This window comes from Sprattus sprattus (assembly GCF_963457725.1).
Source record: "Sprattus sprattus genome assembly, chromosome: 5".
NCBI lineage: Eukaryota > Metazoa > Chordata > Actinopteri > Clupeiformes > Clupeidae > Sprattus > Sprattus sprattus.
The window spans coordinates 30966915-31030866 of NC_137924.1; the positions used below are offsets into that span (position 1 = coordinate 30966915).

At 44.3% G+C, this 63952-nt stretch overlaps 5 protein-coding genes across 7 annotated transcripts in view; 2 read left to right on the forward strand and 3 right to left on the reverse strand.

Annotated features, from left to right (window-relative positions):
• Positions 1 to 7271, reverse strand: part of tlk1a (tousled-like kinase 1a) — a gene marked incomplete at its 5' end in the record, with an annotated part of 44982 nt that extends 37711 nt beyond the window's left edge. The window contains one exon of one of the 2 annotated variants that reach the window (XM_080838890.1): positions 7139 to 7271. In XM_080838890.1, coding sequence (XP_080695016.1) covers positions 7139 to 7271 — 133 coding nt within the window. The remainder of the gene's footprint in view (positions 1 to 7138) is intronic. The other variant, XM_080838891.1, reaches the window with a different exon arrangement.
• Positions 7272 to 9784: 2513 nt separating this feature from the next.
• On the reverse strand, positions 9785 to 22863 carry mettl8 (methyltransferase 8, methylcytidine; the record flags this gene model as incomplete). Its single annotated transcript, XM_080839761.1, has 9 exons — positions 9785 to 9942; positions 10340 to 10405; positions 11143 to 11249; positions 15983 to 16122; positions 18593 to 18653; positions 19589 to 19638; positions 20290 to 20729; positions 21508 to 21599; positions 22703 to 22863. 9 exons carry the CDS (start codon positions 22861 to 22863, stop codon positions 9785 to 9787), a joined length of 1275 nt encoding a protein of 424 aa, XP_080695887.1.
• Positions 22864 to 24133: 1270 nt separating this feature from the next.
• Positions 24134 to 37109, forward strand: dcaf17 (ddb1 and cul4 associated factor 17; the record flags this gene model as incomplete). Its single annotated transcript, XM_080840024.1, has 14 exons — positions 24134 to 24301; positions 24420 to 24523; positions 24879 to 24969; positions 25097 to 25233; positions 25500 to 25578; positions 26861 to 26950; positions 27263 to 27370; positions 27758 to 27863; positions 28574 to 28713; positions 33002 to 33111; positions 33290 to 33377; positions 35866 to 35949; positions 36457 to 36609; positions 36993 to 37109. 14 exons carry the CDS (start codon positions 24134 to 24136, stop codon positions 37107 to 37109), a joined length of 1575 nt encoding a protein of 524 aa, XP_080696150.1.
• Positions 37110 to 37690: 581 nt separating this feature from the next.
• cybrd1 (cytochrome b reductase 1) lies at positions 37691 to 40123 on the forward strand. Its single transcript, XM_080838632.1, has 4 exons — positions 37691 to 37913; positions 38308 to 38516; positions 38959 to 39113; positions 39708 to 40123. Exons 1-4 carry the CDS (start codon positions 37718 to 37720, stop codon positions 39994 to 39996), a joined length of 849 nt encoding a protein of 282 aa, XP_080694758.1. The 5' UTR covers positions 37691 to 37717; the 3' UTR covers positions 39997 to 40123.
• A 2075-nt stretch (positions 40124 to 42198) lies between these two features.
• Positions 42199 to 48527, reverse strand: LOC308365361 (alpha-aspartyl dipeptidase). Of its 2 annotated transcripts, XM_080838754.1 has the most exons (9): positions 48485 to 48527; positions 47964 to 48060; positions 47082 to 47170; positions 46898 to 46972; positions 46670 to 46749; positions 43946 to 44119; positions 43538 to 43597; positions 42657 to 42739; positions 42199 to 42368 (listed from the first exon to the last, which is right to left on the reverse strand). In XM_080838754.1, the coding sequence occupies exons 2-9, from the start codon at positions 48056 to 48058 to the stop codon at positions 42290 to 42292; spliced, it is 735 nt and encodes a 244-aa protein (XP_080694880.1). In that variant the 5' UTR covers positions 48059 to 48060; positions 48485 to 48527; the 3' UTR covers positions 42199 to 42289. The 2 variants fall into 2 exon arrangements, with proteins under 2 accessions (XP_080694880.1, XP_080694879.1); XM_080838753.1 differs by having other exon boundaries at positions 47964 to 48518.
• Positions 48528 to 63952: the final 15425 nt, after the last annotated feature.

Here is a 63952-nt window from a genome sequence, read left to right on the forward strand (position 1 = left end):
GCAACAGATTATGTGTGTGTGTGTGTTTGTGTGTGTAAAGATGGGGTAAGGGGTGTCGGGGGAGAAATTTATGGCAGAGGCAGGAGGTCCTGTGTGATTGACAGCAATGCTGACATCATGCTGCTGTATGTGAAGGGAAGCATCAGGCTGCAGTAGTGTCTTCACATCGTTTCCTGAGGGGCTGAGAGGATCACCCATTGGGCCCCACCCATTGGGCCCCACCCATTGGGCCTCATCTATTGGGCCTTATGCTCCAGCCCCAGCACCACGCCCCCGCCCCACACTCCAGCCCCAGCACCACGCCCCCGCCCCACACTCCAGCCCCAGCACCACGCCCCCGCCCCACACTCCAGCCCCAGCACCACGCCCCCGCCCCACACTCCAGCCCCAGCACCACGCTCCAGTCGCTGCATGAGCAGTTGTTACTGGGAGGGCATGGTTGCACTTCATCACAGGAGCCACAGAGAGGAGGGACGGGATCAAAGGCTAATCACCCCACTGTACCGCTCACCCCTATTCACGAGCACGCTAGGGCCACCAAATGCAAACACACCAGATATTGAATTAATCTGTTTGTCTGGTGCACATCGTGTTGTGACAATGTAGGACATTTTACTAACGCTGAGAGATGACCTAAAGCGACTGAATCAAATCTGTATTTTGCTTTTCAGGGCCGTAAACACTTTGTCCTCTAGTCAATCCCACAGCACTCTTATGTTATGTCACTTTATGATGAGCACAGTGCTGCTTGTCATCCTAAAGGCACACTCATGTTGTCCACTTTATAGACAGACATCCAACATGCATTAACCATTAAAGACAAATGTCCTTAAGCTAAACATGTGGCCATGATGTCACCTGATAGCTTTTGCGTTATCTGTGAGTTTGATTGAGTTTGTTTTTGTATGATGCAGCAGAGGTATTCACTGCTCTCGTCTCAGCCATTGGGTGAAAACCAGCATAGTATGAACATTTTTATTTGTACGCGCCAAGTTGATGCTTTTGACGTACTGCTATTAAATAGAGTAGAAATTATTACACAATGACATAAGCAGCTCATGTGCCGGGGGGTAAAAGAAAGCATCCGTGTGTTCTTGTTTCTGACAATTAAAAACCAAATGACCAATGGCAAAGAGGGACACAATGTCAATATGCAGGAGGCGGTACAATGCAAAGTGGGACACGTGGTAACCTTAGCACAGGTGCACTACTCTGGAAGCAGTGTGTTCAACATGTCTACTCTGTCTGTCTGTCTGTCTGTCTGTCTGTCTGTCTACCTCGCTCTGTCTGTCTGTCTGTCTGTCTGTCTGCCTCGCTCTGTCTGTCTGTCTGTCTGCCTCGCTCTGTCTGTCTGTCTGCCTGCCTAGCTCTCACTGTCTGCCTGCCTAGCTCTGCCTGTGTGTCTAGCTCTGCCTGTGTGTCTAGCTCTGCCTGTGTGTCTAGCTCTGCCTGTGTGTCTAGCTCTGCCTGTGTGTCTAGCTCTGCCTGTGTGTCTAGCGCTGCCTGTGTGTCTAGCGCTGCCTGTGTGTCTAGCGCTGCCTGTGTGTCTAGCGCTGCCTGTGTGTCTAGCGCTGCCTGTGTGTAGGGCCAATAGTTTTCCGCGTCAAAAAAAAGCAAATTCCGTGTCACGTTTTTGGTAATTCCGTGATTCCGCGTCAAAAAAATTTAAACAGCCGTATAATGCCTTTCTGCACGTTAACTGTATGAAAAACTCTGTTGATAGTGATGTTGCCTAGCAACGCTGTTTGCTTGCGTGCAGCACCCACAGTTAAGATACTGTCGAGTTCAGTTTGTCGCTAAGTAGTTGACCATACTGTGCCTTATACATTTCCAATGCTTAAATCATCATTGTTCGACCTGTATGTGAGGCATTATGTGCATACTTAATGAAAGTAAGGGTTTTCATGAAGTTGCTTCTGTAATAGATCGTGTATTAAATACCAAATTTTGGGCTACCTGCTCGTGCTATTAGTAGTGATTAGCATGATGCTAAGCGGAGATTTAGCTATGTTCTGTTCTTATGTTGATACGCTGTAATAAAGATGGGTTCAATCCTGTTAAGATTTCGACTGGATGAGATATGAATGAGAACCATGTTGCCTAGTGTAACGTCCACTATTATATGTATCTAGTAATATTAGTTGTGTAATTGTTATTGTGTAGCAATAACTCATGGTAATGTAATTCAGTGCAGTGCTAATTAGTCCCCATAAATTAGACTGCTTGGTAACTCAGTGAATAATACGTGCCCTTCTTAGATTGTTGTTTGCCAGCCATCAACACAACAGAAGACTTAACATTTTTAGTTTTTAATGCGATTGGGAAGATGAGCAAATTAACGTGACTACCGTTGAAAAGGGGGGCGTGGCCGGAGCAGAGTTCAGCGCAGACGTGACATTTTCTGACCGCTTTTGTTCTTTAATTAATGTTTGTTCATTGTTGCGATCGTTGTTGTGTTTATTTGAAAGAAATTCAGTCTTACAGGGTAAAATACAGGGGGTTTTGGGCGATTTTGATGCACAAAATTATGTTTCCGTTTGAAAAGTTGCAATTCCGTTTTCAGTGGTCCATTCCGTTTTCAGTGGTCCATTCCGTTTCAGATGGTCCATTCCGCGTATTCCGTCCGTTTTCTGTTTTTCGCGGAAAACTATTGGCCCTATATGTGTCTAGCGCTGCCTGTGTGTCTAGCTCTGCCTGTGTGTCTAGCGCTGCCTGTGTGTCTAGCTCTGTCTGCCTGTGTGTCTAGCTCTGTCTGCCTGTGTGTCTAGCTCTGTCTGCCTGTGTGTCTAGCTCTGTCTGCCTGTGTGTCTAGCTCTGTCTGCCTGTGTGTCTAGCTCTGTCTGCCTGTGTGTCTAGCTCTGTCTGCCTGTGTGTCTAGCTCTGTCTGCCTGTGTGTCTAGCTCTGTCTGCCTGTGTGTCTAGCTCTGTCTGCCTGTGTGTCTATCTGCCTAGCTCTGTCTGTCTGTCTGTCTGTCTGTCTGTCTGTCTGTCTGTCTGTCTGTCTGTCTGTCTGTCTGTCTGTCTGTCTGTCTGTCTGTCTGTCTGCCTGCCTAGCTCGGTCTGCCTAGCTCGGTCTAGCTCTGCCTGCCTGCCTAGCTCTGCCTGCTCTGTCTGCCTAGCTCTGTCTGCCTGCCTAGCTCTGTCTGTCTGCCTAGCTCTGTCTGTCTGCCTGCCTGCCTAGCTCTGTCGGTCTGCCTAGCTCGGTCTAGCTCTGCCTGCCTGCCTAGCTCTGCCTGTCTGCCTGCCTAGCTCTGCCTGTCTGCCTGCCTAGCTCTGCCTGTCTGCCTGCCTGCCTAGCTCTGTCTGTCTGCCTGCCTAGCTCTCTCTGCCTGCGTGTCTAGCTCTGCCTGCGTGTCTAGCTCTGCCTGTCTGTCTGCGTGTCTAGCTCTGCCTGTCTGTCTGCGTGTCTAGCTCTGCCTGTCTGTCTGCGTGTCTAGCTCTGCCTGTCTGTCTGCGTGTCTAGCTCTGCCTGTCTGTCTGCGTGTCTAGCTCTGCCTGTCTGTCTGCGTGTCTAGCTCTGCCTGTCTGTTTGCGTGTCTAGCTCTGTCTGTGTGTCTAGCGCTGCCTGTGTGTCTAGCTCTGTCTGTCTGTGTGTCTAGCTCTGTCTGTCTGTGTGTCTAGCTCTGTCTGTCTGTGTGTCTAGCTCTGTCTGTCTGTGTGTCTAGCTCTGTCTGTCTGTGTGTCTAGCTCTGTCTGTCTGCAATGCTCTGTCTGTCTGCCTAGCTATGTCTGTCTGCCTAGCTATGTCTGTCTGCCTAGCTCTGTCTGTCTGCCTAGCTCTGTCTGTCTGCCTAGCTATGTCTGTCTGCCTAGCTCTGTCTGTCTGCCTAGCTCTGTCTGTCTGCCTAGCTCTGTCTGTCTGCCTAGCTATGTCTGTCTGTCTAGCTCTGTCTGTCTGACTAGCTCTGGCTATCAGCACAACACTAAACCCTCAGCGCTCCACTTTTGGTCTGCACACGCCAACCCTCCATTGCTACTCCTCTGCAGTCATGTGATCACTTTCCCCATCAATCACCCCCCTCCCAACACCCACACAACTGATCCAAGAACACCCCATCTGATCCCAGAACAGTGTGAGGTCACTGGAGTGAATGATAAAAACGCAGCAGCAGACAGACTGCATCTGATCCCAGATAAGGGACACTGCCAGGCTACTCGTATTGAACCTGATCCGAGGCAACTCTACAGGGGTGCGTTTCCCTAAAGAGTCGTTGCGTAACTGCCATCATTACGTGGCAAAGAGACCATCATTCACCAACATTCGCTCTCTCTTGGTTACCATAGTGGTTTCATAACGATGCCTTCTCACATACGTTAATCATAGCCAGTGTGCACACAGTATCGCAGGCGAGTTTGTCAATCTCCCATGACACCTGCTGTCCGTCACTCTGTGAGAGCCATCAGCTTTTCTGTCAGCAGTTGAGTGCAAATCTCAGCCAATTAATGAGCTAGGGACCAGTGAAAACTTTCTGACGGGCACTCCCAACAGCCAATCCCGAGGCCTGGAGATCATTCCGGCCACAAACAGACATTTCCTGGCACAGTGTGGCGGCAACAGCAGTCTGGGCCAAAATGCAGTAGCTAACTTTCTTACCATACGGCCTCAACATGGATGAGAGGCCAGAGCCCTGGGAAACACAAAATGGCAGCCTAGAGAGATAGAGAGAGAGAGAGAGAGAGAGCAAGAGAGAGAGAGTGTGTGTGTGTGTGTGTGTGTGTGTGTGTGTGAGAGAGCGCGCAAAAGAGAATGAGGCACATATTAAAGATGGAGAAACACAGAATTCACAGTGAAAATGAGAGAGAGAGAGTAGGAAAGACAGAGAGCAGGAGAGACAGAGTGTGTGTGTGAGAGAGAGAGAGAGAGAGAAAAGGACAGCGGGAGGGACAGAGAGGCAAAAACTGAGAGAAAGAAGGAGAGAGCGAGAGAGAGAAAGAGGGAGAGAGAGAGAGGGGAAGAAAGGCGGCTGCAGACTGCTGAATTACAGTAGGAGAAAATAACAGTCCTGGTTGGGAATGTCCATTCGGTTCAGGGCATGGGCTGGCATAGCCAGGCTGAGGTGAAATGCTCCAGGAATCATAAATAATTCATTTCAGACATTCACAGTGCCAGAGGTGACATGCACAGATTCATCCCTGCATGACTATCACAGCTAGAATAGACGTGTGTCGGTTGCAGACGCTAGCCTTTTTCTTTGCTAAATAAACTAAAGAAAACAGAGAGAGAAAAAATGGCATTCCCTAAATGCCCTTCGAACCAGAAAATATATTTTCAGATTTAAGGATAAAACTCTGTCTCTTCTTATCTTTCTTTCTACCATCCTCTCTCTGTCGCTCACACACACACAAAACCCACACACAACCCCCAACACACACACAGGCTAGAAGGCATCATTTTCTTTGGCATTCTGCATAAGTCTTCGGTGCACTTACAGGCAACAAATTTAAGCCCCTGCACAGGCAAGCGGTTGAACCCTTAGAATGCTGGGCAGGCATGTCATTTTAGCTCAGTGCTCTTCTAGGAGGCAGCTGTGTGCATGCCCACCTGTTTATGGCCAACAGCACTCCCTGCCTGGCGACGTGTTAGAGGGGAAAACAGCGTGGAACTTTTACCCTTTAGAGCCGCGTATATAAGAAACGCCCACCAAACTAATTTGAAATGATGATGATGATGATGATGATGATGATGATGCCGCCACCCCCCCCACCCCCCCCCCCCCCCCACAACCCATAATATACACCCAAGTTAATGCCTAGCAACACAGGCCATCCCGCTCTGAAGTCTACATAAAGATTGTAGACTCAAGTACACCTTTTTCTTGACTTGATGGTACAGCAGAAATCTCTGCATGGCCAATCAAAAACAGTGCACTACATGGGCATGCACTTTACATAAATGCCATTAACGCAAGCCACTGACACCCACATTTCTGCTTTAAACACGCTGGCACTTTTTGGTAAGGCCATGACACAGAGTCATTTGCTTGAATTTTGTACAGTGCAGATTGTAAAAAAAATGTCAACATGTTTAAAAGGCAATCAAGGAAAAAAAAGATGCTTAATTCTGAAACAGACTGTCCAAAAGTACACTGCCTTGAACAAAGCACCCATCTTTCCCATATGCTTAGTAACCCTGAAGGAAAACTATATACATGCCACACAAAGTAACCTACAGCTATGACAGTGCATCATTACACCCAAATGTGTTACCAAAGCGCCTGTTAAACATTACGATGACAGACTGTCGCCACAGAGTGACTTATCATGCTCCTGGGTAGCCCAAAGACAGTAGCTACACAGTAGGACACTCCATCACAAGAGTGAGTTGGGGTAAAGACACCTTGACAAATGCAATTGGCTGGGCAGCGGATACAATGGCAACCTCGCTTAGCAACATTATTACTTGAAAATTAAATTCATTAATTTGGTGCAAATGACGTTAAGTCACATTCATATCACGACATGGCAGGGTACATGCATGACAGCATTTACTCACGTAACTAGAAAGGTGTCATCTCCACTTCATGCCAAAAAAGGCGACGAGGGTTAGGAGTCGACCACCATTACCAATACAAAACAACAATATGATTAACGCTAATTCCATGAACAGAAAAGTTTCCCCCGGTTATATCTCTCAGAACTCTTCGCAAAACAACATCCAGAAGTCCACCATGATGTCAAAAGACCCGACCCTTTTTAATCATCAGACATCTTTGCTAGCAAGTACGAGGACTAACATGACTGTTTCCAAGTCCCACTCTTGCTCCAAAGCTGTAAAACTAAACAGTGGGATAAGCGCAATTTCCAACAAATGCTTTGTTGCACCATGAATGCAATCAGCGCAAATGTTTCTTGTAATCCTCGCCGGCAGAACAACCCTCTCTGTAGCAATAACGTTAGCCCATTGATGTTCTTTTTTTTACTTGATTCTCCATATTACACGGACACCTAGCAGGAGTAGCTGCACTGTACTACAGTCGCTAGCGAGTTAGCTTGCTAGCCAGCTAACTAGCTGATAGGTCTCGGTGGCCTCGGCAGAACTCGGTTGAGACTGATTTTCTTTCCATCCGTTGCACTTAGAACAAAACACGCCACGAAACCATAAGAGCAGACTTGTTAGAACAATATAATTTTACGTTACCTTCCTTGGCCTTCGCCAGTGCTGCACTGTGTTGCTGAGAAAGCAGCCCCGGTGTTGGGGACGTGGAGAGCTGGGACCAAGATGGCGTCCCCTCTAAACTTCCACCACTTCCACTGTTACTTTGGACACTCATCAAGCTACTTTTTGGAACGACAGAGCAAACATAGACGAGCATCACTGTCAGTGACCTGGACACGGAAACCATTAAATATGTTCAAATCACCTGTAAAACAACCACCAAAAATCACATAATTTTATGAAAGTTCACATTTTGGGACACAAACCTCCATTAGCCCCTGCAGTGCGTCTAAATTGTCTTGTGAGAATAACCAGAACATTGAACGTCATCCATCGTTTGTTGAAACAATATCGCGAGGTTCATGCACCCACAGAGCATCGCCTCTGGTGAGAAAAAAAAAAGTCTAGCCGAAAACTCGTGACGTAACATGGTAAACATCATTGATAACGTGCGGTAACTGGTGATGATAGGCTGTATGATCTAAGCATGTATGCATGTGCAACGTGTGACAGGTACCGGTTTTAACACCGTCACACCCTTTGCTCGTAACAGGTGACTCAGGGGAAAGTGACATGATTGAATAACATGCATGGATTTTAAATTAGGTACACTCAAACACAATATATTCTCTGAACACTGCAATATCTGAAAGCAATTTTCACCCTGTGTAGGATCCATAAGGTGTATGAAACACACAGCCTAAGGGCCTTTGGCCCCAATAGTTTATTTATCTTCCTCGCCCTCTGAAGTCTTTGCACTGCTTCAGATATTAGCCATTTTCAGTGCAGTGTCATCCTAACCTACTTTGTACCCCCCCTCATTATCGTGGCGTCAAACCTATAAATACACGAGACAGAAAGCTGCACCTCTCCAATTAAAGGAATCCTCTCTTCTGCCACTTTTGTTTAGCAGTGAAATAACACAATGGTGAAACAATTACAGCACAAAGAGGTGAAGGATTATAAAGACTTGTGTCTTATGTGTAATCATCTTCTGTATGCTTCTTTACAAATCCTTGTATTTCTGCGCAGCAGAGTGCAATCCTACAGCCTCCCTATGGAATCTGTCACCATGTATTTGCGAATCTTCTTTGCTGTTCTTATTAACATGGTGGTCTTGTGACAAGTGAAGACACACCTTGCACTAACACATACTTAGACACTATTTGAGATGTAGTCTGTGCAGTTGTTCCCAGACTCTCCCACACTGGGGATTAGCCCAAGGATTTGTCTCTGGTTTTAAAACGCATCAAAAACTTAGAAAGCCTCAAAGACATTTAAAAACCGTATGACGCAAAGTATTTTGCAACATCATTCTTCGGGGTAAAGGATGAAGAAGATGATGATGATGATAATGACCCTTTGATGTTTGTTTAGTTTTGCCTGTGGTCTGTACTGTACAGTGATGGTCAATCTGTCTGTGTTTTGTAGCATGAAGTTGTATAGTTGCACTGCAAATTGTGATCCATGTTTTTCTGCCTCTGGTTCAAAACAGTCTTAATTTAAACTTCTGTCCCCTACAGCTGCTGATATTTAAATTATTCTAACCACATTCCAAGGAGATGCCAGACAAATGATAGATGCTTTCAGTTCTTGAGTCACTGATCTGTTTTTATGTGTTGCTATTTCAATTTAAACTTAGGGATTTTCTTAACCTTTTAACCCGTATTTTCACATCTTTATGGGTCCAAATTTGTACCAGGGACAAAAATGAATGCTATATAACGCTATAATCCAACTGCAAAAAGGCTATACAATGTAATCCCATGGGGCAAGCATCTGCGTCAAAGTAAACCACTTGTTTTTAGCCACTGCCACCACCTCAATAACTGTACTGAAACTGTAGAAAATTACTTTTGGTTTACTTTGGCGGGGATACTTGCGCCATAGGATTACACTGTAGCCGTTTGTCAGTTGCGGGTTAAAGCATTCTAACTCAATACTAGACCGATTTCGATCAGTTTTGACCCTAGTAAAAAATATGGACCCCAAAAAAACAAATCACAAAGTTTCCCTTTAACTCCTTGTTTCAAACACTTGAAAGTTACATATGGCACTATCTCAATCTATTAAGGACGATGTATATTTACCATGAAAACACTGCACACTGCATCATAAAAAAAAACATTAAAATAGTACAAAACATCTTTAATTCGTATGATAACTTCAGATATATTAAATCATGCACAGATTTCTTCTGTTGTTCAAAACCAGAGGTAAGTGACGAAAGGTTAGTGAAACCTTTCAAAACACAACTTACTTTTCATTAAGTCTACAGAGAGTTCATGGCATCGCTGCTGTTGCTGTTCACTCAAGGGAAACTGGGAATCTTCACAGAAAACATGAGGAGGAGTAATCCTTCTTTAAATAAAGAAATATCCTTCAGTGACATACCAAGATTATGATGAAAATGCGTCTATAGGTTGAGTCATCCCAGTTTATAAGCTGGCCGTTGTTGGTTGTTGAGTTTTACACAGTGCATACTGTAGTATTGTTCCTTAACACAGGCTTGATGATAAACCTAAAAAAAACATCAGAAAGACGCATCCATCCTTCAAAGCATAACAAGATCCTGATGGAAATGTGTCTTTAGGTTCGATAGCCCACAGCAGTCTTTAAGGCCGTGTGCTAGCTGGTCCGTGGCAGCTGGAGAGGTTTCTGGAACTTGCTTTGCATCCAAACCCGGCGCATCACCACCTTCTTGGCCCGGTTGACCTGCAGCCGGCGGTCCTCCAGGTTCTGGACCTCCTCCAGACCGGCAGTGGTGAATAAGTCATGAACTTCCTCTGTCCTCAGCCAATCAAGAGCAAGCAGATTTGTCAGCAATTATTTTCCACACAGGATTCAATGCATTATGAGGGGGATTCACACACACAATGGGTCCCCTTGTCAAATGTAAGTGGAAATCTTAAGAATGTAGATTGAAACATACAGAAGATAAAGAAAGGTCTTTGAATCCAAAACTCGGTTAGTATGCAAGTTCACATAGAAAAGTCTAGTTCTAGAATGTGGAGGAAGTGTGAGAGCACTGAAGGATGTACCCTGAAAAATGACCACACTCCTACTATCTTGAGTCCATTTTCTGTATTTAAGCTGGTATACTGTATATGTTATTCAGAATACAACAGATTGAAACCAAGACCATTCTTTACAGGGAGAAGGTTTGAGAAAGGTAGAGCTTACCTTTGGTGAAAAAGTACACACAGGTCCCGTCACGCCGCGAGTAGAAGTTCTCAGACAAACACTGACCTGATCATCAATTTGGAAAAACGGTTATTGCCACATGACACCCAAGAAATACTGCTTACTAAATGATTCAGAGATAAAGCAACATTCAATAGCTATCATCAACAAACAACAAACATGTACAGTTATCATTATTTCTGGTGTGCTAATGATTAAGTTAATGATCTATTCACTTTAACCTATAAATATTATGTTAGTTAAGGAAATGTGAAATCCCAAAAATAAAATGAATGCTGAGACATGCGTGTTTATGTGTAAAAGAGATGATAACAGTTTGGGTAGAATCTTCATTGATTTTTCCCTTCAAAAGACACGTCACCATTAGATTAGATAAGGAGGACAGTTGCATAGCAAAGCTAGCGTTTTCAAACTGATAAAACTTAGTTAACATATCTGTGTGCGGACAGAACTGATAAGATTACAAGTGGCAGTGTGTGTGTGTGTGTGTGTGTGTGTGTGTGCGAGAGTCTGTTTGTAAGAGAGAGAGAGTGAGTGTGTGTGTAGGGAGTGGGACCTTCCAACTGTTTCATTTATTTTTCTTCTTGGTCTCATTTAACAGGGCCAAAGTTCAAATCACACTTGTGTGTGAATGTTTCCGTGGTTAAACATAACACACACACACACACACACACACACACACACACACACACACACACACACACACACACACACATACACACACACACACACCTCTGGCTCCTGATCTAACCTTATGAAGGGCATAAATTGCCGTGAAGCACCTTTTTTGAAGCGCAGTTGTGACAGGTCGTATCTGCCATAATCGCGGAACAGAACCACACCACCGGGCTTCAGGTAGCTGGACAGCCTGTCCACCACTCCTTGGATCCTGTTGGGGGGCAAGGACAGCCAATCACATTCATTAGTACTGCTGAGTCCAAAATTGATGTTCATCGACAACAGCTGTTCCCTTCTCTGCACCCGACTCTGACCATCTACAAGCTGAGAGGTTCATGAGTGGGGGGGCAGAAGGAAAGAGGGAGAGAGAGGGAGGGAAAGAGAAAGGGAGGGAGGTAGATAAAGAATGAGGGAGGGAGAGGAAGAGAATGAAGGAGGAAATGATAAAGAGAGATGGGGGAGGGAGAGAGCGAGAATGTGACAGGGAGACAGAGAGATAGAGAGAGCAAAGAAGGGGTAAAGAGAGAGCAAAGGAGGGAGAGAGAGAGAATTAGAAGAATAGAGGGGGAGGGAGGGAGAGAGTGAGAAGAAGAGAGGGAGTTGAAACAAAGACAGATTGGAAGAGAAAGACAGAGTCCCTGGTCAAATTAATGAGGAGACTTAGAAACTTGCAACAAAGAGAGAGAGAATGATGAAGAGAGGGGAGAAAGAGAGTCCCTCATGAAATTACTGCAGCAGAGAGAGAGAACATGAGGGAAAGGGAGAAAGAGAGAGACAGAGAGAGAGAGAGGGGCAGTTGTTTATGACCTTGTTCTGGCTGACGTGATTTGGGCCAAAATGCATTAGCTTCCTGACTCAGGAGAGCCCATTCACAATTCTGAAATCCAAGCAGCTCTCTCTCTCTGTCTGTCTGTCTGTCCTTCTATCTCTCTCTCTCTCCCTCTCTCCCTCCCTCCCTCTCTCTCTCCCTCACTCTCTCTCCCTCCCTCCCTCCCTCCCTCTCATGAGCCCTCTGTGTCTCCCCAGCCCCTTATAAACAGAGATCCCACTCTACCGCTGTTAAGAAGACCCCTCATTATGCTGGCTTTACTTGTTTACACTGAACCAAACCCATCCAGCATAATGCCGCCCCAATGTGTGATTTAGACTGTGTGCTGGCAGAGGCGTGACGATAGCAGAGGTGTGACGGTAGCAGAGGTGTGACGTTTAACATAGCAGACCATATTTTAATATTTTGATGAAAACTGCAGCGCATGCGCACTGGTGCAAAAAAAAAAAGGACAGAGCGGTTAGGGCATGAAATGGGGACAGCCAGGCTAGAGTTAACTAGTGAAAGGTTTGGTTAAAGCCAACCAACAGCCTTGTTGAGCAATGCCTTTAATTAAACTGAATGTGTCAGACGAGATTCATTGACATAACTGTAGCTTGTCGGATATGCTTTAACATGCCCTTACCACATCCCTTACAGATGACTGTTATACTGTTTAATCAGGGTATATGATTTTGAGCATGTAAAAATAGAAAGTGTTTTGCTCACATATATTTTATGACAAGCTTTTATGACAAGCGAACATCAAGTCAAAGTGTTTATTGTCACATGCACCAAATTGCTTCAGCGCAGCGAAATTCTTATGACTTGGCAGGCAACATCTATGCAGTAGACGGCATACAAGATAAAATATTGAGATTAATATAGCCCATCTCACATCCATTATGAAGAATTCATTTAAATAAAATTTGAACATATGAACGATTCAATAGGCTAACACATTTGTCTAATGAAATACATTTGCAACTTTGGAGCCAGGTACTGAGATGACAAATGGATAGTAGCTTCCATCTTGCTGAGCTCTTAAATGTTTCAGCAGACATTATGACACTTGCTGCAGTGCTACATGTGGGAGCAGACGAGGTCATCTCTTTTTTCCATGGAAATAAAAGTTTTCGGATGGAAACTCTTAGAAGACTCTTTTCTTACAAGGCTATTTCTCTCCTTTCCCCAATAGTATAGCCTACGTTCCGTGTGGTGATGCGAAATAATGATCTTAACCTTCACTGCAAGAGCATATTAGGTTTCGTCTCGAGTAACTGGTATTTGACATTAATCAGGCTACACTGAAATCCTTTACATTGCTTTATTCTGGGAACAAACTGTAGGTAAGGTGGTGCAACTGATACATCAAGAAACCTAGCATAACCGAACAGGTGAGTGAAACCTAGCATAACCGAACAGGTGAGTGAAACCCAGCATAACCGAACAGGTGACTGAAACCCAGCATAACCGAACAGGTGACTGAAACCCAGCAAAATCGAACAGGTGATTGAAAGCCTGTTTAGCGGAGTATTGGATCAACAAGAGAGAGTAGACATAGGCTATAGCGTAACACAAGACTACTGGTGACTGTGTGTGTAGATATACTAATGATATGGGATATCACAAACACAGGGAACGGCACTGATGCGTAAAACTCAAGAGCAGCATTGACCAGTAGCCTACATGAATGGGGAATGCATAAGACATGGGAGGTTGCAAACTATTATTCTGTTGATGAATTTGAACACCTGGACCAACTTGAACGCAGTTTCTGTCTGTAATCTGTTGTGGCCAAGAATACTACATTATGTGAACAGAAATAACAACATCATTAGTGTGTATTTACATCATGGATGACATTCGTTTACTGTTCAATTCAAGTTGGACAAATTCAACGACTTCTTCCCGTGTTCATACCTTTTACACAGGCAGGGCGGGGTGGGGTGTGGCATGGCAGGGTGTGGCGTGGCGTGGCGGTATAAAGGCGCAACATTCCAGCCTGTGAACAGGCTGTGTAAGAGATCTCTCCCTCTCTGTTTCTCTTTCTCTGTTTCTTTCTCACCTCTCTCCCTATGTCTTTCTATATTTCTCTCTCTCTCTACCTCCTCTCTCCCCCTCTCCTCCAGAGTACTTGTTTCTAGTCTTCCCCCTTATTTCTCCATAAGCTGACATCCCATAATGAGTGCTGACTGCAGACTGCCTTCCTGCATGTCTACTGGCCAGACAGCGGAGCCATAACAACCAGATCAGCCCTCTAGTGATGATTATGGATTATAATGCCTCATTTTCCCTCCTCCCTGCCTTCCTCTTTCTCTCCATCTGACATGGGCACGCACACGCACACGCGCACACGCACACGCGCACACACACTCTCACACACGCACACGCACACGCACACGCACACACACTGTCTTTCTGACACTCTTCCTCCATGACTCACTCTCTTTCCTGCTCCATCTCACTCGGCCCTGCCCTCTCACTCTCTGTTCTTCTTGTCATTCACTCTCCCAACCGCTCTCTTTTTTTCTCTCTCTCTCTCTCTCTCTCTCTCTCTCTCTCTCTCTCTCTCTCTCTCTCTCTCTCTCTCTCTCTCTCTCTCTCCCTTTATCTCTCTCTATCTCTCTCTTCTTTGTCTTCCCATAGCAAGGCCGTTATCATCTAAATGTAGGTAGCGGAGGCTGTTCCCCTCCCTGCTAATCACCTTCCATAAGGACAGGCTTTCCCCGGGATGCCCAATCAATGGCCGACAAGAAAGAGCGCACATCTCTTATTTACCCTCTTAGTCTCTGTCTCTCCCTCCCATAAATTATGACTCGAGGGCTATTGTTCTGCTTATTGTTTGTTTGTGTGTTTATGTGTTTATGTTTGGTTTCCATGAGGGGAGCTGCAATAATGAGCCCTGCCACGGTAAACAGGTTCACATGAATCATAATGGTCAATCAGAGGAAAGGGAGGTGTGTGTGTGTGTGTGTGTGTGTGTGTGTGTGTGTGTGTGTGTGTATCTGTCTGTGTGAGTGTGTCTGTGTGTCTGTGTGTCTGTGAATGAGTGGGTGGTTTAGGGTTGAGGACCTCCCTCACATGATAAGAGAAAACAAAAAAAATAAAGGAATAGAGGAAAAACACCACCAAAAATAAGGGAGTAAAGACAGAGAAATAAGGCGAGAGAGAAGGCACTAAAGAAAAAAGGATAGAAGGCACAAGAGCGAGAGAGAGAGAGGAGAGGGCACAAGAGTGAGATAGAAAGAGAGAGAGAGAGAGTAGAGGGCACAAGAGTGTGATAAAAAGAAAGAGAGAGAAAGTACAGATAGAGAGAGAGAGAGCACAGAGAGAGAGAGGAGAGGGCACAAGAGCGGGAGCCAGAGAGAGAGAGAGGGAGGTGAGTGACAGATGAAAGCGGGGAATGGAAAGAGAGAAATCTATTAGTCTGTGGCGCGGCCCAAGCTCTTGGCAGTCCATAGTCAGCCTCCTAATCAGCAGCCATCTACGGCAGCTCCCCAGCCAAGTGAAAATGTCACTGCTCGTTACAAAGAACAGCAGGCACCGCTCCCCTACCCTACGCTCTGCTACTCTCCTCTCCTCTTTTCCTCTCTATCCCTCCATTCCAGTGCCCACCCCCCCTGTTCTCCTCCTCTCCTCTCTCCTGTCTACCACTCCATCTTAGAGCCCCTTGCCTCCCCTCTTCTCCATGTCTTTGGCTTTGTAATATGCGCTCCTATTTTAAAAGAAGAGGATGTCTAGTGTACGACCAGAAGGGTGTGGGTTTGTTGTTGCTTAACATATTTGAACTTGGGAAAGGATTACATGGGTAACAGATCAGTCACTATAATGAGGCCGAGTGCATCCCCAAGTGCCAGCAGTCTGGCAGTCAAAGCATCAGGGTTGTGTCTGTCCTTTCCAGAGGATCCTGCTTTTGGGGTCGGTTTTGGTGGAGTGGTTTGGAAACTCAGAGGGAGAGGAGAAGTGGGGGAGGGGGGGGGGGGGGGGTAATGTCACTCCGACATTATGTCCCCATCCCCTCCCCCACTCCCACCTCTCCTCTGGTTGACGGATGAGAGCAGGCGTACTTGGCTTTGAACCCCCCTGCCCCCCCCCCCCCCCCCCCCACCCCATCCCCCCAGACCTTCACCTACCTATGGGGTTGAATAGCACAGAGCACAAAGACCAGGAGGATGACGTCGAGACTCTGAGGGGGGAAAGGAAAGGAGGCCGTCTCATCACACACATCCTGCACAAAGGCATGGCACAGAGAGCCATCATAGTCCGGGTGATCCTGCAAAACAGAAGGAGAGAGGGAGAGAGAGAGAGAGAGAGAGAGAGAGAGAGAGAGAGAGAGAGTGAGGGAGAGAAGGAAGAGAGTAGGAGAGAGAAGGAAGAAAGAGAAAGAGAGAGAGAGAAGGGAGAAAAATAAGAGAGAAGGGCAGTGAAAGAGGAGGAGGAGAGAAAGGACCGAATGGAAAACAAGAGAGAGAGGAAGAGTGTTAGAGTTGGAGAAAGTCAGGTGAGGGCAGGGAAGAGATGAGAGAGAGAGAGAAAGAAAGAAGGCAGACAGAAGGAAGATAGAGGGAATTAAAAGAGACAGTGAGTGTCAGAGTGAAAGAGATGGAGAGAGAGAGGGAGAGAAAGAGAGATAGAGAAGCTGATGAGGCATCTGAGTGCTAATGCATTTTATTATTGGTTGTTTGCTTTGCTATTCAGGAAAGCAACAGCCCTTAAAATGTTTTAGAGGACAATCCTGCGGAGAGTTCTCTATACACATCAGATCAAGTTCCCTTCCAGAATCAGACGCTTTCCTAATGACCGAAGTAGTACTCTCCTGATATACAGACCATACACACACCTACACACACCTCATATACCTAACACCTACATCACCACACACAGTCCATGATGAAACAAAGGAAGACATTAGGGTAAATCAAATTAAAAACACAATATCTCCTTAATCTGAGGCAATGTCAATTTAAGGCAATAAGCAAGCCAACAAACAAACACATGAAAGAATAAACAAATGTAACACTAATGCCCATTTAAAATGCTCACTGCAGGGCAAGGAGAGGCAGCCCTTGTGTGGATGCTTTTGGTGGACATGAATAAGCAAGCATTCAAAGAACCTGTGGGCCAAACCGACATGACAAAATGTCTCCGGGTTACTATGGTAACTGAGCATTACATTAGAGGCAAAGGTTGCATTTTGTTTCCCCTCTCCCTCCACTAGACAGCTCAACAAAACCTCAGTAAATTGTGAAATTAAAATGCACTCTTGAACACAACAGGGCATGAAAACAATAAATTAGCTTGTTATACATACGCATGTTAATTGCTGGTTTCATGCTGGAAAATAACAATCCACTGAGTCAACAAACTGAAATCATGATTAACTTTTGTCCATATAGCCTACTGCTCCGACCACCACAGCTGCTTAACCTGGGGACTGCACAGGGCAATACATGTTAACACACAACATGACCTATGAAAACAATATGGTGATTTGAGTACCAACAGCAACAAACCCGAAATAGGTTAATTAGTCTCTTCTGCCATGAACAAACACGAACACAGACACACACACACAGACACACACACACACACACACACGGACACGGGCACGGACACGGAAACGGGCACGGACAAACACATACACCACACACAGGCACACAGGCACACAGGCACACAGGCACAGACACAGACACAGACACAGACACAGACACAGACACAGACACAGACACAGACACAGACACAGACACAGACACAGACACAGACACAGACACAGACACAGACACAGACACAGACACAGACACCGACACACACACACACACACACACAGAACAAAACAACATGTCAAATCAAACTGGAAACAAATCCTCTTTACTCCCTCTGAGTGTGCCGTTTTCCTGTGTGTCTGTCTGTCTGTGTGTCTGTCTGTCTGTCTGTCTGTCTGTCTGTCTGTCTGTCCCATGTCTTCTTCTCCGTTCTTCTATCTAACACTTGAGCCCAGTGAAACAGAAACTTGCATTTACAGCAGTGTGCTCTTTATGTCTTCCCCAAGTGAAGTAGTTCACTAGCAAGTCAGTTTGTATTAAAAGAGCTTGCCAAATGGATGAGTGTTGATGAAACAGAACATCAACTCCTTCCTGCCCCTGTCCCACTCCACTACCCCCTGACGCGTTTATGAGCGCCTGGGGACATCCGCCCCTCTGCCGCGTGAGAGTGCGTGTGAAGCCCTGCGCGTCATAATAAAGTCAGTCGGAGCGCAGCCTGCCCGCCCGCCTGGCATCAGATGAAGGCCCAGGCATTCCAGCAGCATCAGATATCCGCTAGGCCGTGAGGCACACAGCAGAGGTGACGGCGGCCATTTTGAGACACTGTCATGGTCTGTCATGAAGGGCTTGTGCAAAATGGATGGGGGGGATGGGGGAATGCAACAGCATATGCTCAAGATGACATGCATAGGACAACTATGCAAGAGGCAGAAACACAAAAAAATCTCTTATACAAGTCTCCCCATTAAACAGAGATTAATTATGTAGAGGAGTTTAGAATTCTGTCTCAAGACTTAAGACTAAGACTAAGACTTAGATTAAAGTACTACTTTATTAAGGCTCCAAGGTAGGCAAACATCCCACCACTACTAATTTACAGGACTACAGAAACCCTTTCAAGTTGAGTATTATTTAATATGTCATAACTAAGTAATAAGAGTGTCCTAAATGTTGTTGCAGTGAGTAATAATGTTACCTTACCTTAACTAACTGCACGGCCCGTGAGGAGAAGTCACAGCAGTACAGAAACCCCCCTCGGCCCCTGGGGACAAACAAAAACAAAAACAAAACATCTCTCATTCAGCACAGCTGGGTCTAAACAGCACAGTCCTACCAATCAGCTCTGGCTAACTCACACCTCCTCAGTCACACACACACGAGACCCCCGCGCTGCACACCGCAGCTCAAATCACTTGGCATGGGGTCCCACAGCACTCTGGCTGAATGTCAATGTGTTCAGGCAGCTGAGCTCTACCGTGTTTACTCCACTGTTACGTCCTCGGTCCAGGCCAATCTAGAAATGTCTACTTTGGGTGTTGCGTCTACGGTTGCAGAATGTCGACGTGTTCAGACAACTCAGCTGAGCAGTGCTGTGGTGACACCACTGTAATGTCTTCAGTTCAGACAATTATAAAGTACAGAACATTCACCTGTAAAGAATGCTCGAGACCCGGGGGAAGTATGGGTTTTTAAAGGTGCAGTCCACGATCCATACACTTTTTGTTTAATTCAGCTAATTGTGTGTTTGATTAGCGCTTACCATTTCACACAGTCAGACGGTAAGCACTTCACCAAAGAGCCTAACCCACAGACGCCAACGGTAAGCGCTTTACCAAAGAGCCTAACCCACAGATGCCAAATCTGCATTCCACCTGTGCAAGCTGTGTTTGTGTGAAAGCTTACGGCTCCAGGCAAAGACAGTAGAGAAGGTGCTCGTAAGGTACAGACACAGACACGGACACGGACACGGACACGGACACGGACACGGACACGGACACGGACACGGACACGGACACGGACACGGACACGGACACGGGCACGGGCACGGGCACGGACACACACACACACAGACACACACAGACACACACAGACACACCAAATGGATGCTGATGCCTGATGGAACTGACAGACAGACACAGACACAGACACACACACACACAGACACACACAGACACACCAAATGGATGCTGTGCTCACCTGATGGCACTGATGATGGGAAACACACTGTTTCCAGCTCCACACCCCACCTTTAAGACACATATCAAATCAAATCACAGCCCATATTACATGATATTCCAAATCATATCATATATCAAACACAACATATCACATTGCATCAAATCAAACATAAACATCTGAATGAATGACTGTGTGCAATAATCGTTATTGTTCTTCTGATTTACTTTGATTTTTTTTTGTTACAAGGCTGTACTTGCCAGATTGAATTTCAAGCGTTGTCTTCACATTACACTCCCCCCCTCCCCCCCATCTTTTCCAGATCAACCTGTCAATCACTCACACCTGCCCAGTGCACTGAAGGGTGTGAACCTGAAATCCTGAGACCGTATCATAGCAACACCTCTAATATCCCGGGAGACGTCTGATCAATATGACAGCGCTAATGTCAGACCATCTGCTGTCAGGTGTTCTCCTGTTCTGTTGTTTCACGAGCAAACTGTCCAAATTTCACCATGAATGGATCAGTCGCTCTTGTCTGTCTGCTGCCACAATGATTTAAAAGCGTAATCCTCACACTACACTCCTTTATCTCCAGAACAACCTGTCAATCTGTTAAAGTAACTCACATACACATCTGCCCACCCCAAACAGAATCTCATGTATTTCTGAGCCCAACACACTGAGGGGTGTACGTAAACATGAACGTGTTGGAGCAGCACCTCTAATATCCTGAAAGATGCTCGGTCTCCGGGGAAACAACAGCTGTCTCCCGCGACGGCCCGCCTTTCCTGGTTGCCGGGCAGCACTTCCCTTTTCTCCAGCTGCACTTCCTGTTTCTGCGCAGCACAGGAAACATCCTGGATCTCCTCTCTCCCTCCACGTAGCACAGACTGGGCAGCAGAGGCCTCCTGTCGCCGCCCCTCCCCTGGCTCACTGTGCGCCCCAGCAGCCAGAGAGATGGCATCTAGGGCCTCCTCCTCAGCCAGAGAGACGGCACCCAGGGCCTCCTCGGCGGCGGCAGCAGCCGGAGCGGAGTCTAGCCCCGGGGGCAGCAGCTCTGGGAACTCCTGGATGAGCCAGCGGCGGTCTTTGAAGAACTTGTTCTGGTGCGTCTCGTAAAAGCCGTCCCAAAACTGACTGGCGTCTCTCTCGTACTTAGCTAGAGGGGGGACGTGGCAGAATGCAAATCAGACGGTTAACAGAGTCAACTGTTCTGGGATGTTCTCACGTTCAATAAAACAGAAAGGCAAACGCAATACATTGTAATACATCTCAAAGAGCACGAATAATGATGTAAAATTGTGTAACACAGTGAGTATAAATGGCAGTCATTGCTGTGCTGCTGTTACGCCCCTGAGATGTTTACACAGACTGGACCTCGGACTGCTCAGCTGCACGCCTATAGCTTAAACCTGGCTATTCAGTCAGCTGGGTGGAGCTCAAACGGACAATGACCTGCTGGTCAGGACCTTGACCTGCAGCTGGAAGCTTGTTTTTCCTTCGACTACACACACCTGAACCACAACACTAAGGTCAGAGGTCAGGGTCATGGGTCCTTCTCAGGGAGCACTGCACACACAATGATATATATATATATATATATACAAATTTATATTTGTACAATATTGTTGGTTGCTTTAAAATTATAGTGTCTGCTAAATGACTAAATATTAAGTTACTAGGAGTTTAAATACCCCATCCAGGCAAATGTGTTTTATTTAAATTTGCAGTGATTTCTTATGATCCTCTTCATTTTGCAAAATGCAGGACATATTTACTATGACACAGACAAGCTCAAAGACTCCCAAGTGTTGACCAATGACACTGACTGTTGGAGGACTACCACTGATGATGGCAGGCCGTTGGGCCCTCTCCTCATCTGAGTTCCAGACTAAGCCCTGGTCACGGGGCGCCTGCAGTCTCTGTCCTCAGCTTACCTCGCTCCTCTTGAGGAATCCGCTCCGAGGAGTTCTCCTTGGCTCTCTGCCTGGCGTTCTCTTGCTCCTCCTCCGACCAGTCCACGTGGTCCCTGAGGTGCAGCCACAACAGAGGCAATGATCAGACACTCAGTAACTAACCCTAGACACACACACACACACACACACACACACACACACACACACACACACACACACACACACACACACACACACACACACACACACACACACACACACACACACACACACACACGTGGTCCCTGAGGTGCAGCCACTGTGATCAGACACTCAGCGGACCAGAATGCTCCTCACCAAGGACATTTTATTCTAGAATCTTAAGGCAGTTTGTCCTCAGAGAGAACACACAAACAAACAAACAAACAAACAAACTAACAAACATCTTTGGGTGACTTTAACCTTATGACCTCATACATATCCTTGAAAAAGCTTTTCACAGAGACAGAATTCTAACGTGTTCTGAAGTGTAATCGCAAATGGAATTTGTACATGGAATGTCAACAGACAGTGGTCTTGAAAGGGTGTAGAAGAGTTGGAATTATGCCTGAACTCCTGACTGGTAGGCTAGCTAGGAAAGTAAGTTCCAGTAATATAAGGCTTCTCAGAATGCCCATTCATGAAGGTAAGGATCTAAAACCATAACCTAATATCATATAAAGCAACTAAGAATCTTTCAGTGACTTAAAACAGTAAAACAGAGCAGCAAAGCCGCTGCTAAGACTGTTAAAATAAATGTGTTATCGCCTCTCCAGCACAGCTTTATGCACATATGGCCTTCGCGTATGTTTGTCTATAAATCAGTGTGTATTACAGACTCTAGTAAACCACACTGTCTCTGCGGGCTTCCTTCTGTGCCTTTAAATAACAGATGAAACAAACAGGAGACGTGGGAGACACCATGACATAATCAGTCTCAGGGCATCTTTGTAATGCCTAGTACTAAAACAGACACAGCTTTCCTAGTCAACCTCAGGCAAGCACACATTCACACACGCACACGCACACATAGACCTGCACACACACACACACACACACACACACACACACACACACACACACACACACACACACACACACACACACACACACACACACACACACACACACACACACACACACACACACACTCTGGGGAGCTTGCGATGATGGAACAGTATGCGTTGCCATGGCGTACCACATGTTGTGTTGGAAGACACTGTCAGGGTTGGTGAGCACTCTGCCCCCTAGGGGCACGGGGGGTCTTCTGTTAGCGCTGCTCAGCCTACGGGGAGATCGACAGCAACCCCCACCCCCCCGAGCCAACGCGGCCAGGGACACACGACACAACCACTGCATCTTCACCACCGCATGGGGGGCCACTGTGGGAGCAAAACATTCAGAGGATCAGCAGGGTAGGGTGTCTTTAGCAAGAGAGTAGGTGTGTCTTTGGCAGGAGAGTAGGGTGTCTTTAGCAGGAGATAGGGGTATCTTTGGCAGGAGAGTAGGGTGTCTTTAGCAAGAGAGTAGGTGTGTCTTTACCCTGATCGCATCTGGACTGTATCTGTTTCTCAACTAGCAAACCAAGATGCACACAGGCTGATGTATGTACTATGCTGTTAGTAGTTGCGGATACAAATGTTTACTATATAAATAAATGCAAATGTGAAGATCTAAACACAGGATTAGTTCAGGTGAATGTAGTTTTCACTTAGGTGAACACAATAAATATAAGCACATTACATTTTTCCCCTGGAATAAAATATGATCATACATGAAAATATAATGTTAAAATGAGTATTTACACTTGGAAAACAATATATTTTTGGTATTGTTATTTTGTAGTCAACATCATTACTAACCCGTCTTGAGCCTGGAGCCCTCCCTCCAATGACATGTTCTACATCTATGCATTTAGCACTCCAGTCCACTAGGCGGAGAAATGTAAATGCATAGAGGATGGTGCACACATACTACCCACAATCAAAACAGAAGCGGCAACAGGGGGCAGTACGAATCAATGCTGCGCACTGAAGGTGCAGGGCAATCCAAAATCAGTCTGGTATCAAAGCAGGGTAGCATGAATGAAGTATTCGTACCGTTACATCGTTAGGTTTCCTCTTTGCAGATGCTGAATGAATCACGACAGTAGTGTGTATGTGAGTGAAATACTGGTCTAAATTAGATAGCTAGCGAAAGTTAACTAAAACAGATCAGATAAATTAGTCATTACGGGTCTGTAGTTAGCTAGCCGGCATGCTAGCAACTTCATGTACAATTTTCAAACTGCTTCTTTCTCCAGACTGTTGCTTGAAGTAACACGACGAATGCGTTAAATTAGCTCAAAGACACCTGTTAATATAACCTTGTGAGTGGTGCACATCAGAGATGAAAAACTTTGAAAGACCAGCTAATGGTAGTAGTTGCTAACTTAGCGTTCTAATGTTAGACCTTAGCGTTTTTATGTTACACACCGCTACAGAGTGCAACACTACAACTTCTTCCGCTAATTAAAACTTGCCTTCAACTGAACCATTCGTTTCATTTTGAAGAACCTGTCAACTTACCTTACAGTCGCTAGTTTCTGAAGGGGGAGGTTATTGTCCAGCGTGTACGTAAGCTAGGTCTCATGTGTCCAAAACAAACCCCTTCCCAACAGCGCCCTCTTGCGAGAAAACTGCGGTCAAGTAAAAATGTCTGCCATCATATGGACTTCAGGTCAAAGGGCTTGTTCTCTAACGATGCTGGCTGTGGATTCCGACGAAACCTTGGTGTCCTCCGGGAAATTTTACTAAATGTAATTTTTAACCCACCCTAATCTTCATTACCTCGTGTTTTTCATAGTCTATTTCGTTTCACCCCCTTTCCCTTGACACCAGTGTTCTTGAAATATGTCACCATCTCTTCCTCCATAGGATGACACAATCTTTAAGGAGGTCTGGACAAAGATGTCCAAGTCTCCCATTTCCTATGAGTCTGGGAGATTGTATTTTGAGAATTACAGGTGTTGTTACACCAGGTAAATAGTAGTTGTCTCTTTGTATATGCACTTAACATGTAGTAAGTTTGTATTTTTTCTCCTCAGTGATTAGTGAAGTAGATTAGCCTACAAACAAGGGCACAGTTAATCAGGAGGAAAGAAATGAATGCCTTCCTAAACATTGTTGAAGTTGCTGTACTGTGTCAATGAAGGTATCTAGATGGTCAGTCACAAATCAAGCTATTATGAAAATACTAAAAGGTATAGATAGTATAGCAATGTTAACAGTATAAGAAATGTATTTTAAACATTAAAAGTGTTTTGAAGGAGGTTGAATAAACACTAGGTAGTCTAATAGTGTTTTTTTTGTGACCTCGCTGCTCTTATTTTGTAGCCAGCAGGCCAAACCAAGACTGATGTATGAACTACCAAAATGCAGCAAGGCAGAGAAGATCGAAGATGCCTTATTTCTGCAATCACCTCTGGTAAATGAATTAAAAATTTGCAACACACACTGAGATTACATATCCACACACATCCATATAAATAGTTCATATCTTTTAGAATGAATTCCTAACCGTAATAGTACTCTTACTGTGGTGTTTTTAACAGGAGCGGACGTTACCCTCATCATCAGACCAGCAGCCCAGTCTCCTGGCTCTCAGTGCCAACAGCTGGTTGTGCCGCATCTCTCCAGACACAGGGGACGTACTGCAGAGGGTCTACCTCTCGCCCCAGCACAAGTTCAGGCTAGTTGCTCTCCAAAGATTGATCAAGCTGGTGCTGTTGGAGGAACTGTCCATGCATAATGTGCTCTTAGCAATGCCATTAAAGTTTTAAATTCCAGATAGAACATTTGCTTGAAAATGTATGTTAATTGGTCCCCAAAACACACACATTTAGATACAATTAGCAAAGGACAATGTAGCTAATGCATTATGTATATAATATCCCCTCTACACGAACATTATCTGTTGATCTACTGTAATGCTGGTATCGACCTATTGGCCCACAGATACCTCAGCTGGGATGACTCCCAGGAAACCATCTATGCCAAGTCCATCCAGAAGAAACCCTCAGCTTTGGCCAGACAGGTAAACTGCAGTGGTTCTAGAAAGTTCCTGCAAGAGTAAGGCGTCCGCGGCTAATTGCTATTTGGGTCCGAACGAGGAACGAACCTATTTCCCATTTCCGATTTCAAAACGGGAAACGGGGAACGGGTCGTTTTCTGTGGTTCGTGTGCGTGGTTATGAATGGAAATTCGGGTAAATAAAAACAGGGGCAATTTTCCATCACTGATTTTGCATTAATATGACCCGGAACTTGATGTCTTTTGTCAGTGTCTGTTAATCATGGCTACCGTTGATGAAGTTGTGAGCAACAAGTGTCCGAGAATAGTACACCATCAGCGGACTGGCCCGAGCTGCTAGACCCCTGTCTCCATCCTCCACAGGCACCAGGATGTGAAGATAATGTGTCCGAGGACAGTGCACCATCAGCGGACTGGCCCCGAGCTTCTAGGCCCTTGTTTTCATCCTCCACAGGCACCGGGTTGTCAAAAATATGTGACCGAGGACAGAGCACCATCCATGGACTCTCTACGAGCTTCCAGGCCCTTGTTTTCAACCTCCACAGGCACCGGGATGTCAAAAATATGTGTCCGAGAAAGATGCACCATCAACGGACTCTCTACGAGCTTCTAGGCCCTTGTTTTCAACCTCCACAGGCACCGGGATGTCAGAAATATGTGTCCGCCAAAGATGCACCATCAACGGACTCTCTACGAGCTTCTAGGCCCTTGTCACAGAACCAGTTCCGGGTCATATTAATGCAAAATCAGTGATGGAAAATTGCCCCTGTTTTTATTTACCCGAATTTCCATTCATAACCACGCACATGAACCCCAGAAAACGTTTGAAACTTTTTGAAATCGGAAATCGGAAATGGGAAATAGGTTCGTTCCTCGTTTCCCATTTTCCGACTCCGAGACGGGAGACGGGAGACGGCTGGTTATCCGTTTTCCATTTCCTGGTTTTAAAACGAAAATCGATTGGCCAGAAGATCCACGGACCTATTTGGACCAGCTGCGTTTCATTTCATTCTACTCAGGATTTACATTTATTTATTCATTCACCAGACACTTGTGTCCAGAGTGCCTTAAAGTCTGATAAAGACACACATTTTCAACAGTGCGTGTGTAAGCCGGCCCCTTGCCCACCTTGAACCCATAATGATGTCCTGTTCAGTATTTGTTTAGATGTACTGATGACTCGGTATTTGAAGGGACAGTCACGTGCTACCAGTTTATGTTTCGTGTTGTGATGAATAGGAAATATGAATATGTAATGTCCCTTTTTGTATACCTCCACCTGACAGGCCGGGCTTGATGTGAGCGTTCTGATGCATCTGGCAGTCTTCCAGGTGTTTCCGCTGAAACTAATTGGTGTTCTGGAGATCAGTAAACAAGTATGGTTACAACCTTTTTTCTATTTTGCTCACTCTCTCTCTCTTTCTCTCTCTTTTTCTCTTTCTCCATGTGGGTGGTGCAGTGGTTAGCGTTATATTCTTGTAAACTGTTGACCTGGGTTTGTTTTCCAGCCACTGCAGGAGGCCTTTGCAAGGCTCTGTCTATACTTGATCACTATCTCAGACCAGACTCCACATGAAAACCTAAACCCTTTTTCTTGTGCTTGTGCTTGTGTGTGTGTGTGTGTGTGTGTGTGTGTGTGTGTGTGTGTGTGTGTGTGTGTGTGTACGTGTGTGTACGTGTGTCTCCAGGTGTTTGGAAACACAGTGGTAGATGTGGCTCTGTCCCAGGGGGTGCTGGTGGTGTCTCACAGCACCAAGTGTGTGCGGCTCTACAGCTTTGAGAGGATTATCCACATGGTAAAATGCACTAGAGCACACTCACTGAGCACACATTCCAATGCAGTAGTGTAGCACACACACACTGAGCACACACACACTGAGCACACACACACTAGAGCACACACTCACTGGAGATCACACATCACTTAAACACACATTTCAGTCACACATCTGAGCTTGTGCACAATATTATTATTAGATTGTTTAAAGAATGAAAGTGTGCTTAGCATGTTTGGTGAGAATGCTTGTCTTTCACAGAAGGTATAAGTCCTGAAGGAAAGAAGTGATTAGTGAGAAGTACTGAACTAAGTTGAACTGACCATATGGATGTTCAGTATTTATAAGGTCATGATATTTGTTCGAACTTGTGATAATATTTGTATTTATTTATGTATTTGTAATCAGTTCAGGACAAAGGAGCTGGTTGTTGGCGAGCCATGTGACCTGAGTGGTACTCAAGGGATTGTGGGAGAACCACCACTTGGCATTCCTGTGAACATTCACATCACTGGTAGGTTATTGGGAAAACGGAGAGAAATCCCTCAAGCACAACACACACACACACACAAATACTATAATGTAGTGATGTTTTGCCTATCGTTAGTGCTCATTTACTTATTAGTAAGTAACTGATTAAAGATGTAGTCTATAATTTGGTTGAGGAGAAGTTTGTTAATATTTGAGCTCAAGGGCCAATTCAATTATTCCCCTCCCTTCTGGCTCTTGAAGCAGCATGTTGATTGGCTTGAATTGTTTATGGCTCGATCCAAGCCACTATGTTTGTTTCCCATTTACAGAGCCAGGGCTGTGTACGAATGCAGGTGGTTTTTTGAGCACAAACACTGAACAGACAGTTAGATTACTGAGAGGGGCAATTCACTATGTTTGACAAAAGTGAGTGGGATTTGAATCATGGACCTAACCTTTAATTAGTAACTAATTAACCTTCAGGACTTGTATATGCAAGTAACCGCCATCGAGATGATATCAAAGTATAAACAGATCTCTCTTGTAAAGGCACCAGTGTACATGTAGTCTGTGAGTGGATGTGAGTGGATGTGTGTGAACGATCTCTCGTAAGGCACCAGTGTACATGTCATCTGTGTGAGTGAATGTAAGTGGATGTGTGTGAACGATCTCTCGCAAGGCACCAGTGTACATGTCATCTGTGTGAGTGAATGTAAGTGGATGTGTGTGAACGATCTGCTGTGGCCGTTGCAGAGGCTCCCCCTGTGCTGTTTGAGGTGACCTACCACGAAGGGATCCAGATCGGGGGGAATCCTTTTCACTTCATCTACACCCCCAGCCAGAAGAAGCACAGAGGCACACACCACATCTGCTCCCTCAAGGACGGCACTCTGGTAAATATGGCTCCTTCTCCTGCTCACGTTCCTGCACACAAGGCCTGACATTGCTGCCTTATACTTAGCTTTTATAACAAGGTGAGAGTAAAAAAAGCTGTGGTTTGTGTGTGCGTGGGTAAATATAAACGTGCCTTCATGATAAACATCCTCTTATGAGACTCTGTTTGTCATACCATGGGTCACTTGATTACTAGTTTACATTTCCTTTCACACTGGCTTAAAGGTGCAGTCCGTGACTCTAAACCAATGCACTTGGAAAGGTCATGGAAATTTGCCTTACAAATACCTGTGTATTAGTGATATGTGACTCAGTTGAGATCGGCGGAGAAAAATCTATATTAGTTAAACGATACTTTTACAATCTGGAAGAAGACATTCACCTGACATTCACCACATAGATGGATCTCTCTCTCATTAAAAGTTAAATTTACTACGTCCATGTTGTCATCATGCCCAGTAGTGACATTATTAATAGTGAACATTAAATGTGAATGAATTACAGTTTTAGGCACGTTGTTGCATCCTAATTAGTAAGGTTGTTCTGCATGGAGATGGTGTTTCAAAATAAAAGTCACTTAAAAGTTCATGCATACTGAAGGGGATTCGTGTGGTAGAATATTGATGAAGTATAAGGCCATGTATGGTCAACAAATATGTTATATTTATATTTTATGTTCAGTTTTTTAACCCTTTCGTGCATGGTGTCCACATGCGTGGACAGTTAATTAAACTTAATTTTGTTTCGCATTATCATAGTAATATTCTCCAAACCACATAGGGGCAGTGACAGTAGACTCAGAGCAATATAATAACAATATGTATAATCTTGTATTTGGAATGTTAACTGAGTAATGACATCATTAAGTCAAGATGGCTGACGGTGCTGAACATGTGCTGAATACTCAGGCATATCTGTTAACTTCTACCCAAGAAGGCCAAATCAGTCCCAAAAAAACATTAGCATGTTGGGGAAAGTGTGTTGAACAAATCTGTGTTAAAAAAATGAATTTTGATGTAAAATATAGTTTGTACACCCTCAAACCAACTGTCCACGTACGTATGTGGACGTCATGCATCAGCAGGGCCGTGTCTAACGAATGGGCTGACCGGGCTGCAGCCCCGGGCCTCGCCACCAGGGGGTCGCCCGATGTCGAGTGAGTCAACCGCACCGCACCGCGCATAACATTAGAAACATTCAGAGTGAAACAAATTATAATGCGCGAAAATGTCCGGTCAAAGAAAGCACGAGAGTGGGGCCAAAAGACTGGTCCGTGGACCGTGACCTTATAATCGCAAAAGCCCTCAAGTGCAAAGTAAGACTGAAGAAGATTAATTCACATTTCTAAACTTTGCTTTGGTTTGCACAACATCATTAAGACAGGGATAAACGCTTTTAATAACGCGCTTTCAAATACGATGATGCAGGTAACAAGCCAGGCTTCCCGGTTCCATCTAAATAGGCCTAATAAAACGTAAATTCTTTCAGCAATTGAAGATGTATGAGTTCTTATCCTCACGCATATCGCTGCAGATTAGGCTAATTCATTGAACATTATAGACAAATTATGTGCAAGCCAGTTAGACATAGCTAAGTGAAATGTTTTAGCTTAGCTATAGAATCTTCCATTTTCGCAGTCATGGTCAAATATTAGTGTAGAGGTTTTAACTGAGGTTTTTTGTCAGATCAGCAGGACTTAATAGGTTCTACACTCAGTCCAGTTTGTGAGGTATTGCGCAATCTGAGATGAAGCACAGCTCGTCGTTGCCTCATCGTCTTGCTGTCTCCTGTCTGTTTGAACAGGACATGCGCAAATTGAGCGATTTTGATTATAAAACTGCTCGAAATGATTGGAATCATGCAGAAAATACAGTTATATCAGAGACCAGTAGAAAATATTTATTTCCTTTGATCGTTATTTGTTTTTTTACTTTAATGATGACAGGTGAAGCTCTGCCTCCCCTGACCGCACGTCGGTGCTCTCGCATAGAAACGTGGGCGCGGAGCCAAGCTGTTGCTTCACTATAAGGCATATGCTTAATCAATTCGTTATTTCATTCCCTGGCTATTTAGCCTTGTTTTTGCTTTTGAATGAATGGAAATATGTATACATTTGCATTATTGGTTTATTATTGTCTACAGTGTAGTCTACTACATACATGCATTTTATCCTTGGCTTTAAACTGATCATATTTATAGAGTGGTTCTGTGGACTTTAAAACACTGATGTGACAGTGCACCTGGCGTGGGTTTGTGTGCGTGTCACGATGTGCGTCAGGGCGATATAGGGGCCTCATCCTGGTAATTAGCCCCAGGCCTCAAAATGTCTTAATCCGGCCCTGTGCATCAGAGGTATCGGATGATATTAAATCTAATTATATAACCTGCTATTATTATTTTTAATCTTTTTTTTTTATTTTAATTTCAAATTTAGGTTCATTTTGAGTAAGAAAATCAATCAAAAAAAAATCTAGACAACTTTTTTCATAATTCATGCATGAAAGGGTTAAGCAGTAGTAAATGATGATTGCTCTTCTGAATAATAAGAATGGCCCTCATTCTCGATCTTTTCCTGTAATTCTTCAGGAATGTTTCTTACACGACTTCGCAAAAACAACTTAAGGGAAACGCTTCTGCTGCATTCCCGCACGCTTGAAAATGCGTTCATAAGCAGCCGAAGTCTTCTAAGCTGGGTTCCTTACGATTAGTTTCTTAGATTGATGCGCGTTCTCGTGAAAGTGGATTTGCATACATACACGCTCCTTATTAGGAGACGCAATTTTAGAAACGTGTGCTGTCGGAATCTCTCGAATCCACACGAAAGCAACTCGTAACAGGTGTTCATTAATAAGGTGGAGATCTTTTATTGCGTTGAACTTCCGAAGTCCGTAAAACACATTTAAGTCACTTTTTTTTTTTTATCGAAAAGTAGGAGTATAAAATGCAGTCAGTCAGTGCTGTCAGTCTAAATGGCCACCATGAGTGTGAAGACTGGTCACGAGTAGGAGTATAAATTGCAGGAAGTCCTTGGGTCTTAGAGATTGGGTTTAGTGTTTATTTATTTATTCACTTACATTTGCAGTGTTCGTGTCATTTAGCAGACGCCTTTGTCCAAAGTGACGTAAACGGGAAAGAACAGTCAAGCTACGAGCAATAGAGACCTAGTGTAACAATAAATATTACCTCGTAGAATTATGACTATAAATGTGAAACATAATTGTTAATGATACAAATATTCTCGTATTTATTATTATCATAATTATTTTAATCCAAGGATGTCTGCAGAGTTGACGTGAACGCAATCATCAACGGGTTCTCACAAATTCAACCGTTAACCCTTTTTTCAAATGTCATTCCTCAACGCGATTCCTCAAACAACCACAAGATGACCCCGTGGAATCGCATTTGAGAAGATTCCGGAAGAGTTACGAGTGCTATTTTGCGTTCTGAAAGTCTTCTGAAGTTCAGAAGAAATCGCAGGTGAAAAAACTATGGAGAATGGCAAATGTTTTCCTAAATCCACCGAAGTGGAGTTCCTTCTGAAGTCCTTCTGAAAGTCTTCCCAACTGCTGTCGAGAATGAGGGCCAATAACTTTTTAAAACACATTTCTATTCAAAGGTTTGACTTGGTTCTACCGACCAACCTTCTAATTTTTCATGTGTACACAGAGATTTCAGAGACTTTCTGGTCATGAAAATGTGCCTCGAAGGCGTGGAAAAGTCATAGAAATGTTTTGGTTAAAATGGTTATGAACCCGGCTGGAGGGTGTAGTCTTGGATACACTTCAGTGTGCCGTATTTCACTGAAAGCTTGAAGTGTTTCTTGCCTCTAAAAGGGCTCTTGAAAAAGCCACAGTGGGGATTAAGCAGCCGGTTTGATGCAGGCTACGGCCACAGCCATTCTCCTGCCACTGTCAGAGCTGCCAGGTGTGTTTGACAGGACCTCTGTCCTCCCTTTCCAAGCGTGTAGGAGCGTCTACGGTGAAAGGGCCCTCTCTACAATCAGTGTTTTGGTTTTCTGGGCCACTGTAGACGCATGGCGGCGCAACATGTTTGATTCTGTGGGAGACAACCCGCTCCCCATGTAGATATGAAGGGCTCATTCTAAGCTACCGCAAACACAATTAAACATAGGTGATAATACACCAATGAAAACATAATTATGAATACTCGATTCAACTTCTGCTAATAGATCACCCTTAATCCTACACACTGCACGTTTAACAGGTTGTTTTGTTAGTTTGGTTCCTCTTGAACAGACAATGTCGGTGTGGTGTCTTTGCACAGGCTAAAAATGGGGTTCAGGACATGAACTGCTGTTCGCTGGAGTCGGACTGGATCCTCTTCCATCCGGACCAGTCTGGCAGAATCATCCACGTCGGTCCAAACATCATCAAGTGAGTAGGGAGCACCTGTGGTTTTGGACCTGGAGGAACATGGCTGAAACACAGCTTCACTGACAGGGGGCCTCCATCTCAAAGGGTGTAAATGTGTTGTGTTATGTTATAAAATGTTACATTTCATTTTCAATATTTAATTTTGTATGTGTGTGTGTTTACTTGTTTGCTTTGCCAGTGTTCTGAAAATCCTTACTGAGTGGGACGGTGACAACCAGTCAGAGATTGCTAGGGATTTCTCCATCACCGCTCAGAGGGACCAAAATGTAAGTGTGTCTGTGTCTGAAGGTGCGTCTTTGTGTGTGTGTGTGTGTGTGTGTGTGTGTGTGTGTGTGTGTGTGTGTGTGTGTGTTCGTGTTTGTGTGTGTCTGAAGGTGTGTGTTTGTGTGTGTGTGTGTGTGTGTGTGTGTGTGTGTGCGCGCGCGTGTGTGTGTCCATTCGTGTCTAGTGGGTCTGCCATAGCCGACAGTGAGAGGTGTCTTTTAACTTTAAATATTGTTGTGGTGTTTGACACTGCCTCTCACGTGTTATAATGATGTGTACAGCACAGGGTGGACTTGTTAGGGCCTGTCTGCTTTGAGGCTTTTCCACCTTCAGACATTTATCAAACTGACTATATCTTTCTCCTGTTCACACCTAGCTTTTAAAATGACCTGTACCTTAATGTTGTGTATCTCTGCATATAAAGGCAAGTGTGAACACATATAGAGAGGTGACTAACAGATGTGTGGTTAGAATGACTGATTTAGTTGTCTTCATGCTGAGATGGTTTTACATACAACATGTGAGCAGCAATGTATGTGCCTGATGTCTTTTTAAAAATAAAATAATTAATTGGAAATGCTCAAATACAATAGTGATAAAGTAGAGTTACAGAATTACAACCCAATTTAAGGGTGTTTTGTTTTGTTTGTTTTGTATAGATCTATATACAGTCCTGCTCACCATTATTGGCACCCCTAGTGAATATGAGCAAACAGGCTATGAAAAAATATGTCTTTGCTGTTTATCCTCTTGGTCTTCCACTCAAAATATTCATAAAAATCTTACCTTTTCATTGAGGTAAAATAATTGAGAGAAAACGTTTTTTTGACATTAAATAAATATTATTCTTCAAAACATGTGTGCCACAGTTATTGGCACCCCTTATTTAAATGTTTTGTGCATCCTCCCTTTGCCAAGATAACAGCTCTGAGTCTTCTCCTATAATGCGTGATAAGGTTGGTGAACACATGGCACAGGACCTGACACCATTCTTACATACAGTATCTCTCCAGATTCTTCAGATTCTGAAGTCAACGCTTGTAGACTCGGCTTCAGCTCATCCAACAGATTTTCTATGGGGTTTAGGTTGGGGGACTGTGATGGCCATGGCAAAACCTTTATTCTGCGGTCGGTGAACCATTTTTGTGTTGATTTTAAGGGATGCTTCGGATCATTGTCCTGCTGGAAGGTCCAACCATGGCCCATTTTAAGCCTACTAGAGGGGGCTGTTAGGTTTTCATTTAATATCTGCTGGTATTTGATGGAGTCCATGATACCATGTATCCTAACAAGATGTCCAGGGCCTTTGGAAGAAAAACAGCCCCACAACATTAAAGATCCGCCACCATACTTCACAGTGGGTATGGGGTGCTTTTCTGTATGGCTATCTTTCTGTCTACGCCAAACCCACCTTTGTTGTTTTTGCCAAAAAGCTTTATTTTTGGTCTCATCTGACCATTTAACTCAGTCCCATTGAAAGTCTGACTTCCATTTGGCAAACTGTAGGCACTTTAGTTTGTTTTTGATTGACAGCAGAGGCTTTTTACTGGCAACCCTCCAAATCAACCTGTGGTGATGTAGGTGGCGTCTGATGGTAGTTTTGGAGACTTTCTGACCCCAAGACTCAACTAATGTCTGCAACTCTCCAGCTGTGATCCTTGGAGATTTTTTTGCCAGTCGAACCATCCTCCTCACGGTGCGTGGGGTCAATGTACACACACGTCGTCTTTCAGGCTGATTCTTAACATCTCAGGACGCTTTAAACTTCTTTATTATTTCCATGATAGTGGAAATGGGTATTTTCAAATGGTACGAGATTTTTTTGTGTCCATTTCTTGATTTGTGCAGCTCAACAACTTTTCATCGCACATTGTCACTGTGTTCTTGTTCTTGGGAAGAATGACTAATGGAATTTGGCCTGTGTCACCTCATATTTGTACCTCAGTGGAACAGGAAGTCATGGTTAACCTCTTAAGAGTTCATAATTAAACAGGTGAACTTAAAAATCTAAAACATGACTGGAAATATACTTCAATTATAAGATTGTTCTAGGGGTGCCAATAATAGTGGCACACATGATTTTGGGAAAAATATTTATTTAATCTCAACCGTTGTTTTTTCTTACAATAATTTAACTTCCATGAAAAGGTAAGATTTTTGTGAATATACACTGTGATCAGTTAATGATTCCAGCCATTGGATTGGATCATGGTGATTGTATGCTAATGCAAAATGGAAACCGGATGTGTCTTTTGTTTGCGTACCGCCCCCCCCCGCCTGCCTTTTCTTTTATGTAATAATTCGCATCCGAATCCTTAGTGTCTAGGTGTTGTTTGTGTTTTGCAGAGTGTTGAATGTTAATGCCAAATGTAAGCAGGATGTGTCTTTTGTTTGCGTATCCCCCCCCCCCCCCCCCAGCATTCTTTAATGTATTAATTTGCATCCGAATGCTTACTGTTTAGGTTTTGTCTGTTTGTTTATGTTTTGTAGAGTGCCTCCCAGGTCACGGTGACCTCCTCTGGCCGGACAGTGAAGCGGAGGGTTCATCAGCTGGATGACGACCCAGAGCATGAGGTGGGATATGGTTAGGTGTGACTGTAGTTACGTGCCTGTGCAGGTCTCACTTGGGCACTCCAGCTGTTATGTTTTCACAGTATTCACCACATTTAAGGTGCAGTCCTCGATTATAATCCAATACACTGTCTTTGAAATTAAGTGAATTTCTCCTCACAGCCCTCTAGCTGTCTAAAATAAATAAATAAATAAAAAATCACCATGCACAGTCATGGCTCTGTAACTGGGATCAAAGTGGATTGGACCAAGCAACCCCATTCCAGCCAATCAACAGCGTCGCTTCCGGAGCACTGAAGAACAGGGTGTATTTGATTGCTGTTGGGTTTAAATACTAACAACTTTTCGCCAGGATGGAGGACTTCTCTTTTAAAGGCTGACATTCTGCATGTTTATTTTAGTAAATACTTATATTTAGACTCTGAGGTGCGTTAATTAGTGCGTTGTGCGTCTGATTGTGTAACAGATGTAATTTACCTGTTTTCTCCTCTTCACCTGTTTGTGCGACAGACGTTTCGAATGGTGGAGTACGAGGACGAGCTGGACCTCCTCACGGTAGTGGTCACTCGTAGGGAGGAGTCAGGGGAGGCGGCTGTTTGTCTCCACGACAACAACAATGGAACAATGATGAAGAGGATTCTGCTTCAAGAATCATGGGATGAGGTGAGTTCAGTGATGACTGACACTGCATAGAGAAGAAACAGCTGTTTGCATTTGGATTTTGTTGGCGAAAAACAAATTCATTAAACTTAAACACGAGACATGATACTCAACAAACTGTATTTCATGATCAGTATTCCAATGATAAATAACTAGAGTGCTCATTCCTCCCTCCTGATTTCTTCCCAACAATAACATAACAGTTCTTCCCAATCACTGTAAAAACGCAAGCACCCAGAGCTAAAAGTGTTTTTTTAACAGTCATTGGTTCTTCAATTTTGGGTTCACATATCAGACTCAGGTCTAGATCAGGTGTGTTTCAGAGTCTTAGTTGCCACAGTCAGGGTTATTTTATAAAAGATTATATTGTCCTTCTCCCTTTGCAGACCTACAGCCACCAGCTCATCCTGGACAGAGACACTATTGTTCACATTGAACAAGGGAAGAACAATAACTTCTGTTGCCATGTATACAAAATGACCCCCAGGCACATAAAGGAATGACCGGTCTTATCAACATCATGTTACTAAGCGAAGACCACGATGTAGGAAAATGTAAATTATGCTGTTTTTCATAAATGTTTTTTTTAATTAATATATATACATTTTTAAACTGCACACGACCATGCATTTAATCTGCCTTCAATAAAAGCAACTGCACAAATGGATTATATTCGCTTTCATTGAAAACAACCACACAAATAGTTGTAGCTCGGTAATTGTTTACATGGAAATGTTTTGCTTTCAAATCCCGAATGCCAAAACAGCCCCCCACTGTGACTGTTACCACTTCCTTGCGAGGGTGTAACGTGTCTTATTAGGTGAAAGGAATAAACCAGAGCTGGAATAAACTATGCCGACTTCGAAGACTGTTAAACGTGCAGCCATTTTGACTATCGTTAGTTTCATAACCGCGATAGATGTGGCAAGTTACAAAGGTTTGCGGTTTCGAGGGGGCGGTGGGAAAGGTAGACGGTCATCCAGACATAGCCAAACACAACTGGAGAATGACCCAACCCCTTGGGTGACCTCTTGAAATTCCAGAGCTAAATTTCCCATCTCATTCTGATTACTTCTTCCGACTTGATAATCACGGTTGCTGTTTGGCAGTGATGATGTCGATGGAAAACTTCAAGCAATTCCTTGTCTTTCTCGTCTCAGCGCTGTCCGTCGGATTCGTGTCGATAATTTTTGTTATGAGATGGGTTTTCCACTTTAAAGAAGGTCTTGCTTGGGACGGAGGATTGGCCGAGTTCAATTGGCACCCGTTACTGATCGTGATTGGGTTTATTTTCCTCCAGGGCATCGGTAAGTGCTGTTTCAAAGATTGTAACAAGTTGTCTTATGTTATTCCGTAAATACCACGAATAAACTTCTCTCCTCTTATGAATGGTTTCCGCTTAACGGGGATAACACTTGAGTTAGTATACGTCAGCTGTCAAGGAAAATGGCTGAAATGAGATGCTGAAATCCAGCCTCTGTATCCTGTTCTAATGCAACAGTTGCATGACAAACAACCAATCTCAAGTGATGACATTACCTGCGATAATGTAGCCTTTGTCAAATGCAATAAGTTGTGGGTTTTGTGACATCTAGGCACTACGAGATGGTTTAAAGCAAATCATAAACATCTTCCGGTCGTTTTTAAAACCGAAAATCTTTAACAGGTCAATGAATTGCTTTTCTAATTTGTCAACCCCAGCCATTATAGTGTACCGACTTCCTTGGACGTGGAGATGCAGCAAACTAATGATGAAGTTTATCCACGCTGGTCTAAACATCCTCGCGTTTATCTTGGCGGTGGTTTCCCTGGTCGCCGTCTTCGACTTCCACAACGCTCAGAACATCCCCAACATGTACAGTCTTCACAGTTGGGCGGGGCTAGCGGCAGTCATACTGTACGCGATTCAGGTGAGGTCACAGCAGGTCACACTCACACACAGTGTTTGGGACTGATGACTGTCCGACATTTCCAAAACTATGGTGACGTATTCCAACGTTGCATTGTCTTAAACTCCATCAACCTCAAGATGTATACTTGGCTTGGAGCAGGTCGACCTGCAATTAAAACAGTATGTAACCCTTAACTGGAGTCTAGGAGCAGTGCATTGTTGGTGCTTTTGATCAGTTGGCTGAAATGGAATTGTTCTAAGGAGTTGGCTGAAATTGTCGATTGAATTGAACTGTTCTAAGGAGTAGCCAATAGTTCAAGAGGCTAAGATTTCGTTTTTTGTGTGACCAAGCTTTTTTTTTTTTTAAGTATAACAACTGGTTTCTTGGAAATACCTAGGCAGTGCGGGTATGTTGACACCTTGTATTTTAACCTCCTCACCTTTGACCTCTGTCCTGGCAGCTGGTGCTGGGCCTGGCGGTGTACTTGGTGCCCATCACACCAGGGTTTGTGCGGGCAGCGCTGATGCCCCTGCACGTGTACGGCGGCCTGTTCATCTTCTCCACCGTGATCGCCACGGCCCTCATGGGCATCACAGAGAAGCTCATCTTCGGACTGTGAGTGGAGTTTCACTTCAGATATTAGCCCAGTGCAGTTGGCAGGTTCATGCTTATGGGGGAGAGGGCTGTTGTCTTGGTCACCTTAGAAGAAGTGTAGGCTTGGTTGGTTCAGTTCCACTAGATACCCATTAGCCACAGTGGACTAATTTTTCTAAGAAGAACTGTAACTCAGTCAAATCTTTTAGATTGTTTGCCGCTGTGTTTAAACTTTTGTTCAGTTTAACATTATCAAAGGTTTTAGCAGGCTGGCAGCAAGGGAGTGAATGTTTCCAATCATCTCCAGGGGACGCACGGTGGATCATTTTCAGCTGGTATGACAAGGACAGATTTAACTGTTTCTTGGGGTGGGAAGCAACTTCAACTTCAGAGTCAGATCAGAACATAAAATCTTCAACAGCTGCCTTTTCTCTCTGGTCCCACGAAAAAGTTCACCAAATTTAGATAAACATTCTCCTCTGTGAACAATGCGTTTGGTACATGGATTACTCAATATGTAAATTAAATGGAAATTAGTTTGTTGTGAAAAAACATTTACTTTCAAACACATTAAATTATACCATTTCTTCCTCCCTTCCCTGCTACCGTCCTCAGCAAAGACCCCAAGTACAAAGACTCCCCTCCTGAAGCGGTCTTTGTGAACGTGCTGGGGGTCCTCATCGCTGTGTTTGGAGGGCTCATCCTGTGGATCGCCACCCGCCCCAGCTGGAAAAGGCCCAGCGAGAACCAACTGCGACTGGCGCGCAGCAGTGACCTCGAACCTGTGACAGGTGCCAATGACACCGCCGCCATGACGACGCCCGGTGACCAGGAGACCAGCGCCGACCAGGCTCGCAGGAGGAACGGGAAGGCGGAAGAATCTGTGGGCAGAATTAGCGTCTGAGCTGACCTCTGACCTTCGACCTCGTGGTGGTCCTGCAGCTCCTATCCAGACAGCTTTGTAAACACGGTGCAGTTTTCTCTTCTCTTAATCTTTACAGAATCAGCAATGGGTTGATCTTCACTGATGACTTTACTGAAGATTACTATAGGAATACCCTCTGTGTTGGTATTAAACACAGCATAGCAAAGTTAATGATTGTACACTTCAATACAGTTGCTTTATAAATAGTATTTTCTTTATATGGTTATCAAGAGGTATTTTTATACTAAGAATCAGAGGTTCAAAACGGTCATGAGGTGCAGATATCCAAACCTCCGTCTTACACAAAACCCTTGTGTCAGTCGGACCAAATTCTTAAACGCACATTCATAATTCATAACCTGTTTTGGTAAAAATAAGGGAAAATATCTTGTTCTTAAAACTTCTTTTTAATGGATATAGCATGGATGCAGGACAGAAGTGATGCTTTAAAGTCTGCTTCGTAACAACCTCAGCCTGGCTCTGCACATGTAGTCACGGGGAAGAACAGCGTGGGAAGGGCTGTGGGATTGATCCGTTCTGTTGCTGCTTGTATACTGCACTATAGGGCTATATGTCCACTGTATTTAGAGTACACAGTAGTCTCGCTCTACTTTAAGTGCAATCAGATCACTTCTCTTCATATTAGTATATTGGCATGACAGGATATGTGATAAAATGCTAATAACATAAGGTTGTTAGTGTAGAGTGTTAGTGTAGACTGTTAGTGTAGATTGTTAGTGTAATGTGTATGGGGTTTATTTGTCAGAGAGTGGGAGGGGGAGAAAAGGATATTACGGGTTTTAAGAGCTGTCTACAGTGTAGTCGTATATATAGACTGAGTCCTGATCATAAAGGTATGGCTTCTTAGTGGATAGTCCCATACCAATGGTGAAGTATCTTTCCATTTCATCCTCATTAAAAATGAATGTCCGTATAAACCAAACAGCATTTCAAAAGATGACCATAATACAGTTGGACAGAGAGGTAATACACTTTGACTTTAAATGTGGACTATAAATGCCAGTTTGTAAATTGTTCAAAAACTGTATATGTATGAATATTTTAGAACCTGCTGATTTTCAGTTGTTTTTCTACTATTAAATATATTTAGAAGCACTTGTGTTTGTACTTTGCCAGCATTAAGTGTAACAAAGTAATCTTTTTTTATTTGTAACATCGGAAACACTAGTAGATTTCTGTTTGTTTTTGTATATGTCAAGTGAAGGCATGGAGATAAACAACCCACTAAAGTATTTTTTTATATATATTTTTTTTAATTCTTCTTTAAAATTTGCATTCATATTTCTCCAGATGGAGAAACAAACTGAAGTTTGAGCGTTTTAAAAGTACAGAAATGCCCTTGAGTTTTCCTCCACCCTGATTCTTCAAAGAAATGTGCAAGGTCATACCTGGCATTTGATATTCTCTCAAAACTGACTTTCCACTCCCACCTGACAGCTGCAGCATGTAATTTAAAAGACAAACTACTTTTCAACCACATAATTATATCTAAAAGAACCACTGCCAGAGGGTGCAGTTATGACACAAGCCCAACTCTGGTAGATTTGTGCCCTCTAGTGGACATTTTCTCAAATTACAGTTCACCGTAGTTCATGCCTCAAGTTCATAGTTCAAAAACCCATTTATGCACCATGTAAACAAGCCTACATGAAATCTATTCTGCTTTGAGGTATTTTGTTGGGTTTATTTCTTTCTTGGTCCATATGCAATGGAATTCAGGGAAATATTCAAAAACTCTGCACTTCTTCCCTTAAATGTACTAAGGCTATCCATTGTTGTCTAGTAGTCTATCTTAAGTATTTAAAATGAAAACTACAATCTATAAGTTTAATGAAAGACTTTTGTGATCAAACAAACATTAGAGTGCTTAAGTGTCCTTGACTTAAGTGAATTTCGTTACAAAAGGTTTATGGAGGCAGATAACCTCAGATAGTCTCCTCATAAGTATAGATAAGATTCTCCATGGATAGTGAGAACCATACCAACTTCAAGTAGGCCGCCAAAACATGACTCTTAGAGTTAAAGAAATAGAAGAGCTGAAAAGGATAAAATATAAAAATGTTACTTCCTATTACCACACACCTCTGTACATGTCCGCACTTTTCTGAAATGCATATAGAAAAAAAAAGTCCAGTGCTTTAGAAGGGTTTATTTTCTCCAAATCACATGTTCTCTTACACAACACGTGGCCAGTGGCCACAGGGTACTGGCAGTGGTGTCTGGTCTGGTCTGGTCTGGTCAGCTCCGGTCCTCAAAACACGGATGCCCTCTCCGTGTCCATCAGGAAGCTGAGGTCATTTCCTGGGTCGTACTCCACAGCTGGTTTCCCCCTGGAAGAGACACAGCGAAACCACGGCTGTGACAAGCTGAAGAAATCATCAGTTTCTTTCGCTGTGTATAAGGGAATTTGTGAGTCAGTGGATATGATTCACATGATATGGGGAAGAAGAGCTGTGTGCTGTGTGTGAGCAGAGTGTTGAGAAAGACTCTGTGTGTGCTGACTTTGCAGTCTGTGTGTGTGTGTGTGTGTGTGTGTGCGAGATTGCGTGTGTGTGTGTGTGTGCATGTGTGTGTGTGTGTGTGTGTGTGTGTGTGTGACGAGAGAGAAGGTGTTTTACGGAGTAAACAGTCGTGCTCTTGTAGTCCCGAGCAGTGTGACCTTCTTGCCTTCCACCAGCAGCATGGATCCCTCTCTCAGACCCTAAAAAGAGGCCACCCACATTACAGAGCACAGAATAGTACACTGGGGATACACTAGCAACTATAACAGCACAGCACAGTACACAGGGGATACAATAGCAACTATAACAGCACAGAACACGGGGCATTCACTAGCAACTACTTCAGTCTCATCACCAAGAGACAGGCCCTAGCTAGAGTTACACTATCAGCATGAAGCAGCATGCAGCCCTTAACATAAATAGATGAATAGATACTGTAGATATACGTATACATCCATCTATCTCTCTCTCTCTCTTTCAAAAAGTGAATTAGTATAGTATAGTACACCATAGCATTGTATATTATAAAACAATTGGGTTCTAGCGCGTAATTTAGCTGTTTCTGATTGGACGAGAGACGTTCCATGCTATAGGTTATTCGTCAACATACCTACAGTTACTGGACTTTTCACAGCTAAAAATAAATCACTCCGCGATGAAACATTCGCATTGATGATAACCGTTAATTCAAAGTTCTTAAAATTCCAAACCAAGACGTTGACAATGGAACTATTTTTTGTTGCGGAGAAACAATGGCGAAATAAACCATTTTGAATCAATAACTTCGTGTTGAAATGTTAATTTGTTGACTGTAGAATTGTTTTATAAAAGCAATATAGCACTCATGGGAGTGGGGTAGGTAAGGGATAATCTCCCACTCGTGCTATATTGCACTCCCACTCGTGCTATATTGCTTAAGTATACCATAGCATTGTATAGCATAGCATAACATAGCATTGTATAGTATATCAGTGTTGAGAGTTAGTCTGGTGTCTCACCAGGACGACTGGGGTGTGGGGCTCCTCATGGTACTGAGTGATACGCTGTTCTCGAGTCTCCTGGAGAAGAGATGTGACCGGAAGGGAAAAGACCAGACGGGGTGAAATAAATACATAATAATGAACTGGGACGTTTAACTTACAGAACCCAGAAACTTCATCTAGACTTTATAGCTGCTCAGTCTAAAACTAACGAAAACCACTACAACCAATCTGGCTCTTTAATCCCAGAAAACATGGAAAATAAAATGAAGAAGAAATGCACCACCCCAATTTACACGGGTAAATGCTGACACACAAATCCTCTAACCCTCTAAACAAGGTAAACTTCTTAGAAAAGTGTCCAATGTAGGGTAAACTGTACAAATCAAAGTGTCTGATGTGGAAACGTTAGAGGTCTCCTCTTACGCCCATGTGTCTGCTGTTGTCGTCTGTGTCCATGTAGTGGGGGTTGATGTTGAAGGGCACGAGGCCGATGGCAGCGAAGGTGGGCGGGTAGACGATGGGCATGTCGTTGGTGGTGTTGATGCTGAAGGTGGAGACGTTGGTGCCTGCGCTGGAGCCCATGTAGGGAATACCATCCTGCAACACACTGAAGGTCACTCCAAGGTCACAGGTAAATGTGTGTAGCACGGGTCAGCAGGCTACAGCTACAAGACTGACCTCAAAGCGTTTTGAACAGGATTATTTAATCAATGTCAGTATTTTGAACTGATGGACATTTCCACGAGATGGAGATATGGAGTACTGGGAAGGAAGTGGAAGTAACTTTAAAAGCTTTTTATAACCATCCCTAAGAGTTCATCTGTATTGTTGTTATTCTTATTGTGAGGTTTCTTTCTTTTTGGTGTTATTAGTTTCTACTTTACAGCACTGTTCTCGGTCTCGGTTTCACATGACCATAAAAGCAGAAGAAGGGGGGCACTGTGGCGCAAGCAGTAGCCACCCACGACCATATATGGACTGTAACGCCCACGGGGACACAGATTCGAATCCGACCTGCTGTAATTTCCCGATCCCACTCCCCACCTCTTCTCTCCATCTCATTTCCTGTCCAAACCTTCACTGTCCTATCTGAATAAAGATATCATTAAAAACTAGGGATGCACCGATGCATCGGCTGTACATCGGTATCGGCCGATGTTTGCCTCTTTTAATGTTATCGGCCTATCGGTAATAAACTTGACTTTCACCGATGGTACTGGCCGATGTTTATGGCAGGCAGTTTTTAAAGAAAAATATTGTATTATTTCCGTTTTAATCTTGAATTTATATGGCATTCCCTTAGGGTTTATGCTTGTGTTTTGTAAGGCTGCATTGCAAGCATCTGTTTACAGTTGAAATGATGTCTTGATGCCTGGTGATATTATATTAAATAAAGTTTAGTTAAACTAAAGATTGTTTCATAAATCTGATTGAATTTGTGCTTATTCAAAGTTAAGAGTGATAAAGGGCGGACATAATTTAACACATTGCTTTTTAGATAATGATTTCATTATTTTCCTGGCACAAAAGGGTGAATGAATAACAACAAAAACAAAATAAACAAATATCGGTATCGGCTAGATTGTTGTTTTGAACATCGGTATCGGTATCGGCCAAGAATTTCCATATCGGTGCATCTAACATATCTAAAATATAAAAAAGCAGAAGAAGAAAGCCACACGGCATGTGGATACTACAGTCGTGGCCAAAAGTTTTGAGAATGACACAAATTTACATTTTCACATAGTTTGCTGCTTCAGTGTCTTTAGATATTTTTGTCAGATGTTACTATGGAAGACTGAAGTATAATTACAAACATGTATTAAGTATCAAAGGCTTTTATTGGCAATTACATGAAGTTAATGCAAAAAGTCAATATGTGCAGTTTTGACACTTCTTTTTCGAGACCTCTGCAATCCGCCCTGGCATGCTGTCAATAAACTTCTGGGCCACATCCTGACTGATGGCGGCCCATTCTTGCATAATCAATGCTTGGAGTTTGTCAGAAATAGTTTTTTTTTGTTTGTCCACCCGCCTCTTGAGGATTGACCACAAGTTCTCAATTGGATTAAGGTCTGGGGAGTTTCCTGGACAATGGACCCAAAATATCAATGTTTTGTTCCCCGAGCCACTTAGTTATCACTTTTGCCTTATGGCAAGGTGCTCCATCATGCTGGAAAAGGCATTGTTCATCACTAAACTGTTCCTGGATGGTTGGGAGAAGTGGCTCTCGGAGGATGTTTTGGTCCAGCAAGCGCCAGGACCGTCTCCTAAACATGATTCAGCTGCGGGATCGGGTCACCTCCAGCACAGAGCTTGCTCAGGAATGGCAGCAGGCAGGTGTGAGTGCATCTGCGCGCCCAGTGAGGCGATGACTTTTGGAGGATGGCCAGGTGTCAAGAAGGGCAGCAAACAAGCCTTTCTCTCCAGGACAAACAAAAAAAAACTATTTCTGACAAACTCCAAGCACAGGAATGGCAGCAGGCAGGTGTGAGTGCATCTGCGCGCCCAGTGAGGCGATGACTTTTGGAGGATGGCCAGGTGTCAAGAAGGGCAGCAAACAAGCCTTTCTCTCCAGGACAAACAAAAAAAAACTATTTCTGACAAACTCCAAGCATTGATTATGCAAGAATGGACCGCCATCAGTCAGGATGTGGCCCAGAAGTTAATTGACAGCATGCCAGGGCGGATTGCAGAGGTCTTGAAAAAGAAGGGTCAAAACTGCACATATTGACTTTTTGCATTAACTTCATGTAATTGCCAATAAAAGCCAGTGACACTTATTAAATGTTTGTAATTATACCTCAGTCTTCCATAGTAACATCTGACAAAAATATCTAAAGACACTGAAGCAACAAACTTTGTGAAAATGCATATTTGTGTCATTCTCAAAACTTTTGGCCACGACTGTACAGTTGTTTCGTCGTAAACGCTGCATCTGGATTTTAATTAAAACAAAAATGTCTCTGTTATAACTTACAGCTTGCCAGCTATTTAAAGTCCACTTGCACTTTGTAGCTGAGGCCTGTCACATTTCATTGGGTTCTATTACAGTTAGCTACTGTTGCTTGGGGTTTAATCTCCCTCATTTGTAACTCTCATCGAATACAAGCATCTGGCTGATGAGTAGATACAATTGTAACTCACATCAAAAACACGCTTCCTGATTTCAGTCACCAGCTTGTTGTCATAGAGGGCCTTGAGCAGACGGAATGTGTTGCCCCCTCCTGGAAACATCAGGTAACAACACATTGAACAACTGTCTGAGAGACACCGTTTTAAAGAGACTACACCATGACATTTAAAAACACCCAACTATAAAATGGTATAAAAGTGTAATTGCACAGACTGTGAAGAGAACCACTAAAGATCTACCAATGAAAATGCCTTCAGCTTTCTTCACAGCCTCTACAGGATCAGCTGCCTCGTGCACCCCGTCAACCTCATAACCTGTGGGGCAGAATCAGATTTAGGCCAAATCAGTAAATCAGTGCACTGTATTAACTTCTGATGTGCACATAGTGCTCAAGCTATACCCAAGTATACAGTTCTGTGATACCTAAGGCCTTCAGCTTGGCTCTGGCAGTGTTGGTATAGGCATCTCGGTCATGTAGGGCGTAGGGAACAAACAGAACCCGCTTCACCTCCCTGTGGGAATGGAGCACGAGTTGGTTTGTTTCGTTTGGTCGAGAAAAATAATTACGAATCAAGATTGTGCGGGTGCAGAACTGTGATGATCCTTACGGCACAACTATGTACAGAATGACACAACTGTTAGGCTACAAATTAATTGTGTAAGTCTTATGTCATCTAAGGTTTAGAGGTGCTGTCAGTGTATATTTGTTGTGAAAAACTGAAATGTTTCTTGACCTATAATACTGATGTATGTCTGAAGGATATATAATAGCTGATAATTATTCTGTGTCTTCTGTGCATGTTGATTTATTTCACTTGAGATGTTTCTCATGCATGTCTTGATGATTGACAGGGCCCATGCATGTGAACAAATACACAAGCAAGGGCTGACACAGAGAAACTAAGTGTTGAATAGCAGCCTAAAGTTAAACAGGGAACCATGTTTATATAACATATATTATACATCATGCCTTCAGAATTTTATCAGCATTGTAAATCCAGAAGCATTTTCATTTTTTCCGAAATGTTCTGATAATACACCTTTAAGGCTGGTTTGAGCAGTTTAACATGTTCTCATGGAGAGGCCAATCATTTTATTCAAGAGCTATTTTTGCTGCCCATAAAGTTATAGTAGGCCCAATACTCAAGTTTACTGGCATATTTCTGGTTTAGCATTCACCCCAGTGAGGTTTCTAAAAACGACGGTTTCGATTTAGTAAACATAAACAAGTGTTAGAGTTGTATACCGTATTATTCCACTCACTCAGAGACAGACATTTTTTTAAAGATGCAATGCGCTACTTACTTTCCAAAAAAGTCTTGAATCTGTGCCTGGCAGTGTTCAAGATATCCTCCCCCATAGAGAGTTGAATTTGATACCAACAGCAGTCTCCTCTTCATGTCTTTGGTTTCAAACGGGGAAATAGTTACAACCTATCTACCAGCAATCCCTTCAAACTTGCTGCAGCCAGCAACTTCTCAAGAGCAAATGCAGCGCGTAGTACATATATCAGTGAAACCTTGTACAAAGTTTATTAGGTGGCCAAGGATGGTCTGATCATAAAGTAGCCGCACGGTTTGCTGACGACAACCATTCGGGACGGGATAAGGAGTCTGTTCCAAGTCGATAAATCACCTTTGCTCAAAGCTCAGTCAACCGTAGATTGCACTACTCACTCACCCTCAAGGCAGGTAGCGACCTACCGTGGCATAGTTGGATAGAAAGTTGCAAAATGAAAAGACGTGTTACGGTATGTTAATTACATACCGACAGCAATCGATAGGCCATGCAAAGAGCTGCAGACATTTAGTAAGTGTACAACTCACACAGACACACGATAACAAAAATAAACCATCATCTATGCACGCCTGTCTCGATTTACTGAGTCTGTGGAAAGATGTCACATGACATGATACGTCATTTCGAATGCGTCCCAATGAAAACAATGCTGGCTAGACACGTGCGCTAGTTCAACTTCATGCTTGCTGACAGCACGGCTTTGCTGTCCCGCTATCTTCAGTGTCCATCCTGCAAATCTGCAGCATTTCTGAAAACATTATATATCAAAAGTATATCAAAGTCTTTCAAATATGTTGTTTTGACTCAAAAACAGGACAGTCGTACGTCGACAATGTTTTTTTTCGCTCGACTACAAGTTTATTATTATTACAGAGCAAAGTTGGACAGGAACGTAAATTCGTTGTTTTTTTGTGGGGTGGCGTCTGTTGCCTATCGTGTAGCCTACTTCCCTCATTTTTTTCTGGAATGAACTCTCTTTCCCTCATTATCGCTTTTTTTCTTTTCGCTCGGTGCAGAAAGGGGGCAACACAAACCGCAAACAACATCAGAACATGTGAATGAAAAGCTGAACGGTCTGCTCCGGCAGTTTTAATGGCTCAACGAGACCGTTTTATTTCCTGTTATGTGGGTGAAAAGGGGGGTGTTCTTTTAATGTACACACTTTAAGGCTTGGGTGGAGCAGTATTTAGTAAGGAAGCATTTTATAGCCGAAATGGTTGAGGAGATTGAGTGAGAGAGATGTGGTCTGGGCTACTGCGGTCGGCAAACCTAGAGCCCGTAGTCAGACCATCGCCACAGTAACAGCATAGTTCCCATTCTTCCGCTAAACCTCAGGCAGGCCACGCCAATTCTTCTCACTGCCCGCGCAGTGCAGTGTGCGCCTGTGTGTAGCTGCGGCGACAGACGGAAAGCCTGTATGTGTGTGTGTGTGTGTGTGTGTGTGTGTACAGTACGGTCTGTTTGCAGTTGTAAATATTGTGGTCTGCTGTTCTGTCTAAATATCTGTCTTCAAGGAGACTGCTTCATTCATCTTTTTTGTTCGCATTGAAGCGGCCCCTTTGTGTGTGCATGCATGTGTGAGCAACATCTGTTTTGAGAAAGAAGGATTTAGTGCCTTGGAGTTAAAAAAAAAAAAAAAAGCACAGAGCATTCACATGGTCAAGAAGTCGAATAGGAATGTTTCTGTCAACTCAAATACAATCATTCATTTCTCTTCTTCAATTCACTTTCGTTCGTTTCACTTCTTGTCACTTATTCTTCACCCATTCGCTGATGGTTTAATCATAGGCTTGTTGGAAGGCTACACTCTTCTACAGGTCCACTAGAGGACAGGATAACCCAACATATGTGGCCTGATAAAGCTGCCTTGACAGCAGCTGACTCTTGTACGAATCCGGCCTCTAATCTGGCCCAGATGCGGGCCGAATCGCACCCTGTGTCAGAAGCTCTCTGGGTACTCTGCCCGTCGCCCACGTGTTTTTCCTGGCTCTGCGTCTCTCCCTGCTCCAGGCCCTCTGGTCACTGTGATGAGGAAATGATAAAGGAGAACGGTCAGCAAGGCTCTAGCTGTCAGACTCGTTTAGGGAATATTCCTTAGTTCGTCCCTGCCATTTCTTCTGTATTTTTTCCCTTCTCTCTCTCTCTGTTTCTCTCCATTTCTCTCTCACACTCTGTATTTCTTCTGTTTATTTTTTTCTCTCTTTCTTTCCTCAGCCTGTTTCCTATTTGAGAGCTGAGCGCACCGCGTGTGCCCTGTGGGTGTAATGGAAGCGCGTGTTTGGCGAGCGTGTATTTTGGTGTTATTATCACATTTCCTCTCCCTTGCGCTTCGCCACGCCGTGTCCATCTCTCCCTCTGTCTCTCTCTTTTTCGCCTCTGTTGTGTGGCAGGCAGTAACGGCTCATCCGCCGATTCCTGTCGGGAATTACGAATTACGGGCGGCCGGGTTTGGGTGAGAGCATGTGCCGTCTCATCTTTTGAAGATGAGTGGAGCACGCATCTGTTTTGGGTTTCTGTGAGAGCGTCTCATCTTTCCCCACACCAGAGAGCCTTGCGCACAGAGAGGTTCTCATGGTACAGAAGCTCCTATACTTCCTATACCATGATGCCAAAACATCACCTGACACACAACACCTAGAACATCACCTCGGCTGGGGTAAAGTCCCCCCCCTCCTTTTTTCCACAGAGAGAGAGAGAGAGATCCCACAGCTCTAAATGAAGGAGAGAGAAATGGAGAGAACGATAGTAAAAAAAAAGACTCAGAGAGAAAGAGAGAGACAGAATGGTGTGAATGAATGTCAGAGTCCGAGTGGCAGGCTGACGCAGCCGGCCGCAAGAGAGGGCTTATAAAATGTGAATCATCTGGCAGCCTGCTTTTAACCAAACCATGAAATGCTGGAATGAGAGGGCACTCAATTTAGCCTCTCTCTTTTTTAACTTTCCTGTGGCTGGCAAGCCATGCATGGCAAACCGGATCTGAGAGAGAGAAAGAGAGCGAGAGAGAGAGGAGAGAGAGAGCAATGGGAACAGTGTGGAGGAGCGAGGAGGGGGGGAGGTTGGTGGGTGCCACCTTACCCAGTGCTTAACTCTGGTGCCTATTAGCTTGCCCAAAGTGCTGCCATCTTCAATCTTCTGGCTCCAAGAAGGAGTACAGGCAGCGATTGGCACCACAGTGAAAAAAAAGGAAGAGAATGAGAGAGCGAGAGAGAGATAAAAAGAGAGGGAAAGAGAGTGATATGTGGAGAGGGACAAGTGTGGTAGTTAAAGGCTGTTGAACATCAGTGCAGGGTGTCGTTAGAATTATGTACAGCATGGGTTTCCTTGGAAAAGGAGAGAGGAGAGAGAAAAACAGGTTTTGTTGTTGCCAACAGCAGCGTATGTGGGAGCCACAGCTGCTAGCCTTTGGCCGACTGGGAGTCAGAGGTGAGGTGCAATGAAGCAGAACTCACCTGATTTGTGACATCACTTACCTGTGGTCAACGCTTTGCCCAGGGGGCAGTGTGTGACATCACTGGAGTCCGCATCCCATGGCACCCCACCGCAACCCACTGCACCCCACCCCATCTCCACTCACCTCAACATTTTAGCGGTCGTCATCCCCGGTACCTGGAAGCCTTTATTTGAGTTTAAGTTGAGGAGAGGGGTCTCAGTACTGAGCATCAATGTAAAGCTCGGCTTACCTAATGTGTGTGTGTGTGTGTGTGTGTGTGTGTCTGTGTGTGTGTATAAGAATTCAAAAGTGTGTAGAAATGTATAAGAATGTGCCGGTGTGCGATTATGTGTATTTTTGAGACTGTGTACGCCTCGTGTCTGACACCAAGTGTGTGTCTGTGGAGATTTGTGTTTGTGCGTGTGTGTGTGTGTGTGTGTGTGTTTGTGCGTGTGTGTGTGTGTGTGTGTGTGTGTGTGTGTGTGTTTGTGTGTGTGTGTGTTTGCCTGTGGGTTTGTGGCGGGGTGGGGGAGGATGGGCAGATGGGGTTGCTCATGATGTTTCCTGCTGAACCCAGTCACCTATTGTGTGAAAAATTAAACAACTGGCTGCTGTCACGGGACGCCACATCCTGCCACGAGGGCAAACGGACTCTCTCCTCCCCAATCACAGTGGCTTCTTTATGTACCCAGGGATCGGGCGCAGATCCGGCCCAGACGCGGCATACGCTGTCTGGGACCCCTGTTTGACACGGGCAAGTGGTGTAATTTAATCTCTGATGTTTGTGGTAGATTGTGGAGTGAGTGGGTTTAACCGCTCACGGAGCGGAGGAAGAGGATCCGAGTGAAATGGTTCATCTGTACGAGCGGGCAGGCTCCCTCCACTTGAGAGACAGAGAACACAAGGCTGAGCTAAGTGATCAGGGATAACAGATTAGCATGATCAATAACAATTGTTTTTAAATAGTGCTGTCAGTTTAACGCGTTATTAACGGCGTTAACGCAAACCCATTTTAATGCCGTCAATTTTTTTATTGCGCGATTAACGGAAAAAAACTTTTCAGCTTCACTGTTGTCTAAAAATGTCAAACGGCAGCTGGCTGAAAGCACAGAAGTAGTAGGCTTACCTTTTATTGTTAACCTTTTATTGTTAACTGTTAACTGTTGTTTTTGAAATGGTCCTTGTTTATCTGAAATGTGCACTTTATAATTTTATTTTGTACCGCCCTGTTTGGCAATGTTGTTTTTAAATCAAATAAAACATTGCATAAAGCAAGCCAATCCACTTTTCCATGTCGATAAGTTAAATAAAATAAAAATGATGGGAAAAAAATTATTGAAGGGACATTTAGAATAGATTAAGAATTGCGATTATTCACGATTCATTTTGAGTTAACTATGACAAAAATGCGATTAATCGCGATTACATATTTTAATCATTTGACAGCACTAGTTTTAAAGTCAAACTAGAAATATGACCATTGTTTTGACACCTGCACTTGGCCCCAGCAGTCACATACATAGTGCTGGATTTCAATTCAAGAAACACTTCTGCTGCGTAAGAACACATTTTCAGGCGATCATAAATCTGGCGGAGATGTTTTTCTTTTTTCCATCCATCCATCCATCCATCCACCCATCCATCCTGACATTCATCCTGACATCCATTCATGCTGGTGCTGGGTATTGTGATTTTGTAAGGGAACTATTAACTAGACTTTTGCACTGATGGAGGGATTCTTAAGGGTTTTACATTCCAACTGACCAACATTTAAAAGAGAAATTATGAGAGTTTTTATCCAAATTAAGATCTCCTTTGATCACATTAGGGAGTGTTGCATGATTTAAGGAAGAATACACAGATGTTTTTAAGAATTTTAAGGACTATTTGTTTTCTAAGTGTACCATTGCAAGTGAGTGTCCTTTCAACTTGTCCGGTTTTTGTTGCCTTCCTTTGCTGTTCTCACTCTATCCCCACATTCTTGTCCTTCATTCTGTGTTTTTGCCACTTTCTTTTTTCTCAGTGTTTCCCATTCATTTGTTCACGTCCCAAACCAGGGGAACGGGGCCTGTTGTTGGCAAATTAAGACGTGCCGTTTCTATTTGATGTTTGTTGCGTGGCTCCCGCAATGGCGGCAGTAGCGTTCTTTGTGTGCTCGGCATTGTTGGCACATACATCAGTACACACACTCACACACACACTCTCACACTCACACACACACACACACACACACACACACACACACACACACACACACACACACACACACACACACACACACACACTCGCGGCATGTAATGAGCACTGTTCCTGTCCATGTGGTTGGCTTTTCCCCATGTGCAATCGTGGAAAAGCCACACGAAAGGCTCCCGGTATTAAAGGACAAGTCTTGGTTGGGAGGGATTCTGTCATGCAACAAGAGTGTGTTTTTCACTTCTTTTCCTACCCCCTCCTTCCTCTCCTTTCCTCCCTCCATCCCTCTCTCTCTCCCCCTCTCTCTCTCTTTCAAACTATCCATCACTGCCCTTCTCTGCTCTTTCTGTCCATCTCCCTCTCTCTCTCCATCCCTCTCTCTCCCTCTCTCTCTCTCCCACTCTCTTTCCATCCCTCTCTCTCTCTCTCTCTCTCTTTTGAACTATCCATCACTGCCCTTCTCTACTCTTTCTGTCCATCTCTCCCTCTCTCTCCGTCTTTCTCGCTCCCTCTCTCTCTCTCTCTCTGTCTGTACGTATGTATGTCCAACAGAGAACCAGTCAGAACTGCATTAGTCAAGATGACCACAAAATCACCCCCTTCTCTTAAACAGACCCAACCACAGGGGCCCAGAGGACAGAGAGGGCCTAGTTGAGATTGAGACGAGGGCTCGCCGTTCTGATCAAGGCCCATTAGAGTCTGGATCTGGAGAAGCAACACTGGCAGAGTAATTGCCTGCTGTTGAAGAGTGATGAAGAGCCCAAAGTATCGATTAAATACCACAATTGATAGGACTGTTTGCGTCTCTGTTCAGTAGTGACATTTTGATGATCTAATGCTGTTGGAACTATGTTCTCTTAGAGAGTTACTGTTGTCAATATACATGAATGGACTTAGTTTAGTCTCTTCTCGTTCTCTACATAAGTGGGCAAATTCTGACCACTTTAAAGATGTTTGCAAACCATTTCAAATTTGTAATTTTCGTCAGTTTCTCTGTTTCTGACAGGGCTTCAAGTCAACATATGCTAATTTCCCCTCCTTTTCCTATGGTCACACAAATGCCACAAACCAAGAGAGGATTTAAAGACTTTTCATATAAAATAAGTGTTCTGTGGGAGCCAAAATGGAGCCATAGATAGGAATGCTCCTGTATTCAAGTAGAAGGTTCTTTCAATGGTTCCTTTGTGACATCACTGCTAGAAGGATGAGAGTCGGAGAGCCTCTATCTACAGCTAGGATTCATTTTCTCCTCCTTCTGTTCTTCCTCTTAGTGATCTCAGGCGCATACCCAGCCATGTGCCATCTTTTCCCTATCTCCACCTGCTCTGGCCCTGACAAGAGCAACAGAAATGCTGCTTCAGGAAGACAAGAAGAGACCATTATTACAGAGAATCCCAGAATAGAGTTCTCTCTTTTTTTTTTATTACAAGCCTGTCCAGTGGTAGTGGTAGGGAAATTACAGGGAGCCCTTCTCACACATAAAAAAAGGTTGCGTTGCTGAGAGCAGGAACCTCAATAAAGGCTGGATTAGAAAATCTTCAGTCCTTTTTTTTCTTCTTCTTCTTCCCCGTCTTTTTTGAAGGGATAAGAAAAAAAAATTGCACATTTTTCCCCCCTCAAGTCTGGCGTTTTTTGTTTTATGTTGAGTCGGAGCAGGCTGTTCAGTGGCTTTTCTCTCGATCCTGTGGTCATGAAATACGCTCACTTGTGGCTCCCCGGGACGCCACTCCTGAGCTTGACATCTGTGGAGAGGAAGACGTTGAAAGGGAGAAGACTATGACCAGCTGCTAATGTGGCGCTCTTGATATATTTTTTTTTGTAATTTGGGATTCATGTCGCGTGTTCAGAGAGAAGACGCAAACAGGATGCCGAGGGGCATGATTACCATGGATACCGTTTGGGACTCGCTCATAACTCTGCACATTTTTACTATGACAATGCGAATAAATTATCGAGGATAAGCTCGACGAAGTGCACACAGCTTATTCGGGCTGCGGTGCTTCTTATGTCATCTTTGGCCAGCTCGTCCATCATGTTTGGGTTCGGCTGACTGCTCTGCGCTGTCACTGAGGACAAGCCAATGAGATTTCGTCGTGGGAGCCGACACAAGGGAGGACTGCGGAAATTAATTGTAATTTTTACTCCCGATGATATGTGTGAACACCAAAGCTGGGTTGGTGTAAACATGATGAAACACTGTTGCGTGGTTTATCAGTCTAATCAAAACCACACAAAGGGGTGGAGGCCGGAGAGGAGAACAGTCAACAGCAAAAACTCTTTGTCCTTCCTGACGGATCAGACTCAGATCAGTCTGGCCTCACTAAATGATCCTCTTTTCTTGTTTTCTTTTTGAGTAAAAACCTTGTCTAATTATGAAGCACAGGCCATAATGAATATTTTCCAGCTCACCTCAGATGATCCAAGTCGATGGATGGCGACACTTAAGTGATGATTTGAGCCACTGTTCTCTGCCTAGTTACAAATAACCTGTACCTGACACTGTAGCTGTTTGTGAAGGTTTAAGCAGGATGTTATCATTTAATTTATGACCCTTGCTTATCACAGTTAGGACTGTATTATGAAACATGTTTAGCAGTAGGAGCAGAAAGGATGACAGAACTTTCTCATTTTACTGGTTACCATGATCACTCTTACAGTTTCGGAACAGTTAGTATCGAACATCATCACGTCGTCAACGCTCTCATCAATGAATGATCTTCCTATTCCCGGTTTCACCTTGAAAACATCTTTGTTATCAATAGGGACGGCCATTCTGCTGTTTCTGATTCAATGGTTTTATGGTTCTATGTTTCTATGGTTTAATCTACCCATCAGGCAGTGTGGTGGAGATGAATGGCAACACTTAAGGGGTGACTCAAGGCCCCCTGCCCCCTGCCCCCGCTCACAAACACGCTCCACACACTGTAGCTGCGTATGAAGTTTAAAGCTCCCTTGCTCGCTCGCTTGCTCGTAAACCTTGCATATCATGGTCATGAATGTACCATATAAATGACTTCCTTATGCTTATCCGCCCGGCTGCATGGAGTGCGTTAACTCCCTCCGCTCTGTGCGTGTGCTCCTGTGCGGGCCATTTTAACGCCTGGCGAGGAGGGCAGACAATGTTGTGGGGAAGGGTAAGTGGCTGTGCCGGGTATTGTGGGGCCCCTCCCAACATGCTGCTAATTGGCATAATCAGGACGGCATGGAGCGGCGGCGGTCTCTTGTTCCACGTGTGATTACAGGTCCCAGAGGAAATGAGGGGTTGGGGACCAGAGGAATTCTCTCTGATATGAGTGTTACTCCCTCCCCTGTTCCCCTCCCCTCCCTCTCTTTCCCCTCTGTCCCCTTTCTCTCTCTTTTTTAAACGTTTACAGGATGTGTTAGGCGTGTGCTGTTGTTTTGACGCTGACGCTTGCCGTCTGGTGTCAGGAGCTGGCCGGGGAAGTAAACAACCTCGGCCTGCCGCGTCTGCTGCCCAACCGGCACGGCCTTTCAGGGACTTCCTTATTTGATTCTTATCTCTGCCCCAGCGCTCCTTGACTTCCCGCTCTCCCGCCGCACCGCTCAGCCATCTGTGGTACAGCGCCCACCGCCCCGGAGCCACACCAAAGGCCCGTCATCTCAGCACAACAGAGAGCCTCGCAGTGCACTGACTTATCTGTTGAGGTTCCCCAAGATGACTCCTCTGAGGCTCTAAATGGCAAAGGGATGGCAGCGGGATTTTGTCGTCCTAGTTCAATTTTGTTTTGTTGGATTATCGCACTTTAAAGTGGTTTAAGGGTTTAATTAGCTAAGCCACAACAGACGATTTGCGTGTCCCCTTTTGTCGGATTCCACCCGTTTCATTGCTCTGGGCTTTCTGGTGATGTAATCGGAACAGAAGCTGATTCCGGAACAGATTTGGCCTGGATCTGATTCTGTCCCGCCAGATTTCGAGCTGGATCTCTTATGTGGTCAATATATAGTCCAGGCAAAGTGTCACTTGACAAAAAATGGCGTAACAGTGACAACATTTGTGTCTGCTAGGGTGTCCCAGACCTTGTCGGGTACATATAACATTTTTGAAAGGGCAGAGATGTTTTAAAGCTTTTTGTGGATGAGAAAAATACGATGCAATGTCGCCTGGACTATAAATTCACCTTTATATGGCCAGTCACTATCTTGGTCATTACCTCATTGCGTTTCCCCTGGTAACGGAATACAGTTTCCACGTACAATGCAGTTCACTCATCACGATCCACATCTGAGAGACGAGCCCAGTGACGAGTTTGTGTATTTCTGTGGTTATGGAGAAGATGACAGCGCTTACCAAAAGTCTATAGAAAGAAAGAAAGAGTGTTTTGCCGTTTTCCGTTGTCTCGCGCGTGACGCAAAGACACCCGATGTTTAAACAAACGGCAGCCCTCTAAGAACCTCACTGTTGCTCCTACACGGGTCTCGGGAATAAGACCTCCGATTCATCAACACCGCTCACTCAGCGCGGTCGCGCACCATAACGTGGGCCTCAAGCGGACATGGGCCCTGCCGTCTCCCGTGAAGTGAAGCAACACTTCCCTGGGACTGTGGAACACGAACGAAAATACAGCCGTGGCTCCTTAAGCGAGGCCGCGGTCTTGCGGTGTCTGTCTCTCACAGTGGGAATACACACAAATACACACACACACACAAACACACACACACACACACACACACACACACCCACACACACACACACTCGCACACACACACACTCGCACACATGCACGCACACACACGCGTGATGAACCCAGTGGTCTTGCGGTGTCTGTCTCTCACAGCGGGGTCAGGGCCTGACAGTTTATTTTCCTCTCTGTCTTATTCTTCTCTTGGGGATTCCTGAATCTCCCTCTGCAGTACAGGAAGGGACATTTTTTTTCACCAGACCCCTAGTGCAAACACACAGACACTTTTTTAGTTTATTAGACTGCGCGGCTCAAATGCTTCGTGGATAGTTGCTTGCTCTGCCATGGAGTTGGCCCAGATTTTTGTGTGGATATTGACTAGATCGAGGCAAGGATCTCTTCGAGGGGCAGTGGGTGTGTTATTTATGAGCGAGACAAGAAAATGTGAAATTGACCATTTACCATCAAAAAAGTCTGGCTTGGGGTATTTTGGGAGAATAATTTTCCCCCCGTAGAGAGCTGGAAGAGAGGGGACCTTCTTTTGGGCGTGTTTGCCGTGGTCGGGGCCTGGCCGCTTGCGAAACAGAACCAGCTAAGTCCTCTGTCTCCCCTCTTCGCCTCCGTCTCTCCCCACTTCTAACCTCCCCTGCACCCCCCCCCCCCCCCCCTCTGGCGTACCCAGACTGAGGTGAGCACAGTCCATTAACAGAGGGAAAGAGAGCAGCGAGGTGGAAAAGGTGACAAGAAGTGGTGTCATCTCAGCGGACGAGGTTTTTCTTGTCGATGGAAGATTTCAGAGCTCTTTTAGGTCTCAGACCAAAAGTTTGTTGTTGGTTCTCCTGGAGTTGCTCTTATAGGCTCCAATGTGTTTGTTTTCTTATAAAACTGGTCAGATTGTGACCTTGGAGGTGAAATTCCATTAAGTTTGTGCAGTAAATGTTCACCTTAATGAATATCGAAACATCACCATCAGTATAGAACCAAACTTTGCGGTTTAGAACTAAGCAGGTGGACCTCATTCTGAAATGCAGATTTCAATTCAGTTTTAGTTATTTATACAGCACCTTTTACTGTTGATATTGATGCAAGGCACCTAAGAGAGCCCAAGGCCTGATAACCCTGGAGAATGGCACACAGGCGACAGGTTCCCATGTTCCTGATTCGGTGCCGGCCTCCGGCAGACGGGTTCCACATTTGGGCCCCCCCTTTTTGAGCTGGGTTCTCCTGAAGGTTTCTTCCTGCTTGCCCTCATGCTTGCTCTAGGGCAGGGGTGTCCAAACTTTTTTCAAAGAGGGCCAGATTTGATAATGTGAAGATGCTCAGGGGCAAATCATCCTACATATTTTAACCATGAAAGTAACATGCAAATAATCCAGAATTTACATTGTCACAATTATCTTTATTTTTCAAATGGCGATGTTACCGAATACAAGCCACTCAGGCAGGCGTGCAAAACTGTAAAAATACAATTCTGCCTTTCATTCATATCTGGACTCAGATAACATTGAACAAGCTACATGGAATAGCCCTACCTTAACTTTCATAAACTTCATTTTAAACAGGAGTTATAAGTAATGCTGTCTGTTGTTTGTTAAAACATGTGATTTTTGCTCTGTCTTTTACAAGATCAATCAGAAAGTAATAGTTTGTGTCACATCTACAGGTACATAACATCAAAGCCAAATCTTATTCAAGAGTTTAATAAAATAAGTGCCCAAGTGCATATATTAACTTTGCTTTTGGATTTTCATTGTTAATAGTGACAGATGTTACTGTTCAAAACACACATCATTTCAGATTGACCAAGAAACAGACAAATTGCTGACACTAAAGAGAAGGGTTGTACTGAGATCTGGATTTCAGTAAACAGGCCAGGTCGGGTTTGACGGCACTGGTTGAGATGCGTAAGTTTTGAGCTCAACTTGTTTAAATTCATGACAGAGAATGTCTGCTCACACAAATATGCTATGCCAAATAAGGCAATCGTCTATTGACAAATTAGGCAAACACAATTGCCTTGATTTTCAGAGAAGAAATATTGCAATTCCCATTTCTCCTGAAAGCCGCGGCCCTCACTGTCAACTTTCCTCTTTTTACTTGCCATGGTAAAGATGATCGGAGAAGGGTTCGCGGCAACGTGTGTTTGAAAGTAGGTTGGACAAGTGTGCAACAGTAAAGCTGTACTAACTATCACAGTGTTGCCTTGTTCTCGCGAGACGAACATTTGAACGATGCCAAAGTAAAATTCCAATACCCTAGCGGTTGAAGGAGGGATTGCATTTGAAAGTTTTATTATTTATTTAACATTGCTGGCGGGCCATAGATAATACATTATAAGACCGAAGCTGCGGGCAATATGAAATCTGACCGCGTGCGGCGATTGGCTCGTGGGCTGGACTTTGGACACCCCTGCTGTAGGGGGTTCAGGCCCTGGGCTCTGTAAAGCACCTTGAGACAGTGTACATTTGTTAGTGGCACTATTGAAAAGAATAGAATTAAATAGATGTGATTGGCACTTGATCCACAACAAATGAAGCCTGATCCATGCTGTTTAAAGGCCCAGATCCACGTAGCATAAGCACCCGATCCATGCGTCTGTCTGTCTGTCTGTCTGTCTGTCTGTCTGTCTGTCTGTCTGTCTGTCTGTCTGTCTGTCTGTCTGTCTGTCTGTCTGTCTGTCTGTCTGTCTGTCTGTCTGTCTGTCTCTGTCTGTCTGTCTGTCTGTCTGTCTGTCTCTGTCTGTCTGTCTGTCTGTCTGTTTGTCTGTGTCTGTCTTTCTGTCTGTTTGTCTGTGTCTGTCTGTCTGTCTGTTTGTCTGTGTCCGTCTGTCCGTCCGTCCGTCCGTCCGTCTGTCTGTAATGCCAAAGGCATGAATGACCTCCAAGGCCACTCTTTAGATGGAGACGTGGGCCAGATATGGTCAGAGGTGTGAGCCAGAGCCTCTACACAGTCAGCTGAGTGCAGGCAATGGGTTCAGTTGTGCTCGCTATATAATGATATCAAAATGGCCGCAGCCCGGGCGCTTTGACCTCTGTGGTCAGGTTGCGTGTGTCAGGCACTTTTTCCCAGATTAAGGGCATAGATTAGTGTAGCAGATGCTGAGCTTTCTTGGTCTTTCTTGGTTTCTCTGGTTCTGCCCGACGTCTTAAGAAGGGGGCTCCAGACGAGGCGCAAGCGAGGGCAAGAGAGAGAGAGGGAGCGAGGGAGTGAGAGAGAGAGGGAGCGAGGGAGCAAGGGAGGGCAAGAGAGAGAAAGAGAGAGGGAGCGAGGGAGGTGGAGGAGGGGTGTCGGGATTTCCCTTGAGTCACACATCTGATTTACTGTATGCAACAGCAGATTGAGATGTCCACTTGAGGGCCTTTTATATTGCGTCTGACCGGAATGCTCTGTCCGGGCCAAGCCAGACGGTCTTGGCCGAGGGAGTGTCGTTCTGTAGCCAAAGTGGCCTTGTAGTTCATAATCCTCGACATCCTTAAAACAGACGTTGAATGCAAAACATATTTCTCCGTTGGCATGAGGTGATTGGGCAGAGAAGTAAATATGTTTCTGTTTTTTTCTCTTTTTGTTGGTGCCAGAGACATTTGTTGGTTTGCTTTGTTTTGCTTTGTTTGGTGGTTTGTAAGGACGTTTTAGTTATTGTAATAATAATAAAATAATTATTTAGCAATTTGGTTCAAATTTTTGCATTTATGACTGCTGTTGCAGAATTACTGCAGTCTTTCTGTACCACACCACTTCAGCATAGAGATTTAAAGAGGTCAGTGTTTGAAGGATATTTTTCAATCCTTTGAACTTTGAAATTTCATTTCACAGTACACAGTGCTGTGAAGTTGACAGTAAAGAACAGAAGTGTTTCTTTCTCAATTGGAATTCAGTTTACCCACATTCACGACTTAACTGCTTTTATGTCGTTCAGTTTCTTATTTGCACAATTATTTTCTGCTTGTACCTGGTGGACGGCATAGATCCTTAGGGAGCTGTAGTGTGTGTTAATTTCTAGCCGACCCATGCAAACATCTCTCCCTACTATGGGTCAATATTGACTCATGGGGCAATTATAAATATCGCATGCAGGGCTCCACAGCATCGGGGGTAATTATGATTCCCACCATTGGTGGCCCCTTGTGCTGTTCTCTGGACGTGTCTCAGATACAGAGATCATCACTGAACACTGACATGCCTCAGAAACAGAGATTGTTACTGAACACTAACATGTCTCAGACACAGACATCATCACTTAACACTGTCATTCGCAGTGACTGGGCATGTCACTATGGCAGAGAAGACACAACTCAACCACACCTTGGTTTGGCCTAGCAGTGGAAAAATCCAGAGTGAGGTTAGCAGCAGTAACAGAAGGTTCTGCAATTACGAACCCCTCACTTAAATGAAGAGACTTTAATGAAGCTCACTTACATCCTGTTGATCCTTTCTCTGTCTGAGTCTAGGAAAAAGGCACCGCAGCCGTCCTCTCTCACTCCTTCTCTCTCTCTCGCTACCTTTACTTCTCTTCCTCTCTCTCTCTTTCTCTCTTGCTCTCTTGCTCTCTTGCTCTATTCCCCTCTCTCTCTCTGTTGCCCTCTCTCTCACTCTCTTTCTTTTTCTCGCTCTGGCTCTATGTCGTTCTCTCTTGTCAATCATTGGGGGGAAAGTAGTTAAATCTCTGTGTTAGCCATACATGTAATTACAGCTTGCCAAGATGTTACTAAATATGCCTTCGCTGGCTTTCTGGTTTAGTTTCTTCCTCCCCTTTTCCCTTTTGAAGGAGTTCTAATTGGTGGAGACAGTGTGTCAGAATGAGAGGCCCAGAGTCTGGAACCCCAACACCCCTGAAACCTCAAACCAACCCCCCTATACCCCCACCACCACTCGCTCACTCGGCCACTTGCTTGCTCTCTCGCTCGCTCTCTCACTCTCTCACTCTCTCATTCTCTCACTTAAGAATGAGAGGCCCAGAGTCTGGAACCCCGATACCCTGGAAACCTCAACCAAACCCCCTATACCCCCACCCCCACTCGCTCACTCGGCCACTCGCTCACTCGTCCACTCGCTCACTCTATCACTCGCTCTCCCACTCTCTCACTCTCTCACTCTCGCACTTACTTACCCAGTCGGTCTCCAGCAGGCAGCAAAAGAGTCCTTGTGAGTCCTCCATACAGAGCTGGAGACTGTCTGCTGCTGCAGTTCCATAGGCCATTGTCCTGCTCCATCTCTCTCTCTCTCTCTTGCTCTCTCTCCCTACGTCTCTCTCTCTCTCTTGCTCTCTCTCTCTCCCTCCGTCTCTCTCTGTCTGTCTGTCTGTCTGGTTTCCGCTGTTACAACTACAGCTTCTGTGTCAGAGCTTTGTCTGTCTGTCTGCCTGCCTGCTTCAAGATCCCTTTGAATTATATGGCTACATATAATTGGATTTTACGAGAGGTCATTTGGTTGGGTGATTACATTTAATTGAGGTAGAGGAGGCAGGCTGGTGGGTGCCTGTCTTGTGGATGGGGACACATAAACCCCTACAGAACACACACCTTTTACTTAACCTTATTTTTCCATTTACTTTCAACTGCTCCGGAAACTGCCCAAACCTATACTTTCAGCTGTGCTTTGTGACAGATTTGATGTTGGTTACCAGTGGCCATGGAACGCTGTTAGGCAACATTCTGTGAGTGTGTTTGTGTTTGTGTGTGTGTGTGTGAGAGTATGTGTGTGTGTGTGTGTGTGTGTGTGTGTGTCTGTGAACA

Bases quoted from the DNA above. Each gene is read 5' to 3' on its own strand.
- cybrd1 (XM_080838632.1), top strand. From the start codon at position 37,718: ATGATGTCGATGGAAAACTTCAAGCAATTCCTTGTCTTTCTCGTCTCA. The intron at 38,517-38,958 runs GTGAGGTCACAG...CTGTCCTGGCAG, and splicing joins TCATACTGTACGCGATTCAG to CTGGTGCTGGGCCTGGCGGT. The intron at 39,114-39,707 runs GTGAGTGGAGTT...TACCGTCCTCAG, and splicing joins GAGAAGCTCATCTTCGGACT to CAAAGACCCCAAGTACAAAG.
- LOC308365361 (XM_080838754.1), bottom strand. From the start codon at position 48,058: ATGAAGAGGAGACTGCTGTTGGTATCAAATTCAACTCTCTATGGGGGA. The intron at 47,171-47,963 runs GTAAGTAGCGCA...CCATTCCCACAG, and splicing joins ATTCAAGACTTTTTTGGAAA to GGAGGTGAAGCGGGTTCTGT. The intron at 42,740-43,537 runs GTGAGACACCAG...GCCTCTTTTTAG, and splicing joins CCCACACCCCAGTCGTCCTG to GGTCTGAGAGAGGGATCCAT.